Genomic DNA, 71,932 nt, shown 5'->3' on the forward strand with positions numbered 1-71,932 from the left:
TTATCTAAATTGCATGGCTTGCTGTGTTTGTTAATCATCTGCAAATGTGTTTGTCATGATAGCAACTAAGGCTGCAGGATTCATCTTCTCAGTGCATGGATAGTAGCTTAGTTTATAATCATGGATCAGCTGGCTGTGAGGCCATTAAAGAGATGCATACATACTTGAATTTCTTTACACTTTTCTGTTTCCTCTCAATGGTAATTGGTAGCTGAATTCTCCTGTGATGAAGAAGTATCAGGCAAGACATTTTGAGAATCCCAAAATATATAAAAGGATATTGCCCTTTCATTTATTTTTTATTTTTGGGGCAACGAGAAAAACCCGCAGTCAGGATTCGAGAGTGTCATTAGATAAATCCTGTCTTGTGATTCGAGAGTGTGCATTAGATAAATCCTGTCTTGTGACTGTAACCAGCAAAAAGGACCAAAATGAACATATATATTTAATGGAGTATCCACAGATAGTATGTGTGATTGATAAATATTTATTTTAGGCTGTGTTTGGAAACCCTGGAAATCATTTTCCGGGTTTTTGGTGTTTGAGAAGGAGAAGAAAAATGGGGTCAAAGGAAAATAACTTGTTGGTCAATGGAACACATTTGAAGGAAAATGACTTCCCCTTTTTTTGGGGAAGTCATTTTCCGGAACTGTTATACTCTTCCGCCCAAGTGCTTCTGCTCTTCATCTCCATCTTCTTATCATACTTCTTTCTTTTTCTTCTTCTTTTTCAGTTGTAATTTATTTTTCAAACAAAAAATATGCATTGGACTACCGTCGACGGACTGATTTCTGAAACCAGTTCAGCCGGACTGGTTTCCGAAACCAGTCGCGGAAACCAGTCCGGCGCGGAAACCAGTCGCCCACGACTGGTGAAACCAGTCTGGCCGACTGGTTTCACGAAGCCGGCGACTGGTTTCACGGAAATCAGTCGCGATTTCCGTGAAACCAGTGGAGGCTTTTTTTTTTTTTTTTTTTGTTGAAATTCCTATCTACCTCCGCCTGGGCTATTTCCTTCTCGATTTCGCCTCTCTGCTGCAGAAGACCTAGGCGTATGGCGCACTCCATAGCTCGGGCCACTCTTGGCCTCACTCATCCCAATCAAATCGAACGCCCCAAGATATCATTTGCTGCAAAAGAGGTTGATTTGGTTGAATGGAAAGGAGACATCCTTGCAGTGGGTGTAACAGAGAAGGACATGGTTAGAGACGAAAGTTCCAAGTTCCAAAATTTGATCTTGCAAAAGTTGGATTCAAAATTGGGTGGTTTGCTGTCCGAAGCCTCGTCCGAGGAAGATTTTTCTGGAAAATCTGGGCAATCCACTGTTCTTAGACTTCTGGTCTTGGTTCTAAAAGGATTGGGTTAGTTGGGCTTGGATCAGCAGTTTCTTCGACCACTGCTTATCGGACTCTTGATTATTTTACGTTTTTAGATTTATTAACGAGGTAAACCCCACTCCTCACTATGTGAGTATGTGGGTAAAGCCCTCGCCCTGTGACCCTAGCCGGCAAAGAGCCACAAGGAGGTAAATCAGCCTAGGTTACCCATAGCTGACCGGCACAAACTCAAGGGCTTGAGGTTCGAACCCACGACCTCTCGGCTGCAGGTGTAACTCTTTTACGTTTTTAGATTGCATAGATGGATAATGAACCATTTTCCTACCTATTTTCTGGAAAACGAACCAAACACACAAAGATAGATTTCTACTCTGCAGCCAAAACAAGAAAGGAAAATATTTTCTGGAAAATGACTCATTTTTCAGAAAATATTTTCCTGCTTTCCAAACACACCCTTAATATATTGAATAAACTAGAAAGATTATTTTTAATGTACGGAATATTTATTTTTAGGTAGCATACTTAATCTTTCAAAAAAAAAAAAGGTAGCATACTTAAAAATAACATTAAATATACTAAAAATGAACATTCATTATATTAAAATGTGAACTTTTACTATACTAATAATGAATATTATGTTAGTGGTTCATCTGGTAAGGTGGATTATGATTCATGGTATAATGAATTAATGATTGCCCAATTTGTACCAATAATCATTTACACATTTTAATTTTTAAACACTTTATATAAAATGAGTTAAAACTTTATCTATACATGTCCTTCATATGGTAAGTATTGAGTAGTATAATTTGATTTTAGAATATGAATAAACTCAAATCAATTTTTGTATAAAAATGCTAACAAGTTAATTCTTTATTTTCTTCAAATGTACTAACAAATGTCAAGAATTTTAACTCCTTTTTTTACTAACTTCACAAAATTCTAAGTCTTTGTCCTACCAAATCACAAACGATTTAATTTATTTGCATCCTTGCGCATAACAGACATTCTACACTGGAGTATGTATTTATTCTTGATGACGGTTTTGTTTGTTGTAGGTCATCAGTTCAGTCTATTGTAGCCTAGTCTTTGCAATCTACAACTGAGACAAAATACATGATTATGACTGAGGTAGCTAAAGTGGCTTGTGATTTTCAGGTTTGATTAAAGAATTAAATTTTGAGCAAAGTGAAGTTCAGTTACATTGTGATAACCAAGTGACATCTTTTTAGCTAATAAAAATCAAGTATATCATACCAGAACCAAGTATTTTGATGTAAGGTTTCATAAGGTTAGAGAGTTGGTTGCTTCTTATGAGATTTTATTGCAGAAAATTCATACCAATGAGAATACAACAAACATGTTGACAAAAATAGTAACCACTGACAAGTTCGAGCATAATTACCCCGACCCATTGGTATATGTGAGATATGTCTTTTCTTCTAAGGGACATATTCGCAAAGGTGAAAATTTGTTGAATATGTATCATATAATGAATACGAGTGGAGTGGATTGAGTCGGACTCATAGTACATTGGTATATTTGTACTTGTTCATGTTTACAGTTGCATATAAATATTATACTTGTAAGTTGTAACCTTCCTCACTTACGTGGATGTAGACACATTGCCGAACCATGTAAATCGTGCATGCATTCTTTACTTTCTGCCATGGTTATTGTTAATCTCAACAAGTTGTATGACAAACAAATGAGAAGAGGGGGAGTAATTTGCAGTGGAATATAGATGGTTAATGACTTGAAAACAACTAACCACACAAGCATGTACTTTATCTAGCTATTGCAGTTCAATGCAAGCTTATTGAAAGCTATCTAGAACTTGTATATAAATGCAGGTAAACTCCTAGGATGGTGTTAATGGAAGATGCAAGATTTGAAGACTAGAGTGTTGTGTTCCATGTATAAGTGGGCTACTTGGATGCGAAAATCGCTTCTAAATCTTTGTATAATCCTCTTGGTTTTGTCTTGGCATCTGCTGATGAATCCACAGATGAGCTCCCACTCCTCTTTGAGTTCCAGAAGTCACTCCATCTCGTCCCGGTCCTGCTCGTTGAGGGATCAGCCGGACTTCCTTCTCTGCTGAAGCTCGACTTTGCTAGCTCTCGTATTTGTCTTACCCACGACTTCTCACCCGAGTTTCTAGTATCTGTAGTACTCCTGCTTTTATCGAGAGAAGGCGTGGTGGTGGTTTCTGTGCTCTCGCCTTCCCCCCCGCCCCTCTTAAACAACGAGCACTTGGTGTCGAGCTTTTTGATCAGTCTGTGAGGAAAGAAGAACAGAAGGAATCCTATGGATGCTGCTTTAAGGCCTACACAGAATGAGTTGTCAGCAGGGTCTAACCGCTTTACCTGCCTGTATAAAGCGTACCATTCGTTTGCCATTTCTGCTAGCAATGCAATTATGCATAGCGCGAGCATGAAGATCCCAATCCTCGTCTCGTCTCTGGCTGAGAATTGCCAATCCAAGAGGACGGTGCACATAGTGAAAATGCCAACTTCACTGGTGACCGATAGAATCTCAACTAACTGCACTTTCTTCTTTATGAAGGGCTTCTTAAGCACCATGAAGAAGAGCTGGAAGGCCGCGATGGAAAGCATGAGGATCGTGGGCGTCCTAGACGACCAGTTCTTTAAATACGCCCCAGCCACGATCCCAAGAGCCACTCGCTTTGCAGCGTCGAGAAACGTGTAGTATATCCTCAGGATCCCGAAGACCTTCTGAATGAAAGGAGCCTCAGCGTCTTCTGTTTCGTCGTCTGATGCAATGATCCTGTCCCGACGCTTGCTGAGATTCCCTCCTGCAATCTGAGACAACATGTACTTTGGCGGACCCCTTAGATCCTCGAACAAAGGACCGAAAATGGTTAGATATGTCGAATCGCGCTCCTCTTTCCATGTCCACTGGCCTCTTTTGCCAGGACCTAAGGTTACTCTAACTAGTTCTTGATACCAGTGAAATTTCTGCCCTACTTGATGAACCTCCTTGTATTGAAGTAGCTTCCCGCAAGTTATGCCAACCGAGAGGAACAAGAACAACCCGAGCAGCAGAAATGATACTATGCCCAGTAGCAGAATACCAACTATTATACCCGAACACATTCCACCTAGAATAGTATAATATCGATGCCACAATTAGTCTCAAGTTGTCCCCAAAATGGAAGAATATAAAGTACATGGCTATTCTCTATATCTACTTGGAGCCCTTTTTGGCATTTGTTTTGTCTATCAATTGTCATGAACAAAAGAGTTTAGTTAATCAACAAACGAGACGAAAATTGGAATACCTTTGATTAGAGCTACCGAGGATTTGCAAACACCGGGTAGTGCAAGAATTAGGAGAAAAATCTCGAGCCTTGGAAATATCAAAGCTCCATAGCTCCACTTCTTTTTTGTGTCCTTTCGGAATTTTAGAATGCAAAGGAGCAAAGCGTGAAGCAAGAGCAAGCTGCCAAAAATTAAAGCTAACCAAAACATCGTTCTATCGAACTCCCTCCATCTGAAAGAATAGAGAGTTATAGCTATTTCAGATGACAAACATTAATAATCGAAGTGAAAATATATATATGTTTGGTTCCATGTGGCAAAGACTAAAAACTTACCCGTTTGAATTTTGTGGATCCCAGATGAAGTCAGCTTCGGGCAAAACATTGTGGCTCTGCTAGAGAGAATTGAAACGATTCCCGTCAAGAGGAAACAAAAGGGAAAGAAGCTTTTAGGTTTTTGTAAACATAATGTTTTCTAACCTCAAATACTGATCCATATTCCATAGGGGTTAACGGTAACCCATAAACTGTTGGATCAACGCCCACGTGTTCTAGGTCTGGTTTAACACCATGGAAAAGTCCAGAATCATGTATTTTCGAACTATATGAATTGCCCGATGGAGTACTCGATCCCACCATGAACTGCTGCATTTGCTCGGTTTCCCACGGGAGGTTAAAGTAGGGAACACTCCACTGCAGGCCTCTCGCAAATTCATAGTATTCAACTGGCAAGACAACCGGTAACCACCTTGACATTGCAAAAATCTGTATGTGGCTTGCCATTCTCTGTCTCGAAACACCAAATGATAACATATGAGTATTCTCGATAATAGACACCGGGGATCTAACAGAAAACGTATCGACATTGCATTCATTGAGATGGTGTTTATCTTAAAGACAATCAATCAGTCACGTTTTATCATCTACATATATATAAAATGCTACTACTAGCAGAACCTAGCTTTCAAACCATATCAGGACGAGACATAATTGCTTTATTTCTAATAGAAGTTACGAGAGATTGAGAGAATAGGTACTTACAAAAACACTTCTTGTGGGTTCAGACGTCAAAAGTGAAGTTGGTCTCGAGAATGCACCAATAGACTGAAGGCTAGCAGTCGAAATGGTGAGAAGCCCCGCAACAAAAGCTGTCACTGCAAAAGCGGTGGTTGCAAAGATTGAAAGAACCCGGGATATCATGGGTACAGAATCTGTAAAAAGATATATTCACCGAGTTAGAGAATCATATCGGGGAAAAATGCTGCAACCAAAAAAAAAAGAAGTAAAAGTAATTGCATGGTTCATATGATCAAGAACTTTCTCAATGAAACTACCAAGATTGCAATCATTATATTACACCCTTTGAATAGATGCCAATCATAAATGTAAGTCATTTTCATCGAAATTTTGGATAATGTTCATCAACGAACACACTTGAAATGAATGAACATTGTCGGGATGAACAGCATTCCCAATTTAGATGGATGCTACTCAGAACTATAATGAACATTTTTTCAGAGGCATATATAGCAACAAAAGCTGGGTGGCACAATATAAATTGTTAGATATAGACATTACAGTGCTTCAGTTGGAGAATATTTGATGGTAGGTTCCTATTTCCCGCAACATCCTCTGTAACATTCTCGGGCACGCTGATAGAAACTAAATCACCATCCGCTTGCAAAAAAAGACCATATGTGCTCCGACTTATTTCCTGAAAGCTGGGGAAAAACGAGCCACTATTTCACTAAACTATTAAATTTGTAACTAACCCAAAGTGGCAAATGAGCTGCTTCATGGGGACAATCCCTGGGGTAACCCGGGTTCAAAACATCCCGAGTGTGAAATACTCGAAATCGCTTACCTCTTGACTTGTCCACCGCTTATAGATATCAAAGATGAATTAAATCCAAAGACGGGCTTGATAAAGTTTATCACAATAGGAATCTGCTTTTCACTAGTCCTCATCGTAGATGTTATGCTCAACCTTACAGTAGGTCGTTGAGAATCTGAAGGTCCCAAAAAAAATTTTGATAAGACAACAGAAATTAAATTCTTTGGAAATAGTTATAGAGGATTTTCAGAATTTTTCACGCACCATATAGAAAAGTAACTGGGCCAACATAAGAAACCAGGGTTCCCTGTCTGCTTATTACTGAGTTTGAATCAAAGCTCACTGTGAGTATGGCCGTCTTGGATATATCTTTTAGCTAAAATGGTGGAAAAACGATAAGACAGCAATAGACCTTATAATATTCTAGTAAATACAAAAGGCTAAATAAAGAACATTACCTCAAAACCAAATCTACGGTTTCCAAGGCTTTTCCCGTTAATAGGTGTAAGTGATCCTTCACTCGTGTTAAGAGAACCCAAAATTTGAGTAGATGAGTTAACTACTGGTTCGGTGAAGTATAAATACACCTTAAGCTTGTTTGCATTATTAGTTGCCAGTACCGTCCTAGTTTTTGCATTAATTTTGAGTAGCCTTTCTGGTATGTGAGTTCTCAAGTTCACCAAAACATTTCTTCTATCTGTACCAAACATCATATGTAAAACGCTTGAATTGATAGACAATATAACGAAAAAAAAAAAAAACATTTGAAAAATTCTATGCAATTTAAAGAAAATTGACTAACCATAATGTACAACTAAAGACGAATTTTCTGTCCTCGTAAATTTGTTTCCAGCAGCGTCTGTACAGAAACTTTTATCTGTCACTATGGTCACCTTTCCAAATTGAGAACTTGTCGGCAAACTCACAACAACAGAATATGTGAGGTTTGGCTGAATGACACGAAGTGTACTTGGCAAAACTTGGCCTGAACCATAGACAAAAAGCTACAGAAAAGAAGACTATGAATAGTAATATCACTTGCTTTAGCGATATACAGAACTTTTAGATACTAAATTGTGTATAACAAGACTTACATTGCACGAATTTACAGAGGAGCATCCAAAACCGCAAGGTTCGGTGAAGGATATATTTACAGTAATATTTGTAGCATTTGTAAAAGAGGTTGAGGCCATAAGGTATGCTGTAGGAGGAACCGTGTCTGCAAACACCAGAAAAGTAAAAAACAAAGAAGACATTAATAAAGGCATAGAGCGATCACGATCCATAGAATATTAAAAGGTTGAATATAGATCGAAAAACAGCTGCTCAACTAACCAACTGTCCAGTTGTGGCTAGCACACCCAACGCCACGAGACCCGTTCGTGCAAGCTTCAAAGGTATGAAATCCATCCTGCAATGCTGCATAAGAAACCATTCCGCCATGACAATCCGAAGGTACGTGGTCATCCAGCTGCAGTACTCAACACATAAATGAATCAGTGATGTCCACTAGACAAGGATACAAGAGTCATCTACACACAAAAACACATACAAAAAAAATTAAATTTCACAGCATGCCTTACAAGGAAAACTTATTCAGACATAAAACATTTAATACAAAACCACTTTTGCTCTTGTGCTCATTACTGTTGTTGGGCAGAGGCCGGTAAAGGGCCAAGTCCAACAATTGGTGGCTAGTGGAGTATGGGGCAGAGGCCAGTGAAGGGCCAAGTTCAGTATCCTGCCTCTCGAAAATGTGACGGTATATAAGGAAATAAAATTGCGCATTCGTTGTGAGCTATAACTTTTGGAGTAGTACGGTAGTAGTAAGCGCTTGATCCTAACAACTATTCTTACAAAATCAACATTAATTTTACAATACAGTGCAATTCTTGTTGGGGAGAAGCCAGAATATATAGGAAAATGCTACTGATTTTCAGTTCTATGTGCACACAAAATTAGCAAAGGTGGAAGTTTATCTAAGCAATGCAAAGTAGGGAAGTCCAATTATCACTGGAAACCTCAAATTCAAAGGCAATAAAAGAAAAATTAGAACAAAAAACACAATTCAATGAAATTTCACAGAGACAGATACATATATATCCTGCATGAAGATTCAGAAAATGACCTTGCAAGTTGTGGGACAATCTTTACAAACATCACTACTGTTGTCTCCAACCAGGACTTGAAAAACAAATTTGGTTGAATTTTGATTTGAAAATGGTGAAGGGGTCTTCAAGAACCTAATAGAGACCTCGGAAGCAGCATTAGGTTGAGCTCTCAGACTCAAAACAAGAAAAACCCAGCAATGCAGAACCAACCATGAACTCTTACTAAAAAATCCCATTTCAGAAATGAAAAGAAAACAAAAAAAACTAACTAAAACCACTGCACCTAGCTAGCTAGGAGTTCACATTACATGTCTCAATTTTCAATCAGATTAGGTTGCATGGAAGGTGTGGGATATGATTTAGAGAAATGGGATTTTAGTGGCTGGTGAAGGCTGTGAGAGGATATAAGACATGAAACTGATAGTGCAACGCAGTGTGTGCTAATTAGTGAAGATAAGAGAGCAAAAAAAGTGAAGACAGGTTTGCAAAAAAATAATAATAATAATAATAATAATAATAAATGAAGAGAGATGATAGGGACATTCATTGATGACAGGCCTATGAATGAGAGATGATTTTCTGTGCGTTTGAAAAGTTGTATTTATTTTGATGTGGTCCATGTGGGAGTTGATAAATTGGAACATATTTGTCCAGGAGTAAGAAGGATGGCAGTGAGATGAGTACACTACACACTCTGACACATTTAACAATATTTTATTTCAAACCTAGTTAATTACCTATTACAAACTTTACTTATTGTTGGGCGGAGACAGGTGATGCGCCAAATTTAGTAATTGATAGCTAGGAGATTGTTAGACAGAGGTTGGTGAAGGGTCAAGTTTAGCACTCCACTAGCCTACTTGTTGAAAATGTTGCAGTATATAAAGAAATAAAGTTTTGTCTTCACTGTGAGCTATAGCTTTTGGCGTAGTAGTAAGTGTTTGATTCTAACAAGTGATATTAGAATCATTTCACGGGTCTCAACAAGTGCAGTTAAGATTGGTAGTTGCTAGGTGGAGAATTGTTGGGCGGAGGCCTATACCAAGTCCAGTTGTGCCTTCGTTGTGAGCTACTGAGCTATAGTTTTTTGCTTAGTGATAAGCACGTGATCATAACAATATTCTTTCTCATTACCATCGTTAACCGCCCGTTTGGTTGGAGCGAATTGCAATTTCCTTAATTTTTCGTAGAATTGCATTTAACCAAATTATTTAAACGCGAGTACATGTTCACTAAGGAAGTTTATTTTTCAGAGAAAGTTTAATTAATCGATTGAATTAAAATAATTTGGTTAATTGGTTCATTCACAAATTGGTTTGGTTTGGCAATTAATTTTAAAATTTTAAGTAACAAACCTAGTTAATCTGGTAATCAAAATTAATTTCAAACATTAACAAGTACGGAGTATCAAATTTAATAAATATATTAATCATATTTTATAGTATTTAATTAAAAATGGGAAATGATTATTTTCTTCCTAAAATTATAAGAAAATAACATTTTTTTATCGCTCAATTGTACTTATTGTTACTTTTTCATCCTACAATTATTTGTAAAGTGTTTTTTTTTGAGAAAAATGTCAAATATGCCTTTAAACTTTACCCCAAATGTTAAATATGCATATAAACTTTTAAAAGTGTCAATTAAACCCTTTAACATGTAAAATTGAGTCAATTAAGCCCAATAACCGGTAAATGACTTGTAATAATAGATCATTTCAGTTCTGACAACAGATTTCGACGGCCGATAGCATATTCCAGCGAACGGCGACGGCAGGTCGCCATCTCCGGTGGAAGGGCGACCAAAAAACTTTGTCTTCTCCGAAGAAGGCGACCAGAAAATGTCGCCTTCTCCCTTCTCCGGTGAGAAGGCGACCTTTTGGTCACCTTCCGCTGGAGATGGCGACTGTCGCCGGCTGCTGGAACTTAAATGACCTTTTTTTTATAGGTCATTTACCGGTTATTGGGCTTAATTGACTCAATTTTACATGTTAAAGAGGATTTGATTGACCCTTTTAAAAGTTTAAGTGCCTAATTGACTTTTGGGTTAAAGTTTAGGGGCCTATTTGACCATTTTTCTGATTTTTTTTGCCCTTGAATTTTGATAGGGTTTGATTTTAAAAAATCACTTTACAAACAATTGAAGACAAGAAATGATGATAGATAAAATTGAGGGTTGAAAAATATTATTTCCTTATAATTCAACAACGAAAGGGTCAATCTGGCCGCGGCTTACATCTGGTAATTCTGGTCTTCAAGAGCATGTAGACAAATTTTTAATCGGACGGTGTGCATGCAACAGAAGAACACATGGCACGATCTGAGCCTTCCACACAACCAAGCCAACCCTTCAACTTCCAACTCCATTAACCTCCTATAAATAATCCCTTTAATTTTTTTTTTCACTCTTCCTTAACCCAACGGAAATCTCTGGATTTTTTTCAAAACTTGCAAGGTAAAAAATCTTTCTTTCCTTTTTTTTTTTTTTCTTTTACTTTTCTTCTCCTTTTCCTTTTTGCCATGGTTGCAGTAGGCGCTAGGCGCTAGTCGGGCGGTAGACTAGCGCCTAAGCGGTCTAGGCGACGCCTAGGCGGTATCTGGGCGGCGACCAATAAAAATAAACAATTAATTCATGTGTGTGGGTGTTTGACAAGCAGCTGGCCAGCATCATCTATTGCCACCACAAGAGATGGATAGGAGTTCATTTTGACTCGTTCAATGTTGGTCTGCGATTCCCGCTCAACCCATTCCTGTCGAATTTGTGAACTACTACCGTATAGTCCAAGGCCAAATAGAGCCAAATGGTCATTGTATACTTGCTTACTTCTCCCCGATCTGTCAGCGCCATCAAGTTCCTTGCACAATTGATCTCTTCAATTTCCTCCATTTGGTGAAGGCCATGGGGAAAAGCTATGGCGGTAGTTTTGTCATATGGAGTGACTGGAAAAATTATGGACCTACCCGACAATAATCGCGGGTAGTGAGGAAAATATCTTCGAGTACGCTTGAGTGATGATCTGCCTTTTAAGAACGAGTAGTCTACTCGGATGCGCAAGTGCGTGCTACCACCCGAGACTTAATTCGGGGTTTCGGTTCCATTTACGCGGATCATCACTAAGCGAACCCGAAGATATTTTTCTCTCCACTTGCGATTATTGTCGATAGGTCGGTAATTTTTCCAGTCACTCCACGACACTAGATCATGACAAAACTGTCGCCATAGCTATTCCCCATGGCCTTCACTAAATGGAGGAAATTGAAGAGATCAATTGTACAAGGAACTTGATGGCGTTGATAGATCTGGGGGAAACACGCAAGTATATAATGACCATTTGGCGCTACCTAGCCCAGGACTATATAGTAGTAGTTCACAAATTCCACCAGGAACGGGTCGAGCGGGAATCATACCAGCCTTTAACAAGTCAAAATGAACTCATATTCATCTCTTGTGGTGGCAATCGATGATGCTGGCCAGCTGCTTGTCAACTTTATAGGTGACCCCCCTCTCCGAGAAGCTTTCAACTTGTTCCTCCTCCCTGACGGATAGCTCAGTCGGGGTGTCATGAGCTCCATCAGGGTCTTATTCGACATCGTTGCCACTCGACGTGTTTGGCTTGCTAGTGGATTTGACTTGCTAGTTGATTTTCCTTTGGGTCTAGATGAGATACCTTCCCCCTTATGCACTTTTTCATTCTTTTTCGGCGAGGCCTTTGACGAAATGGACCGAATAGGAGCAGCCGGACAGGCAGGGTGACCCGGTGAAAACCCTCCGGACACACTAATCTCGTCATCGTCGTAGTCCCGAGCGAGAAGGTTTTGACTGTATAGTAGCTTGAAGACATGCAACACAAACAAGAAATATGCAAGAAGTTGATAAGTGATGAATTATCACTGTGAACAAGAAAATGTGAAAAGTATATATATTTGAATTTCAAAGTGTGCGGTACAGATCTCTATCTAGAAAATCCTCTGATTCTTCACTTGCTTAACTTGACTTGAAACTTTGATTGAAGGGCCTCCGGAAAGCGGCTTTGTTCTTCAAAGAAGGGCTTTGTTGCTTGATCTTCGTTGAAGGGCTTCCGGACTCAAATGGCTTGATCTTCAGTTCGCTTTAACTTAGCTTGAACACTTGAATATTTGGTCTTCAATCAACTTTAGCTTAGCTTGATTTCTTGAATTCAGAGCTTCTTCAGGTTCTTCAATTCCTCAAGTGTGTGTTTTTTGGAATGAATGAGAGACTTTCGATGGGTTTCAAACTCTTCAATATTATCCTTATATTATTTAGGATAATATGAATATTTATCTAGAATGTATCTAGCCACCATTGCATCCAAATTCATAATTTTATCACATATTCAAATTAAATAATTAATTTAAATATATGAATATTTATCACATACTTAAATTAAATAATTAATTTAAATATATAAATATTTCCTGACGGGCCAAATATGGATCAGTCCATCTTTATAATTTGAGTCCATCGGCCATTAATTATATTCAATTTGGGCAATTGGGCCAATTTAATTGGACAATTTAATTAGTCCAAATAAATCAATAATCAGCCCAATTACATAAAAAATGAAGCCCATAACATACGAATCAGCCCATTTGTTGGCTTCAAATTTTCTGTGTCTACAATCACAACAAAGCCGTGTTGCACTTAACGGACCCGGTACCAAAAAAAAAAAAAAAAAGAGCATCAAAAATGATTAGAAGGGAATAAAAAACAACGGTGAAAGATCAATGCAAAGACACGACAGCAACAATCACAAGCATAGTAGTCAACACAAGGAAAAGGTTATCATTGCAATATTGCCCCATTCATTGGATTAACTTGACAAGTGTTTTTTTTTTTTTTGAAAACACTTGACAAGTGTTTTCTTTGCTAAAACCTTCAAATATTGACGTTAGTCATCACTTTTTATAGGAAATGGTATAGTTGCATTTGAATCATTCTTTACTTAAATAATAAAATACACTTAAATTTTGATTTATTTAAAGTTTTAGATTTAATTTTTCTAATTTTTATTTCATATATCACACCATTATCAAATTAGTATCAATATAAATTGAGTTTATCTTTAAAAAAAAAACTTTTACATATATAAGAGTACAATTATTTACCGCTTTTGTTTTAAATTTCTACACATTTGCAATTATACTTCACTTTTTTAATGCATCTAAAATCATTAATTTAATATGATATATATATATATATATATATATATATATATATATATATATATATATATATATGGGGTTCGGGTGAGAAGAAAAGCGCATGTGCGAAGCTAAGTGAGATAGAATCTCAGCCCTAGATAAACAAAAAAAAAAAAAAAACGCCACCTACGAACTTCAGCAATGTGCACTATAAGGCACAACAATGTGCACTGGAGGCACAAAGATGTGAAACAATCAAACAATTATTGAAAAAAATTAAATTTAATGTAGGATCTTCAACACAAATCATAAACGACCATAAATAATAAACAAACAAACAATATTCAATTCAAATTAGTAATTACTAATTAGTGATCAAGATTAAATGATCATTTTAAAAGAAATTCGTCATCTACAATTAGTGTACACATGAATATATATTCATGTGTATAGTACGTGTAATATTCATGTGTACAGTACACAATATTTTGAATTTTTTTTTTTAAAAAAAAAAAAGAAAAACCAAAAGCATGCCGGCTGACTCGCGGGCCTACCAACCCGGCCGCGTAGGACGGGTTAGGGTTGTATGAATCATAGCTTGCAGGCCTGATGGGCCACCCGCAACCGCAAAAGCCAGCCAAAAATTAAATCCGTAGTGGTGTGGACCGGCCCGCTTTGACAATACTAATTTCATCATATTTCTCACCTAAGACAATTGTTTCACATGATCCTTTATATATGATATAGTAAAATACGGATGTACGATTAGAATACTCAGTATTAATAAATGCGCCTTTTATAGGTAGCCTTGGGAGGGGTTCCGGCCTAGCGGCATGCGCTACGCGTGTCGAACATGCACCGGCCAGTGTAACTGCCCAATCGCTCGGTAGCCAGGTGTTAGCCTCGGATAAGCTTAGGTTCCAACCCAAAATAGGGTACTAACGTAGGTCGGGACGATAGTCCGACCGGTCTGTAGAGACCGGGATAACGACGGGCTCTAGAGAACCAAAAATACACCCCCTGGGGCGGAATGTAGACCGGGAGGTCGGTACAAATAGACCGGGATTTTATCCCTATCAATATATATATATATATATATATATATATATATGATTACATAAGTTCTTAATTTTTACACCAATTATTGATGTCTTTTTTTTTTTTTTTGAAAGTAAATTATTGAGGTCTACTTAGCACAAACATGATAAATTTCAGTATACCCTAACTAATGAAACGTGTCTGACCAAAAAGTTCTGCACCAACTAACATATATATGTTCTTACATTACCTTTTCTACCTTCATTCTGAGCTGAGCCAGTAACATGCAATACACTCATTAATCACGTGAAGGGACAGATATTCTATTCTTCAAAGGATATGCTACATAAATATATGATAACCAATTCTATATACAGATCGATCTGTTCAATATTAATTTATTTTCCACTTATATTCTTAGAGAGAGATGGACCTATGGTATAACAATACGAAAATTTTAAGCGAAAATATTATTTATATTTTTGAGAGCTATATATGTCTTACGACCCGTTTGTCACATTTAAATCTAATAATTGGTCAATGTATTAGGGAATAGAAAATGAGATTAAAGTCCCATCTTCAACTAATAGGTATAGAACAAGTCGACCTAAACGGATTTACCTTGATCTCTTTTCCGTTAAAACCACCAAGCATAGTTTACATAATGTACCATCTAATTTAATGGTTGTACGATTTTCCTCATAAAAATAAATCGACATAAAAGCAAACCATAAATTCACTTATGTGGACTGATTAGAAGAACACATGAAATAGTATCCCACTGTAGTCTGCGGCACGTACACACCCAGTTTTGGGTCCAGCATGTTTTGTATACATGCCCTACTACACAAATGTTCATTATAATTATAAATAATATTCATTAGGCCCACGTACAAGGTATTGCTTCAATCATAACAAATGTTCTTCACGAGTACCGTATGTTAGCATCATGTAGAATCAATATCACGATTCACGATTGTGGGCAAGAATCAATATCTCAATTTTTTACCTCAACTCAGTTATAGTACTATTTTCACTTTTCCTTGTTCATTAAAGCAAATACTAATTTTGGTTTCACGAGTATTAGTAAAATGACAATTTTAGTCAACATGCTTAATTTTTACATACCAATTTTTATTCACAACTATAATTTTAGTACCAATTTTCATCCATAACTATTGGTTTAGTGTTAAAATTCATCACAAAAATCACTCATCTGTTTAAGGCATGTTAAAATCTAAAATTTTTAAGAATATTTTCGTTCTTTCAACTTAAGATCTCAATTTGAGCATTAATAAAGATATATAAGTTTTAAGATCAATCCCAATTTATAATTCTCTTATTGTACCTTAATTTGAAGATGAAAACTATAAATTGGAATCAATCTTATGACTTAAATCCCTTTATTAATGCTCAAATTGTAATCTTAAACTTCAGCTTATTTACAAAAATATTAGTATTTCTTGATTTTAAACATAAAACTTTATCTGTTTAATTTTTTGTGATCAACATCTAGATTCATTCTCTTTCTTCTTTTTTTTTTTTTTTTTGTTCTTTTTTACGAGATGTGTTGTTTTTACCTAATCTTGTCCCTATCTAGACATCTTAGCACCAGACGTCCAGTTCTTATATCGTGGACGCGGTCCACAATGTGGGAGACCGAGCCCCGTAATTGGCACTACAGTTCATTCCAAAAGATACTGTCTTACATTTGTTTTGATATTATCGAATGAAACTGTAGTTATATCAAAATGTAACTGTAGTTGTGTTGAAATGTAACTGCAGTGTATATGAAAAGATACTGAATAACAGTTTCACATTTGTGTTTGATATTATCGAATGAAACTGTAGTTATATCCAAATGTAACTGTAGTTGTGTTGAAATGTAACTGCAGTGTATATGAATAGATATTGAATAACAGTTTCACTTTTGTGTTTTTATATTATCGAATGAAACTGTAGTTATATCAAAATGTAACTGCAGTTGTGTTGAAATGTAACTGAAGTTGTGTTGAAATGTAACTGCAGTATATATGAAAAGAAAGTGAGTGGCGCGAATTCATCCGTCTGTTTTCATTAATCAAAACGACGTCGTTTTGGGACCGCGGTCCACAATGCATTGTGGACCACGGTCTACGATATAATTTGCGCCAGACGTCCAGACCTGTTGGGTGCTTCCGTTAGTTTAATTTTGATGTATGTGGTCCTGTTTCCTTCCCTGGATATTGTTGAGTATGGCATGATTATTTGAAACAACTAGATTGGGTTGTAGGACTGAATAAGTGCATAAATTAATTTATATATAAAAATATAAATAGGATAAGGGATTCGAATTTTAGAAAATAACAAAAATCAAGTCGTGTAACACATAATTTCCTTTGGGTGCATCATCGTACCTTCATCAAAAAAAAAAAAAAAAAAACTTACTAGTAAACCTTCACCATCTTACCAAAAAATCTTCCGATACTCCCTTAGCTTCCTTATAGAAATATCTTTTGATAGGACATTATTCCAGGAAAATCTTTCGATTCTCAAATTTAAAATTTACCAACTTTTCCTAAACTTTCTCAAAAATATCGATCATTGAAACCCAATCAATTCCATAAAAATTAATCAAATAGAAGATTAAGTCTTCTCAACAAATAACTAGATAAGCAACTTACATTCTTGATCAATGTGTAATGAAAATTCCTACAAACTTATCCATTACTCTTTTCGGTGTATTGAATTTCTTTTGTTATAATTTTGATTATTCTATTGTCATTGAGTGTATACTAGATTCTACTTTGTAAAACGTGCAAAATTAGAATTCCATGAAGAGTTCTATAACATGGATTCTCATTTTTTATTCGCTGACGTAGCAAGATATGATAAAGTTCAACATTAAACTTTTGTGTGAGAGAGTAAAAGTAGGAAGTAGAACTTAAAAGTTCAAGTAGTATTTTCCTTCCATGAAGCCTGAAGAAAGCTCTATAAAGTTACATGGGTCTGGTTCCAGTTTGGAAATGCACAATTAAATGTGGCGTGAAGCGTTTTCAAACACTATGTGGTGCATTTATATATATCTAATGGTGCAATCCGCACGGGAAACGCTATCCTCATTTGAACCAGTATCAAAGTTACATATTCAAATTCAATGTAAATGCATATATCACAGAATATAATAGTTGGAGGTGGGAATTAGGGGGAGAACATGCTATTGGCAGGGGGTATGGAGCTAGCATAGGCTGAAGAAATAGATATGGAGTGATGGAATGAGATAATGTTTTTCTGGCTATGCTTTAAGGTTTGGTCCACCATATATGAAGCCAAACAATCAACTAGCAGGCTTTTTACCATCATTCGACAAAAGATGAGTCCAACTTCTCGCCCCATACTCACTGGTTTGAATTGAAGCTAGACAGCCAAATCGAGATGGAATGCGATATGAAAATGAGACCTCAACAAATATTCTACTCTCTTCTCTTCTCTTGATTGGGGTGGTGGTGGAGTGGGGCTGGATGGGTTTATGCCTGTGATTGGCTTCACACAGATTTGGTTTACAAAAATTTAATATCATTTTTGAAAATAAATCTATTTCCACTACTAGCTTTGGAATATAATTCCTTTTTTTTTTTTTTCATTCCACGAATTAAACAACAGTTTTTAGGGTTAAATTCCAAACTCTCAAGCAACATTTTTTTTTTTTGGTATACTCAGAGTTTCCACCATCGAACACGTGACCAATCCCTTCGTTGCTGAATTGTAAGCACCTTTTTAGGTAGGACAACTAGCCTGGAGATTTAAGGATGCCTAATACCCCAATACCCAATGCCAAGGATCGAACCCTTGACCTTTGGATGTCCCATACCCAATACAAAGGTCAAGGGTTCGATCCTTAGCATTGGGTATTGGACATCCTTAAATCTCCATGCTAGCTGTCCCACCCAAAGAGGTTTACCTACAATTCAACAACGAAGGATGGATGAGTCCCTTGCTACTTAACCACACTCCAGGTTATCTCTCAAGCAACATTAGGTATACACAAAGCTTAATTCAATTTATAGCACCATCCTGAAATAAGTCATTTGAAGTTGAGTACAAAAGTTCAAATCAACAGTTGTCACTTGCACACAATTCTTTTTATAACAAAACCAGATATCTAATCTTGAATTCTTGATGTGAGTATATGCTGAAATGCAGTGCCCATATCAAGGGCCGTTAAATAATGTTACCTTCTGGCTTCCATATGTGAAGGAGCCGGTCGTAGAACGAGCATGTAGCTATAGCTGTATTCTTCCTTTTTCCTTCCATACATAAAGATCCTCTTTGCCAGTCTGCTCCATATGCAAGTGATCCATGTTTCTTGTACGTTTCCATTACTTCGGGTTCATCCCTTTCTACATTAACAACTGCAAAACCGTTGTGCATACAAGCTGTCAAAACTATGCCAGGTACAACGGGATGATACTTGATTCTCCAAACTCCGCCATGTAAGGATATTGATCTCTCATTTACAGGTCTCGATATTGATCTCACATCCCATATCCTTAGATGTTCATCATAGCTACCGGTGAGTAAGGTGTTAGGATCGCTTGGGTTTTTCGTAATGCAACAGACGCCCATTGTGTGCACTTTCGTATTCTGGAATACCAACTTAGATGGATCATCTCGCGAATCCCAGCAACTGAATTTGCAGTCATCTGAGCCGGTGTACACAAGTTGTGGTTGATGAATGTCAAAGGAGGCGGCCCAAACTTCAAAGTCGTGTGCTTTCCATTCTTGGGTTCTTAGTTGAGACTCATGTAGTGAAAGTATTGAGACTGAACCATCTGATAGGCCCACTGCGATGGATGAAGCCGAAGGGTTCCAGTCTAAGCACAAGCACATAGAGGAACTGACATGATCATGAGAGATCTCTTGCAGATGATTCCCTGCAAGAATTGGATTTTGTTTACATATATTTTCATGGAAGCACTTTGTTATTTCCCAAGCAAATGGATATTTTCTAAACAATATAGTACATAAAAGTTGCAGGATTCATATAACTACAAAAAAAAAAAAACGAGAACTTTTCACAATACTTGAAATAATAAAAAGGAAAGGAGAACTATGGTTTTTACAATCACTTAGGACGGTGTAGCACTACTGCTCATCTTTATGTAGATGCAACTCTACTCATTTCATCAGCAAAAAGAGAATAGAAAACACAAATTAGAGAGTTCTTGCATAGTGAGCATACACTGGGAAGAATCAGGAACCATACCGTTGAAATTTAGTGTGCTTGCAACTCAATTCAAATCCCCACCCAAAAAGAGGATCAACAATACATGCATTATCATAATTAAACACAGGAAAAATGGAGGAAGCCATGAATCTATTCACAAAAATTCACCAATCACTTTTTCAAAAAATTCCTGATGCTTGCACATTCTTGATTTTCGTTACACGAAACTGACATTATTAGATTTTAGTATTGTAAGATGTAGTTTTGCCAATGTTAGGAACTTTCTTGTTTCATTTCAACTTCCTTTAGAATGGTTGCCCTTTAACATTATACTCTAGCAGTCATAAGAAGTCTCACAACGTCATCTCTAAGACACTCTTTAACTACATAGTCTAGAACTCTCTTAAGAAATCTCACAGCTATAATGGCTACTTCAAAAGCCAATCTCATCAGTGCATTTATTAACTTATTTAGCAGATAAATAACAGTTTCCATGAATCCAGAATATATCATTGTTTTAAATGCTTTTTCTCAACATGAATGCATGACAATTACTAGAAAATCAATGCTATTGCTATGTTTATTTTTTTGATACATTAGGTTTCCCGCTAAGTAATCCTAAGCCCCCAGAACCCCTGTCCAAGAGTCCAGGAGGAGATAAATCATGAGTCGCCCAAGCAGCCTCCCAATTCGCAATTCGTTCTTTGCGCACAAGGGATCCATCTCCACACTTCCGCCAACTCGGGGAATGCAAAACCATTGATCCATTGTTCTGTTAACTGAATTTAGTTCGACAATTATATTTAAGAACATTATAATATAAAAAAAATTACTCTCTTTTATCCTCTACCTCCAACCCTCTCTTGGCCAGGATACAAGTTAAAAATTGATTACTTCAATCAAATATATTTCATAAGTAATAATCATGAGAAGAAAATAAAATTTGCTATTTCATTCACATCCTTTCTAAAAAGTCAAAACGATTTTGCAAAAAGACGCGATTTCATACTAAAGTGTGGCCAGTCAAAAATGATGATCAACAGTGGCAAAGTAACAAAGACAGCTACAAGTCCACATTTCTTTGCGTTTTGCATCGTGTATTAGAATCACTTAAGATAATTATACCAAGAGAAACCGAACCATACCTTGGACCTCTGATTCGTCAGAAGAACTTTCAAGCCTGTGAACTCGCACATAACCTTCAGCATCAGCTTGAGCAAGCAAAGGGCCTACATTTCCGCCTACAGGGCTCCACTTTATATCGAAAATACCCGCTGTTTCGACTCTGTGCAATAACTCGAGACGACCCTCATCAGCGTTGACATCAAAGAGGGATATGCTACCGGAACGACTCGGATTATCTCCCTCCTGCAGCGTGTACGTGGAGGCCGCCAAGACATGGTGAAAAGACTCGTGTGGACAAAATTCTACTGCATCTGCATTGCCGTCGAGATAGCAGTGTGCGGCTTCCATGCCTGGAATCAAGAGACGTGAGAATATGAATAGGCAGGACTTTAAACTCAGTTGGACAATTCGTCGAATAGGTTCTGGACCTTAGCTCCTCAAGAGTTCCACACAAAAATAACCAATTTGAAGCTACTGGTTAAGTATAGGGCTAAGGAATTTGAATACAATAAAATAAAATAAAATTAACCACACAAAGATAATCACATAAAAGAACAAGTAATTTTTGTAAGAGTAAAAAGAATTTTTTCTTTAAATAATTAAACTTTTTGTCAAGTCCTAAAGATCTCTACAGCCTCTACTTAAGAAATAGTTATATGTGCATATATCAACATTCAAACACATCATTATTTATTTCTCCTTATGCACTCTTTTCAACTTAAATTTATTTATTTTTTTATTTTTTACAAATAAAAGTAATATATAAGAGTGATTTCCTTTCTTGGTCCTACTGTTATTGGGGCATTGCCAATTTTAGTCCATTTTAGTCCAGCTCATTAATTTTTACCACATAGGCCAATCTTATATAGTCATTGACACTTTTGGTCCATCTTAGAATTTCCGTTAGTTGGCCATCCAAAACAGAGTTTTTTTTTTTTGCCTTTTCACTCTTTGGTCTCCACTTTAACCCTTTGCGTTGGTTCTTCCTGCCATTTCCAAATAGAATAGTCTATTAGATTTTTTGGATCACGTCTCTCAGTCACTGAATTAAATTTAAAAAAAAAAAAAAAAAAAAACTACACTGCATTTTGTTTCTATTAACACACCAATTCTTGAATGGAAATGGAAATGGGGATTGAATCAAGAAAGAAGTAAAGTTCTGCAGCAATGTAGTGAGGTTTAAGTGCATTCAAATTCTTTATACATTGTCAAATTATTAAGGGTAAAAAAGGGGGACCAAACTGGTCTTTCAACCAATACTGCAAAGAGGGGAAGAAAATGAAAGAACCCCAACCCCCCAATCCAACCGATAGGAGAAGGGAAAAACCAAAATAAAAATTAACAAAAAAAAAAAGGATCTTGCTAATCAAGAACTGGGTAGGTTAGCATACCTGTAAATACAGCTTCTTCTCTTTTTTTTTGCTTAATTTAATCTAATAATCAGGCATGAGATGGCTCACAGCCACATACAGACGGCAGTGAAGCTTTGCACCAAGCTCAAGAACCCACTCCCCTACCCAATCCCCACAATAGCTAAAATGGACAGCCCATTACCTTTCTTGGGCGGTAATGGGTACCCGTAAAATGGTCCTTATTCCCCTTGTCCGAGCTAGCATTGAACTGCCGCAGGTTGCCGCTTCGGTTCCCCAGCGAGGCTGGAATCGGGGCGGACAACTGGTTGTTGGAGACGTCGAAGACGGATAACCGGACCAGAAGGCTGAGCTGCGGCGGGATGAGGCCGGAGAGCTGGTTGTCGTGGAGATCGATGACCTTGAGGTAGGTGCTGATGCCGAGTTGCTGCGGGATACGGCGAAATAGAGCCTCGGAGGGAGATTAAGCGAAAGGGTCTCCACTTTACCCTTTAGACCAAAAAGACAAAAACACCCCTGTTTTAGGCGGCTAACTAACAGAAATTCTAACAGTGGACCAAAAGTGGCAATGGCTAAATAAGATTGGTCTGTGATAAAAATTAACGAGGGTAGACTAAAATTGGCAATGCCCAAATAACAGTAGGACCAAAAAAGGAAATGACTCAATATATAAAAATATATTAGGATAAATTTGATCCCTCAATTATTCGCGAACTGTCAATGTTGTCCCTTAACTCCGTAATCATCAATTTGACCCCTGAAATAAAATAAGATTAGTCAATTAAATCCTTCCGAACGTATTCCGGTGAGAACTCCGATTAATAAGGGGTAAATTGGTCATTTTGTGTCTTCAGCCCTCCCATTCTTCTTTGCTGACAACATCTTCTCATTCTTCTTCCCAAATTTCCAAGTTTCACTGATCAATCAAGTCTCCTCCCACTTCAAATGCTTCACTTGGAGGACCCTTTTGTTGTCCACATAAAAATACAACCTCGGGTCGTCGCCGGCGAGGCGGCAATCGATGTATATGTTTCGGTCTCTGTCGTCGATGGTGGCTCTTGTGATGTATAGTTTGCCGTCGTAGACGTGTTCCCTCCTTAGCACCATGTCTTGGCTGCTGGTGGCAGGAAATTTCGCTCTGGTTTTGGAATACGCTTTTTTTTGGGAGTCCCCGACAAGGAGGACCATTTCACCGTCAATGACAACGGTGATGTAGAATCCGGATCTGGGCTTTTTGGAATACGCTTCTTTTGGATCCCTGCCTTTTCTAGAAGATGAAGGGCTTGATGTGGAGATGGAACGAGGGAGTAGCAGAGAGAGAAGCAAATGACGTCGTATTAAGCATGGGTATTTTGTAAGCTCTGCGGTTCTTTCTTTTGTAAATTCCTGCAAATCAAATAAATGTAGAAGAAATCAGATTTCATCTTTCTCTCTCCAGAACTTTCATTTTCTGCCTAAACAACTTCTGTAACCAGCAGAGCCTTAATGGAGTAAAACTCTAAGAATTTTTATTAAAAAAAAACAAAACAAAAAGGCAATGCAGAGTCTGCGAAAGCTAAAATATGAAAAAGATGTGATTATTATAAACCTATAGATTATTTTGTTTCTTCAAACTCAAAGTTTTGAAAGGAGTAGTGGATTCAAGGACCCATGCAAAATGTGAAGCTGCTCGAAATACACGAACCCATTCAAAGATTATTTTGTTTCTTCAAACTCAAAGTTTTGCAGGAAATCGCTCGAAATACACGAACTATGCAAAATGTTATTTGAAGGTTTGGAAAGGAGCAGTGGATTCAAAGACCCAATATGTATAGGTAGGGAGAGAGCGATAGAAAGCGTACCTCATCTCGGAGTCTTTACTGTTTTGCATTCCGGCGAAGGCACCGGCGACAGACAAGAGAAGCAGCAGAGAATTGAGACCGAGGGAGACGGTGGCGTTTGGTTGGCTACCTGCGACTAAATTGTTTTTTAATTTAGAAGCAAGTAAAAGACCAAAATGTCCCTTCTTAATCGGAGTTCTCACCAGAATACGGCCGGAAGGGTTTAATTGATTAATCTTATTTTATTTCGGGAGTTAAATTGATAATTACGGAGTTAAGGGACAACATTGACAGTTCGCAAATAATTGAAGGACCAAATAGGTGACTTACCCTATTTTTGTCATTCACTTCTAACTTCTTCCTATTTCAATCATTAACGCTTAGTTCACTTGTTCATGAAGATTCTCACTTGCAAGTGTGGTGATAGATGCAATGGTTCCAAATAAATTCTCGTTCGGAAAACTAACATATTTATGCTGTGAAGGAAACATTATACCACAATTATTAGAAGAATATTTTCCCCAACCACAATACAAGTTCTATTGTTTTGAATGTAATTTCTTGACAACACTTTCAAAATATCATTTACAAGTTCTATTGTTTTGAATATAATTTATTGACAACACTTTCAAAATATCATTTTTGCATTAGGGATACTTTATGAACTCCTAAATCCTACTCCCTATAACATGACATGCCTTAATTGCTTAATTTAATAAGGGGTCATGATACTTATCCATTCATTTCTTTTTCTTCTTCCAATCAAATTTAAACACAAGTAGAGGTATGATTTTGAAAGTACATGAAGTAATTTTTATAAAAATATTTCTCTAATAGGTCCGGCATAATTGTGTAAAAAAAAAAAGGGATTAAACGTATTCCATTTGGTCCTTATCTAAAAACTTAATAAGTCTCAATCAATGTTATATCCTTGATTTATGTCCCTTTTTCTATATGCTAAAAAATTTGTACATTTTACTTGAAATGTTGTACACTTCAATGTTATTAGACAAAATTGTCCCTACTACATTGTTGTTATACAAAACTACCCTTACACCGTTATAACACCGTTAGTTTTTAACTCTATCATTATTATCATACACATATATCTATCATATCATTTTCCTATTCCTTTTTTTGATAATTATCATTTTAGTAAAATCACTATATAATTAATTTAATGGTTGATTATATTTTAATTAAATTTCCATACATGGTAAATCATATATGTGTGTGTATAAAATACATATACTATATTTGTATATATAATTAGAATTAAAAAATTTAATTATTTATATTTATTAATGTTTTAATATTGGGCATAAACTTTCGCGCATCGCGCGTACAAATACTAGTTTATTTAAATAAAATTTAAAAAAAAAATACACAAACACATACTGAGAATCTGAGATGTATTTGGTGTATTGAATACGTCAAACACATTTTGCATATGCATATGAAGTATATGATGTTTTTGAATTATGGTAAATGCGTTTTTAATAGGACAAAAATTCAAATGCATTTGAAAATCTTTATTTATTTATTTATTTTTGTCCAACTTTCAAAAACGTCCCCATTTTCGTCCTACACTCAAATTCCCTACTTTAACATACCTCAAAAGTTGTATCTAGAGGATGGGAAAGTGAAAGGGGTGAACAGTGGTTGAGAGTAGAAACAATAGCTAATGAACAACGGTTCCAAGAAACAAAAGCACAATATTGTGTTATGTTTATATAAAACAAAGGAATACAAAAAGCATAGTGCAATGATCATATAATCTCATTAAATATGCTTTGCCAAACAATAATGTCGATGGAAATAGAGGCAAGAGCAGACAAACCATGTCGGAATGGAAGCTCAGAAAAGGGGGTGAAGGAGATAAAGATGGTGCAGGTTTCATCACCAGAAAGAGCTCCATTTTGGAATTCAAATATGCTAGCTAGCATCTGAGGGCTACTCACAGTTCAAACTCAGACTGGCAATCCACAGCAGATGAAAGAAATGTCTTGGCATCTTCCGAGTTTGCTAATACTTCTCTGCCAAGATATTCAATGACAAACACAAGTTTCAGAAAATGGTAGTGATTCAATACAAGGTCTAAGACACAATAGTCCATTTAGTAATAATATTGATTTTAGAGGAACCAATGTGTATGCTGGTTAGGTTAAGGTGGTATTTTGGTGAAGTGTAATTTAATACTGAGGGAGTATATAAATAAATAAAAAAGAACGTAGTAGCTATTTCAATTCAACAGGAATTGTATTTGTCAAGTATCAATTGTATTATCAAGACAAGATGCCATCTTACAACACTACGAAATAGAAAATAAAACAGGCATGTCTACCACAATTTGAAAGTTTGATCAAATATGTAAACTTGTATGCTTTACAAAGCACACCAGAAATCACAAATATTCAGTTCCGAGTGTATACTGAAAGTTGAATGATAAGTACCTCTTATGCAAACACGAATTTCGCACACGAGCATTATTTGATCATGCAGATAAAGATAGGCTTCTCTGAGGCTGACTCCCAGGGTTATGTGGCTTTATTTCCCATGATCCTACTTCTTGCACTTCTTCACTCAGGATGAAAGGTAAAGAGATTTCACGGATCATCAAGTCACCACAATATGGGCACTCACTGGCGATGGCATCATCTAGCTGTGACCGAATCTGCACATTATCAAACCCCCATGTAAACATCGATTTGTAACCCATAAAAATGTTGATACTTGTAATCCATAAACGGAAGCTCCAGAGAATGGCATGGAAGAATTATTTTTTAAAAGGATTTCCGTTGAAGTTCTAGACACACTATCTCATTCAAAGTTTCCCATGAATTAGAACCACCAGTACTTCAATATGGAACATGAATGCAATACAAAGATATCACCATTTACACGTCTTTAGCAACTAAAAAGTGAGAGATCTGTTGTGCACTTGTGCATTAAAAAAAACACAAACCTTCTCAGTGGGGGTCAAGCTAGCTATTGGTTGATCTTCAGACAAGGCACCATTTGACTCCTTCCTGGGTTCACTGCCCAGCAAAGTAAGTTGCTTCTGCAAATCCAGTATATATTCGGCCTACAATATTGTTTGAGAAAAACATTTACACAGTCAATTTTTAACTCTAAGTAATACTGTCTGATAATTCTTTAAAGCAAAGACTATCAAGTCCAAATAATTCAATTTCATAGTTTCTTCACGTTACTATGCATACGATTGTAGAGTATTAGGAATACAGAGTGATTTAGGAAGACCAAACCCTGATGGGTATACAAAGTGATTAGTCCTACTTATATGAATACTACCCATCCATGTACCTCCTAAAGTGAAAAGCAAGAAAACATGCTCTCCTCTTCCCATCTCCATCATTCTTCTTCACCTATTTCCTTTCTTTTCACCACACACACACGGACACATTTACATGGAGTGGAAGTTAATACAAAAGAATTCTAATTCCATTTACAGTTCAAACACTGTTTCAAACTTTGCATTGCCATCAAGTTTAAGATCTGACTTTATATTTGTCTACACTTTAAATTTAAATACATAATGCATTCTTAATCTGTATCAAAGTCAAGCATGCCTCACAATTTGAAAGTAATATTGAGGAATTACAATTTTTTATACTTGATAAGTCCTTTTTTTTTTTATGAGTTAATCTAATATTTCTAACATATGAAGACCTACTTGCTTTGATTAGTAATTTCTCAGGATTGGAAATGATAATTTACATGGAATTCTAATCCTACCAGTTATCCTGTTTTAATTGCAGCAATTTCAGACAATTTTTCCCCGGTATGAAAAGGTGGCCACACACTATTTGGATATTACTCACAAAAACACAAAGCTATGGCTAAAATTGCAATGTCAAAAACATGGGATAAAAGAAGATGACAGATGACGGATCCACTCCATTACTTACTTGTGTTGGAGTGGTGCACCTAGTTACATGGGCAATCAGGCACTGGGCATGAAAGGCGTGTCCACATGGAAAGACATAGAAAGGGGCCATTGGTCCAACTGCTGTATATCCTCTAGCCATTCGGAAGTCACCGCCCACATTTAATATTTTTCGCCCGCAACCCTTAAAACCAACAGTACAAAGTGAGATCAAAATACAGGGAATTGTTTCCAATAAAAAGGTTTGCATGTATACAAAAACAAAGTCACACTTCACTCCAGTCATTAAGCTTCATCAAACACCCAGACAGGTTAAATAACAACTAATCTACAGTGCTAGAACACAACACAGATACACAGATACTCGGACATAAAAGCACAAGTGCAAACACTAAGCAAGATCAACCTAGGACATAGAAGTTCGTATTAAAACCAATACTTCAAATATGCACATACAAACATAATTTTTTTTTAAAAAAAAAAACCTTTTTTTCAATGTATAGATCCATTTTTCTTGTCCCATGATTCTGTACTAGGGGTGGTACCTCATAAATGCCAAATTGGCACTGTCAATCAATAAAAATTTTTACTTTTCCAAAATATAAATGACAAACCACACATATATTCATATATTATGAAATCAGCAGACAAGAGGATAATTACCCCACAATCCTCATCACGATCAATGACGGCATATCGTTGAGCAAGAGCATTAATATCATTTCTAATATTGTCAGCACCTCGTGTTGCATCATTCATCTCCTGCTTCAATTTTTCAATTTGCTCATTATAGTCCTCTAATGATGAGCAAATTGCTTCCTGCAATAATTTTGGTAGTAAGTCCCAATTCTAAACTGTTGAGCAGACAACATGAAGTCAAACTGAAAGAAAATACATAGATTGATGTTTGCTGATATAGGAGTTCACAATAAGGAATGCAATACCATAAATATCTGATATTTGCAGAAGTAATGGTCACTTGCTATTAACGGGTTGGATGTGAGGAGGATGGAGAAGACTTTTTAATCTTTTACTTCTATTTCATCTACTTTAACATTTGATATTGTTCAGAGGGCTTGTGCCCTCTAGAATATAACTTCTCTTATACTTACAAAATTTTAAAATCTATGGTTCAAGTTAGTAATTCAGTTACAATTAAATGTAACAATTAGGAAATCTTTAGTGCTCAGTACCCATTATACTCACTCTGCCCCTCAACAAGAGGCCTACTTTCTATTTTACAAAGTCCTATAAAGATTCACCTTGTCATAAATTCAATACTTTTACTAAAGCTAATTTTCCACAATATTCCTTCTTCCATGGGTTGAAATTAATGACAAAGGAAAGAGAATTTTCAATATTGTATTTATGAAGGGCAAGAATGGAACTACACAGTAAAAGTCATTTAATGCAGAAGCCAGAAGAAAGATTACTAAGGCAGAGAAACTTACTTTGAAATCATCAATTAAAGCAAAGTCTGGAAAGAAAGGTAAGATATCTTCAATCTTCAATAATCCATCAGTTTCCTTGAGAAATGCTATTGCCTTTCGGATATTCTCCCTCTTAGTTCCTTTTTCCTGCTCAATAACATGCTTTGCAATCATAAGCCAAAGCTTTTTTCTCAAGTCTTCATCATCTTCAACTTTGTCTGCTTCAGCCATAGCAAGCTCTGGATCAACCTATTGCATTGCACAGGAAGAACAAGTTTGGTTGATGAGAAGGCAGAAATGAACTTTGGAATTCATAATTTTCGCTCAAGCCCTTCTCTTATCAACCATTAGGTCAGCTATTAGTTGTTTTAAGCACAAAATCTACTCACACATGCATTGTTCAAAACAGCCAAGCATCATCTTGATCTTAATTTCTTTTCCAAGATTAATATTTAAAAATATGCGTGATGAACTTGTTCTCAATAAAGCATTTGAGTCATTTCTTTAAGCCATTCAAGAATGGGAACTAGAATTTAGTCATACGGTTATCAATTAGAGGATAAACTGAATATGTTTATGTTCATTGTAGAGAGACATCAGTCTAAACTATCCTTCTAGAAAGGGGGAAAAAACATGGGTGTATAAACTTATTTGGTTATTTTCTAGATGTATGTATATCGACCTTGGCAAATAATGAGTATAAATGCATCCAAATAAAATTATCAGTCTATACCTGTAAAGCAAGAGCAACTGCTTCTTCATGCATAGACATCATGCTATAGATATGAACACAAGCACGCATCCGCTTTTCCTTGAGGCAAAGGCGCAAGGCATATTTGGGGTCATAAAAAAATTCAGGGCCACCTGGCCGACCCCTCCCAAACTTGCATTGCAGGAAGCGCAGGAGAGCACTCTCATCCTCCTTAAAAAAGAAAACAAAAGAAAATAGTTAATGTTAGTTGTGCAAGTGTCATTCTGTCTGAGTCTCCTAAAAAATGAACTAGCATAGACCAGATTAAGTTTCATAAAAGATAAACTTTGTGCAGAAGAGAAACAAGAAACCAATGGTTCAAAATCTGCCTTTATGGCTTTATATCACAACTATAGAGTTGAGAGGAAATATAAGAAAACCCTAGTGTAACCTATTATAGCCTATATGTACTTATATAAGTATTGGCATCAGAATATAGGCATCATAATACTACTACTAATATAGTCAATGTACTACTTTCTCTGGTTTTTCATGTACTAGTTTCTGCCTCTGTGCCTCACTTGTGAGTGGTGGCTATTTTCCATCCGTCAAGCCTTTAATCCCTCAAACTCGACATGATATTAGAGCTCTAAACTCTAATCTATTCTCAAGAATTCCCGATCTGAAACCCTACGCCTTTTTCTCGTTCTTCACCTGGCAAAACCTTCTTGTGACTACTTTCATTATTCCGACTCTCTTCTGTTGGCCATCTTGGGAAAAGCTAACATCATCATCGTGTTCAGAACCTCATCACAACCTCACACCAGAAGCACTGCCACCAGCTCCTCCCAGGCATGGTCATGCATCACTGAGCAGTCAGATCATCCATCTGATTTTGCACCAAGCTCTTCTCCTTTCAACAACCTAATCTGTGAAGTTTGACATTGATCCATTGCTGCTTCACACCACTCTTCTCCTTTCAACTACCTAATCTGTGATGTTCGATATTGATCCATTACTGCTTCACACCACTCACTGCCATTAACCAGTTGACCACTACCCTATTCTCTTCATTTTATTGCTATAGCCCAAATGAATCTCTCAGCTGCTCGAACCTTCACCTCTACCACTCGACAGGGAAATCCTTCTTTTTGACACCACCTCCTAGACGGCTTCCTTGTGTTGCCATGCTGTTTTGAGGTTGTTCGTGTTCAGTTCCGTCACTTGGTGCTTTTATCTTTATTCCCAAGGGTCCGTTTCTGAGGCTATTCACATCCAACAGTCTCATTCTCTAACCACATCTAATTCGTTTATCTTACTAAGTTTCAACTGAGGGAGAGTGCTTGCTAAGGGATAAATATATATAAAAGAAAACCCTAGTGTAACGGTGTAACCCTATCATAATCTTAGGCTTAGCCCATTATGCAACTCCTTAGGTATCTATATAAGCATGTGTATCAATATCAGAATAGAGGCAGCATCACAATACTACTAATATAACTAATATAATCCTGCTGATTTTTCATATATTAGCTTTGTTATGAACGTAAAGAGAGGATTTATGAATATGTTGTCTTATACTGTCATATATTGCTATATAGAAAAGAGAATACAAAGCCCTATAAATAGGTGCTAGAAGACTACGAATAGGAAACAAGTTTCCATATGCCTACTTACCTAAATTCCTAAGACTGCCTAATCTATAGAGATTCCATATACCAAATCAAGGTTATCAAGGCGGACTTTTTAGGCGAGATGCCGTTGATCGCCTAGGCGTTGCCTAGGCGATGAGTAATATATATATATATATATATATATATATTCAGATTTAAACCAATTAATATTAAATGTCAAATGCCATATTTATATTCCTTGAAACTTGTATTGCATTGGGCAACCCAAAAGTTATATTCCTTGAAACTTGTATTGCATTGGGCAACCCAAAAGTTCATTGAGACTTGTTTTGTATTGCATTGGGCAACCCAAAAGTTCATTGAGACTTGTTCCTTGAGACTTGCACTATACCAAAAGTTCATTGAGACTTGTTCCTTGAGACTTGCACTATATTGGGCAGCTCAAGAGTCCTGTTCCTTGAGACTTGCACTATATTGGGCAGCTCAAGAGTCCTTTCTTTTTCTTTTTTTCTTTTTGAGTCCTTCTTTCTATGTATGTATATATATACAGAGAGGCATAGAAAAATCAGACTACATATGTACAGGGAAAATATAGAATATACACCTTTCAACCTCTAAACTGGGATCGGAGGTAAAAGTCAGTGCTTGGGCTAGGTTTAGGGAGCAGCGGCGACACCACGACAAGAAGTCCGGTCGCCATCGGAGGGCTCACGCGCCGTCACGCGCCACCATCTCCGAACTGCTCCTCCGTCACGCGCCGGCGCGTGCGGTTGTTTCCGGCGACTTCGCCGGCCGTTTTGTTCTAGGCGAGGCGAGTAGATTAGGCGGTCGTTGTCAACCGCCCAGACGCCTTGATAACACTATACCAAATATATATTCCATAACACTTCCCCTCAAGTTGGAGCATAGATATTAATCATGCCCAACTTGTTACACAAATCACTAATAACCCAAAATAACTAAATAACGAACTTACTCAAACATAACTCATATCTCATTTAGGAGACTTCCCTTGAACAAAAGCTTTGCACGCCACCAATACCTAAGGACAGTTGGGTGAACTCGACATGGACCGACCAAGCTTGGGATTGGACACTCCCCCTGCAACAGATGCTTGGACGCCATCAATACCTACGAACAGTTGGGTGAACTCGACGTGGATCGAACAAGCTTGGTATTGGACACTCCCCTGAACCGATAGCTTGAATCGCCACCAATACCGCAAACTCCGGGTGAACACAACGTGGACCATACAAGCTTGAACACACAAGGTAAAGAAGACAAACTCCAAACCGGAGGACACAAATTCTTTACCAACGAAAGGGAAACATGCCCCAAACGACAATGAGCATCAAAAAGGGGTTGAGAACAACAAAACAAGCAACGAACTCCAACTCAGCAAACTCATTAGCAAAGATGCAGATGCATCAGACTCAGCCATATCCAAAAAAAAAAAAAGAAAAAAAATTACAAGTACACAAAATTCAAGCCTGAATGTGTACGAGACAAAGTGACCGTGAAGCAAAAAATAAAAAAGATCACACACAAACCAAGTCCAGATCCGAGACAAACGAACTTAGGCGACCCAGGAGCAGTTGACCAAAACGTTTTCCAGTCGTTGGAGGAGCCTCACGCGCCGGTGCGTAGGAGAGTGGCAGCGGGTGACAACAACAGAGCGAAAAAAAATTTATAGTAAAGAGAGGATTTCAGAATATGTTAGTCTTATACTTTCATATAGAAAAGAGAATACAAAGCCCTATAAATAGGTGCTAGAAGACTACGAATAGGAAACAAGTTTCCATATGCCTACCTACCTAAATCCCTAAGACTGCCTAATCTATAGAGATTCCATATACCAAATATATATTCCATAACAAGGTTCTGCCTCACTAGCAGGTGGTTTGCCACCACCAGACATTCAATCACTCAATTTCAATAATTTGGTTAGAGGAGTGCACACATAAATAAATAAATGAGAAATCAAAGGATACATGAAATTAAGTCACCTAGAGTATATCAAACAAATTATGTACCTTTTAATGAGCTGTTAATATACTAACATCATTTTGCAATCAAATGGATCTTTTCAATACCAAAAGGCAGATATTGAGAAAATTAAGGAAAATATTGAGCTGACCATATTTTTCTGCCTGGCACTATTTTGGAAATGACTAAAACACTCACTATATATTTAGAGTAAGAGTACATCTATCAATAGAATAACAAAAATAAAAGAAATATATAATGATAAATATTACTACTGCAAAACTTCTAATAAGAAATGTTCCTTAATCAAGATACAGATGAATACACACGGCACTCTTGAGCTGAAGTTAAAAAGCAGGATTTCTAGTCTCCTAAGGTTTAATGAATATTTTCTACATTTGTTGTAAGAAGTTGAATTGTAATGAAATAATGGAGAAAGTCAGCATGGCATTTATCAGTGAAGCTAGTCTTGCAAAAGCTCTCACTAACTAACCTTTTTTGCATATAATGAAAGTAGCAGGTTATGAACACCAGGATCTTCATTCTGCAGTCGGTGCACACAATACTCCAGATATTTTATAACTTCATGGGTTTCATTCCTACAAATAGAATGCAGAAGAAAGATAACAAGCCACAAATCAACAAAGATAGAATTGAATTTTGAGATGCATCATGTAATGATCCATTCCAGAGAAAACTTGGAGTAAAAGATGCAATAAGTATCAAGTATATTATAAATAACATAAAATAATGAAACAAGGCCCACTATCATAATAGATTAACTAAAACATACCAGTGTAAAGAAATTTAGCTTTGCTCAAAAGAGTATTTTTAACCCACCCACAAGATTTGTAACCATACTGGGCAGAACAGTGGTGGCTCAATCCAGTTCAAAAAAAAGACAACAACTTGTATAAACAACAAAGACAAGCATGCTTTTCTCCAACATTACTCACTATAATCTATTGTATAGTTGTATCTGTGATTACCATGTCAATCTTTCCTCACTATTTACTATTTCAGCTACTGCTATCAATTCAAGAAAATAATCTAAGAAAGAAATGTGCATTACATTGCATGTGGCTCACTTGAATAACGCATCATGGCAGGAATGAGTTTTCTCGGGTTCAAATTTTTAGTAGTCATCCATGACTCAACAGTTTCATAGGCATCAAGCATGATAAGGTCTGGTGCAAACTTGTACTGCAAAGAGAAGTCAGTCTCCAACAACATTATCATAAGTCCTAGTCGTTACAAAAACATATTAAAATGCACAAGCAAGTGAAAATTAAAGGAACAAATAAGTTGAAAGAGAAAGTAAATAACTATGTGCAGAAACAATAACGTACCTGAAGATCTATTGAGATATTAGGCTTCTGAAGAACTTGCAGGGCTTTCTTTGCTTCTCCTTGCTATACATGATAAAAAGATGCACAAATAAGGTTCAAGCCTGTAACTAATGATCAGACCACCAAACACTAGATGCTATCATGCACGGAAACTCCAAAAGGGTACCCTGTTTCGTCTCCAAAACTCACAGAAACTCATTCAAAAACGTTTTCCTAATAAACCAAAAGTTTCTGAAAAAATTTGGGCTGTTTTCTAAATAAGAAAATGTTAGGAAACACATTTCCTGATCTGGAAATCCGTTTTCGGACCATTTAAAAAGTTTGGGCCAAATCTTAAAATTTCTTCAAACCCTATTTTTGATAGACATAGCTGACTATGATCCCCCGACACTGCTTTTCTCTGCTTCTCTTCGTCTTCTATACGAAAGAATATTATGATGACAAATAAAAAATGGGGGATGTTAGAGACAAATTTTCGAGAATAGAAGATGTTGGCATCCTCGAGTTTGCCAACCTATCTTTGGATGAACCTACGCTGGAGTCTGTATTTTTTTTATGGAGATTTTAATTAAAACATGGTTGTTGAAGTTTAAAAATATTTTAAATTTTGGATATTGGATATTCTATTAGATGCTGTGATGTTTAACTATTTATTACTAATTTAGTACATTACTTTTAAAATTTTATTTATTAGTGTTGTACTTTTCTTCATGAAACTAGTAGTAGATAATTAATATTTATACATATTTAATATATAAAATATTGACAAATATATCCCTATATTTTTTTATATTTGTGCATTTCCCTCACGTTTTGTTTCCTACATTTTTTCACATTGGTGTTTCCATGTTACCCATTTCTAGTTTCTGTGCAACATAGACTAGATGAATTACAAAGTACAAACATCTATAGAGCAGTAGTTCCTTTCCCTACTAAATCACATTAAAATTAGTAAGAGAATGCATGTAAGACATCTAACATAAAGTCACATATTGCTCCTTTCCCCTCACTTTTCTTAAACCAAACATAAAGTTGAAGTCAACAAAAAAACCAACAATTCATTTGACCAATGGTTATAATCTATGAACTTTTTACCTTCAAAATTCAAATAATTATTGACATCAAACACTATAATTTCAAGAATAACAGGATCCCATCACCCATTGAAAGGATAAATAAATAAATAAACAAAAGAGGTGAGGAACCAAATTTGTGAATATTGAGAAGATAATAAATAAATTAAGCACATATGTATAACATATGAATGAAAGCACAAAATAGTTCAAGAATCTATGTAAGATTCCTACATTTAAAGTACTTCACGAAAATCATGGGATAAGAATCAAAAAGTGCCATAAGCCCATAATATTGAAAGAAACCATAAATGGTAAAGAAAAAAAGAACATGCCTATTTGCGAGCCTAACAAGATTTTAAAAAACCAGGAACCAAAAAGATACCTGAATATAATGATGAACAACAATCTCATATTGCTCCTTCAGGCCAGCAAAAAAGACCAATTCATCAACTCTACCATAGCTGCAAGGAGATATAATTTTTATGTTAAAAGTTTGAGTAGGTAATACATATTCCATTATATTTTACAAAACAAACTAGTAATTTATAAGATATCATTCATGCAATAGATATTTTAAAACATCACATATACAGAGAAGCAATTAATGACAAATTACAATATACTTAGACTTCAAACAACGTTACAGATATTAGTAATTTCTGCACTTATGACAAAATATTAAAAATTACTTGTTGAAAAAGGAAGGAAAACACTTTTTTTACCCATTGATGAACATGTAAATGAACACACTTTAGCTTTGATTTATTTGTCTTTTTTTTTGTGTGTGTGCTTGTAGAGAGATAGTTTTAATTGAATTTATCTATACTTTACTATTTAGTTGCGGTCTTATGTATGTCTTGAATGATTTCGTTCATGTACGTACCACATTTTGATAATTTTTGGAGATATAGAAATATCTTAAACACTCTTTGAGTTTTGGAATCCTTGGAACTTTCCTAATAGAGATTATCGTAGTTGTTGCCACTTCAGGTAATACCAATACTTGCCTAGTCTCTTCAACTTCCAAGTGGGTTATCAATTCGCGTGCCACGGATCATATGACAGGTAACTCTAGCTTCGTATCTACCTTTCAATCTTCTCCATCCACTTCCCATGTCACTTTAGCTTATGGGTCCACCTCAAGGGTGCTTGGGATGGCATTGCTACTCCAACTCCTGATCATCTGCTATCCTCTGTCTTGAGCCTTCCCAACTTGTCTTTTAATTTGATTTCTGTTAGTCAAATCACTCATGCTTTGAACTGTTCTGGAACTTTTTTCCCTACTCACTGCATGTTTCAGGATCTTATGACGAAGCAGATTATTGGTAAAGGACATGAGTCTGGTGGCCTCTATATTCTTGATTCCAATATTCCAAGAACCGTTGCCTACTTCGAGATGGTTACTCCCTTTGAAGCCCATTGTCACTTGGGACACCCTTCTTTACCTCTGTGAAAAGATGTGTCCGCAATTTCATAAGGTGTCTTCTTTAAATTGTGAGTCTTGTTAGCTTGCTAAACATCATCGAGTTAGTTTAAGTCCTAGAGTCAATAAACGAGCAAATGCTCCATTTGAGTTAGTTCATTATTGTTGAGAATTATTTTATGCTAGTGGTATTTAATTATTATACCTTTATGCTAGTATTAGGTAGTGTTATCAGTATTAGGCTTAGTGGAAGAAATTAAGGAAGTAGTGCAGCATTATACTGCAGGATTTAAGGGAGCTCTGTCTTCCTCATGTGTATATATATATATGTAATCAGCTAATAATAAATATATAGAATTTTCTTCACCATGATCTGATTTTACATGGTATCAGAGCCTAAGATTCTAGGCTATTTTCTTTCCATTTCTGAAAAACACCATCTTTTCCGGCAACCCGCGACTGATTTATCTCGTTCCGACTTACTTCCGGCTAGTGTGTGAGGAAACTAGCACCACAGCCTCACTCGGAACCTTGTCGCGAAGCCAGGCCAGGAATTCCGTCATCATCTGCCGACGCACGCGCCGCCACGCGCCACCGCCATCGCCGGAAATTGCAGACTGTTTTCTGGCCAGATCTCTCTCCTCCGGTCTCCGATCAAGCTGCCGTTTTCTCCCCTGGTTTCGTCTCAAGGAGACGCAGCTAACAGTGTTTTCCAGATTGTTCGCCGGCGCCGGTCAACGCCGGTCAACGGCACTGTTCCGGTCAGAGGTACTGTTCCGGTGAAACCTTCCAGTTCAGTCGACGATTCCTCTTTCACTCACTTGCTAATATTCTTTTTGTCAACCATGTCTTCAACTGGTACTGAAGAAACTTCTGGCAGTGTTGAGAATGTTATTTCTAGCTCAGTGTTTGTACCTAATTTATCTGGAAATCCAGTTATTACCTCTGAAAAATTATGTGGGTCACAAAACTACCATTCTTGGTCCGATGCAGTTGAAATGTGGTTTATGGGCCAAGGTGTTAGTGACCATTTGGAAAAGGGGGTAGAAAAGGTTCCAGAAAATGAGAGGGCAATTTGGAAAAGAGTGGATGCCCAACTTTGTAGTCTCCTGTGGCAATCCCTTTCACCTGAGTTAATTCAACTGTTCAGAGTTTTTAAAACATGTGTTGAGGTATGGAATCAAGCTAAGTCCTTATACACTAATGATGTTTCTCAATGTTACACAGTTGTTAATAATTTGGTTAACTTAAAGAAGGATGGTATGAGTATGGAAGCCTTTCTGGGGAAAACTCAAGGTTTATTAACTGAGTTTAATAAGCTGTTACCAACTGGAGGGACACCTGCAGAACAGATTGCCCAACGTGAAAATTTTTTTATTGTTTTTGTTTTATCTAAACTAGGCCCTGAGTTTGAGAATACTCGAAACCAGATTCTTGGAGATAATGTTGTACCAGGGATCCAAGAATTGTTCAAACGTCTTCTTCAAGTGACTTCTTTTCCTAGTGAGACTTCTGCACCAACCACAGGCCAATCTGCTCTTGTGATCCAAGGAGGTCGAGGTAACAATTTGGGCAACCGAAATAAAGACCGTAGTGGGCAGAAAAACACTAGATATTGTGATTACTGCAATAGATCTGGACACACGCGGGATCGATGCTGGAAGCTGCACGGGAGACCAGTGCCTGCCCCTACAAATGTGGCTCAGCTCAAACAAGAAGATTCAGGTTCTAAAACTATCTCTCTTGCAGAATATGAAGAGTTTGCCCGATTTAAAGCTAGTGCCCAAGCTGCTGTTGTCACTCCTATAGCTCACACCAAAGAGACTCACACAGCCCTTGTTTCTCAATCTGGACCTCTTGGGTCATGGGTCCTTGATTCAGGTGCTTCTGAACATATCTGTGGTAATTCTTCTTTATTAACCCTTTTCACAGATTCTAAGCCTCTTCCATCCATTGTGTTTGGTAATGGATCCATATGTACTGCTCATGGTGTTGGTAAAGCAAGGCCTCTTCCTAATTTACCTTTATCATCAGTTTTGTATATACCTACATGTCCTTTTAACTTGATTTCCATTCATCAACTTACTCACTCTTTGGATTGCCTAGTCACCTTTTCTTCTGATTCTGTTATTATACAGGACCGTCGTTCGGGGAAGACGATTGGCTCGGGGTATGAATCAAAAGGACTATACCGCCTATCCACTCCTGCTTCCGCTGTCTGTAATGCTACTGTTTCTCCTTCCCTTACTCATTGTCGTCTAGGTCATCCAAGTTTGAAGAAACTACAACAACTTGAACCAAGTCTCTCAAAGTTGTCTTCACTAGAGTGTGAATCTTGTCAGTATGGAAAACATTCTAGAACCTCATTTCCTGAACGGGTCAATAAAGTGTCTTCGTCTCCTTTTTCTTTAGTTCACAGTGATATTTGGGGTCCTAGTCGTGTCACATCTGTGTTAGGTTTTAAGTATTTTGTTACTTTTATTGATGACTTTTCTCGTTGTACTTGGGTTTTCCTAATGCAACGACGATCTGAATTGTTCAACATCTTTCAAAAGTTTCATAATGAAATTAAAAATCAATTTGGAGTGTCTATTAAAATTCTTCGGAGTGATAATGCCAGGGAATATTTCAATACTCCTTTGTCTACCCTTCTTGACTCCGAGGGTATTCTCCACGAATCTTCTTGTCCGGACACACCACAACAAAATGGTGTGTCTGAACGAAAAAATAGACATCTAGTGGAGACTGCTCGGACTATGCTTCTTCACTATAAGGTCCCTTCTTGTTTCTGGGGAGATGCTATCCTTCATTCATGTTATCTTATTAACCGTATGCCATCGTCTGTTTTACACGGCAAAATACCTTACCACTTGTTGTTTCCTCAAGAGCCATTACACAAGCTTCCACTCAAGGTTTTTGGTTGCACTTGCTTTGTTCAGGATATTACTCCTGGCCGTGATAAACTCGCACCCAAGTCTTTGAAATGTATTTTTGTGGGATACTCTAGGGTTCAAAAAGGGTTCAGATGTTATTGCCCTGACACACGACGATTCTATGTATCACCAAATGTTACCTTCTTTGAGAACACTCCATTCTTTTCATCTGACTCTACAGGGGTTGTGGATCCTTTTTCTGATGTCTTACCGGTTCCCTCGTTTGAAGGGGGGATAGAAATACCACTTCCTAGTGTCCTACCTCCCACTCCATCACAAACCCAAACTCCATCACAAACCCAAACTGTTTCTCCTTTCTAGTTCACTTATCATCGTCGGTCAACACTACCACCGACCACTACTGCTGCAGACATTGAACCTGCTGATTCATCTCCTGAGCTGTCTCTTCCCTTGGATCCGGTTCCTGCTCCAGTTTCCAGTCCTCCCATTGCTAGTCGGGTAGGTAACAGGTCTACCCGCAATCCCTATCCTATATATAATTTTGTCTCTTATCACCGTTTTTCCCCTGTTTATAATGCCTTCATCTCCAGTTTATCATCTGTTTCTGTTCCAAAATCGGTTAAGGAGGCTTTCTCTCATCCTGATTGGCAACAAGCTATGGTTGATGAAATGGCGGCCTTACATTCATCAGGAACTTGGGACTTGGTTCCATTACCTCCTGGCAAAACAGTTGTTGGTTGTCGATGGGTCTATAACGTCAAAGTTGGACCGGATGGACAGGTAGACAGATTCAAAGCTCGACTAGTAGCAAAGGGGTACACTCAAGTGTTTGGCGTTGATTACACCGATACATTCTCACCTGTGGCCAAGATCTCTTCCATCAGGATTTTTCTCTCTATTGCAGCTATACATCATTGGCCTCTTTACCAGTTAGACATCAAGAATGCATTCTTACATGGGGATCTCAAAGAGGAAGTATATATGGAACAACCTCCTGGTTTTGTTGCTCAAGGGGGGAAGAATAGCTTTGTTTGCAAATTAAAACGCTCTCTTTATGGATTGAAACAGTCTCCACGTGCCTGGTTTGGACGTTTTAGCACAGTTCTACAAGATTTTGGGTTAATTCAGAGCAAAGTGGATCATTCTGTGTTCTATCGGCATCAACAAAGTAAAAGTATTTATCTTGTTGTTTATGTCGATGATATTGTTATCACAGGAAATGATGCGGAAGGAATGGTTCAATTAAAGCAACATCTTTTCGAACACTTTGAGACAAAAGATCTTGGAAAATTGAAGTACTTCTTAGGGATAGAAGTTGCCCAATCAAAGCAAGGGATTTGTATATCTCAACGTAAATATGCTTTAGACATATTAGAGGAAACAGGTATGCTTGATTGCAGACCAATTGATACTCCCATGGATCCTAATATTAAGCTTGTACCAGAACAAGGGAAGCTTTTTTCAGATCCAGGAAGATATCGAAGGTTGGTTGGAAAACTGTTGTACTTAACAGTCACCCGTCCTGACATTTCTTTTGCAATAAGTATCGTGAGTCAATTTTTGGCCTCTCCATGTGACAGCCATTGGGATGCTGTCATAAGGATTCTACGATACATCAAGAAGTCTCCCGGAACCGGAGTGTTATATAAAGATCATGGAAACACAGAGATTATTGGTTATACTGATGCAGATTGGGCTGGATGCCCTTGGGATAGAAAATCAACATCAGGATACTGTGTTTTTCTTGGAGGCAACCTAATATCTTGGAAAAGTAAGAAGCAAAATGTGGTGGCTCGATCAAGTGCAGAGGCAGAATATCGGTCAATAGCTTTGGGGACGTGTGAACTAATCTGGTTAAAGCATCTCCTATCTGAATTGAAATTCTCCACAAAAGGACCAATTAAATTGTTGTGCGACAATCAAGCAGCTTTACATATTGCATCCAATCCTGTCTTTCATGAGAGAACAAAACACATCGAGATTGATTGTCATTTTGTTCGTGAAAAGATTGCATCCGGGGAAATTGTTACCTCATTTGTAGGTACAAACGATCAGTTGGCTGACATCTTCACTAAAGCTTTAAGAGGTCCCAGAGTTGAATATTTGTGTAACAAGCTTGGAGCTTTCGACATTCACGCTCCAGCTTGAGGGGGGATGTTGAGAATTATTTTATGCTAGTGGTATTTAATTATTATACCTTTATGCTAGTATTAGGTAGTGTTATCAGTATTAGGCTTAGTGGAAGAAATTAAGGAAGTAGTGCAGCATTATACTGCAGGATTTAAGGGAGCTCTGTCTTCCTCATGTGTATATATATAGATGTAATCAGCTAATAATAAATATATAGAATTTTCTTCACCATGATCTGATTTTACAATTATGATGTTTGGGGTCCATGTCGTGTTATGTCTAAATCTGGGTTTCAATACTTTGTTACTTTTGTTGACGATTATTCTCATATGATTTGGGTATATTTCATGAGGAGTCGGTCTGAATTGTTTTCTCATTTTCGTGCTTTTTGTGCTGAGATAAAAACGCAATTTCATATTCCTGAGCGTATCTTGCGAAGTGATAATGCGAAAGAGTACTTTTCTGAACCCTTTTCCTCTTATATGTGTGAACATGGTCTTTTACATCAATCATCTTGTGTTGACACTGCATCTCAAAATTGGGTTGTTGAAAGAAAAAACACACTCCATCTCCATCATCTTGTGTTGACACTCTATCTCCTATTCCAAATGCAAGTTCCCAACACTTTCGGGCTGATGCAATTTCTACTGCATGTTTTTTGATTAACCGTATGCAATCTTCGGTATTACGTGGAACAACACCCTATCAGTGTCTCTTCTCACAAAAGTCTAGGTTTCCTATTCCACCAAAAACGTTTGGTTTTACTTGTTATGTGAGAGATGTTAGGCATCATATCCCGAAGTTTGATCCAAAATCTCTAAAATGAATCTTTCTGGGATATTTTCTTGTCCAAAAGGGGTATAGGTGTTACTATTCATCCACGGGAAGATATCTAGTGTTGATTAATGTAACCTTTCATGAAGATGTTCCCTTTTCACTTCCTTCAACTTCTACAAGCCACGGGGACGATGATGATGTTCTCATCTATATGGTTACCACCACTTCCATTTCTATCCCTACTTCACGACCGCCAATCACTCAGGTCTATTGTCGTAAGCAACAGTCTGTCCCTCCAGAAATATTTACTCCCAACCCGAATACTTCTTTAGCTCCCGACACATTGCCCGTCTCATATCCTAAGCCGGCTTCTTAGTTGGATGATCTAGATGACTTGCCAATAGCCCTTTGCAAAGGTAAAAGATCTTGTACTTATCTTGTTTCACATTTTTCTCTTATATTCACTTACCTCCTATTTCCTGCTCCTTTATTGCGTCCCTTAAATCCATACAAACTCCTAAAACTATAAAACAAGCCTTGTCCCACTCTAGTTGGCATAACACTACGATTGAGGAAATGAATACCTTAGATTTCAATAGTACATGGGACTTGGAAGATTTAGCTGCAGGAAAGCAGGCCATTGGGTGCAAGTGGGTGTTTGTGGTAAAGGTTAACCCCGATGGGTCAATGGCTCGATTGAAGGCTCGTCTAGTTGCAAAAGGGTATGCTCAAACCTATGGTATTGATTACTCTGACACATTTTACCCTGTTGCGAAATTGACCTCTGTTAGGTTGCTCATTTCTAAGGCTGCTATGTATTGCTTAGCCCTTACATCAATTAGACATTAAGAATGTTTTTCTACATGGTGACTTTCACGAAATCTACATGGAGCAACCACCTGGGTTTGTTGCTCAGGGGGAGAATGGTAAAGTTTGTCACCTTCGCAAATCTCTATATGGCCTAAAGCAGAACCCTCATGCATGGTTTGCGAAATTCAGTCAAGCGATTGAAAGGTTTGGCATGTTGAAAGGGAAGTCTGATCACTCTATTTTTTTATAAGCATTCTAAAATAGGTACTACCTTATTAGTGGTTTATGTGGATGGCATTGTTATCACAGGTAGTGACACCACTGGCATTGTATCTTTTAAGACCTTTATAGTCAATTTCAGACTAAAGATCTTGGTACATTAGAGTATTTTTTGGGTGTCGAGATAATATGGAGTAAGAAAGGTATATTTCTCTCCCAAAAAAAAATATGTAATTGATTTATTGACAAAAACTGAGAAACTAAGAGCTAAGCCATGTAGTACTCCAATGATCAGAGGGGGAGCCATTTGATGATCCAAAATGATATAGACGATTGGTTGGTAAACTAAACTACCTGACCGTAACCCGTCCTGATATCGCATACTCGGTCAGTATTGTACGTCAATTTATGGCTTCTCCAACTGTTAACCATTGGCGAGCTACTGAACAAATCTTGAACTATTTGAAAGGGGCTCCAGGACGTGGAATTGTATATCAAAAACATGGACATATGAAGATTGAGTGCTTTGTAGACGCAGACTATGGAAGATCTAAGGAAAATCGAAGATCTACAACCGAATTTTGTGTCTTCTTTGGTGGGAATTTGATCCCATGAAAAAAGCAAGAAGCAAAATGTTGTCTCATGGTCAAGTGCAAAGGCAGAGTATAGAGCAATGGCACAAGCAACCTGTGAAATCTTGTGGATATATCACATTCTGAATGAAATAAGATTAAGGCTCCTATTCCTATGAAGCTATGGTGTGACAACTAGGCAGCTCTCCATATTGCAACCAATCCTGTCTTCCATGAACGAACCAAACACATCAAAGTTGATTACCATTTCATTCGTGAAAAGATACAACGAAGCTTAATTTATACCGGGTTTGTGAAGACAGGAGAACAATTACGAGATCTTTTTACAAAAGCCATGAATGGTTCTCGAATAGATTACTTACGTAACAAGTTAGGCATGATCAATATATATGCTCCAACTTGAGGGAGAGTGCTAGACATTAGGATTAATGCGCATATTCTTAGGGAATTGGGTTCCGATCCTTACTTTAGTTAGTATATAGTTTCTTGTATACATATGTACATCATTCCTTAGTCAGAGATACATGAATAACATACAGTGTTCTTCTGTTAACAAAAAGTAAAAAGGCTCGAGGTAAAACAAAACCAATTGCAATGTTATTACGTTAGTTACCTTTCAAGTAGCTTCATAGTTGTTGCTTCATCTAATACGTCCTTGCTGTCACTTAGAAAAGCACGAAACTCCATAATAATATCTTGATACTCTGAACTGTGAGTCTCTGAAGCACCGTCATCTTCTAAAAGTAGCCGATTTATCTGGGAGAGATGAGGGGAAAATCACAAATAGAATTTAAAACAAATATATAAGTATATAACAGCTTATAGAAACTCTACAACTAACAGAAATCACATCACAAGCAGTAGAAAACTTTTAGATCATAAGTAATATTTATTCATTTGTTAGTGGCAACTGTGACAAATGACAAAACAAAAGCACTTCTGGTTCCCATTGCATTATCACCAAAATAAAGACTTTAACCCACTGGATCAGGGTTTAATAGCTAATTGGCTGAAATGTTTGGTTTTGCTACTCTCAAAAGTTCCTTTTTTGAAGTATAGGGGCACCACATGAAGGGTCCACCCATAGAGTTTTAGTTGAAAGTCCTCTATCAAAAATTTTAAATCTTATATTTTATTAATTATTGAAAGTTCAAATTTTTCTCAGATCAACAGATGAGGTTCACTGCATAGATTCTTGAAAGAAAAATACCTCCACCAAAAACCTCACTAGAAGTTCTTCCTGAGAACCAAACCTATTTGTATCCCCTCCCATGTTCCATTGAAACCCATTCATCCCCATCAAATTCCAGCCCAAAGAGAAAATCCAACTTAGTATTCTCAACGCTTCCTAAAGACAATTGCACATATAGCATCTCTCTTGTTGTAGATGTTCTATATGCACTACCCTGGTCTCGGGGAATAAATATGCAATTGATTACTAAGGACAAGAACCAAATGGTCTAATAATTGAGATGGAAATTTCCCATGTAGATGTTCTACAATCACTAGCCTGGTATCTTGGGGAACAAATATATAATTGACTAATAAGGACAAACTCTAAACTATTCAAAAATTCACACAGAAATTTCTAATGTAGAAATAATCCTAGATTGCCCTATTCAGAACCTGGTATTGCTTTGAAGGGAGAATGTGACAGATTAACATCAGAGATAACTGATGGCACACATATACTCTGAAAGTGTTCATGTATATAGTATACAATATCTAAGTTTAACAGGAGAGAAATGAAAAACAGAATTTTTCCAGTGGCTATGCAGCACAGCAGGACAGACCTTGTCCAAATACAGTTCAGTTGCCCATGTACAAATCATAGTTATTTGACACTTGTCATCCTTAGCAAGACTGTCAAGTTTCCTTAAAAGGAAGGTTCTCAAAGCATCCTGCAAACTAGGAACTATATTAAAAGGAACAGAACTTGTGACTTTCAATAATACAATGACTTTTTTTTTTTTAAACAAATAATACAATGACTTGATGACTTGTTTTAAGAAAATACAAATGCATTATTATGATCATGTAACCCAAAGAAAATAGCAAAAATAACTATTACCTGTTCACCTATACTAATAAACTTCAATGTTATCTCTTCGAATGACAATGCATAAGTAATCTGCAATTTAAATTCCCTTGCATCAGGATGTAGTCAATTGCTAGCAAATAAAGAGCTAGATAGATGGATGAAAAAATTAACATTATTATTTATCTATATCACACCACTATAATTTTAAAAGGGGTGTGGTTGTGTGGAGAGAAAGAGATATCAAGAAGGCAATGGGCTCTAGCAACTAGTTCCAATGCAATTTACAGCTGGAATAAAAATAAACAAAAAAAGACATAGCAGATATATTAACTTAAAATAAGGAGAAATATTGCTTGAAATCATTGAGGAGTTAAAGTAGCGCAGAGAGATATACTTTTTTTATACATACAAATAAAAAATTACAAATATATTCCCAGAAACTTGGTTGAAAGTACTACTGGCTCAAGGAAAAAAGAAGAGTTAAAACCCAAATCTCACATAAAATCATATAAGCATTCTAGTTTCTACCTGAGGAGCATCATTTAATCTCAAGGAGTGGGAAAAAACATACAGTTTCACATATAACATACTAAACATGCTATTCAATAAATTAAATTTCGTGCATTTTCAAAGTTGGATAAATGAAAATTTTCTTGTCATTTTTCAGTTTGGGGAATATTTCAACTTGAACACAAACTCCAATTTTCCTTATCTATTTTCTATTTTTTCCAAAAAAAAAAAAAACAAATATGGAAAACTTCCATTAGCTAAAAGGCCAGTACATTCTCTACTACGAGGAAGGTGTTTTTCAAATAGAAGGATATTTTCATTGAAGAAAGAATAAATTTCAGATAGTTCCTCAAAAAAACAAAGTATAGAAGACAACTAATAAGAGCCTCGTTAAAAAGCATCCACCAGTTTCTATAATACTTATGCTTTATAAAAAATATGAAGCTACAGAAAAGGCAGACCCAAAATGCAAACATAGAAATATTCAATTGTTGAAAGAAATGAGCAAATTATGATGTCAAAAACATAATAATAATAATAATAATAATAATAATAATTATAATAATAATAATAATAGAAAGAAGAAAAAAGAAATGGAATTTACTTTTGCATAAAAATAAGCTGCTCGTTGGAAATCCTTTGAAGAAAAAGCAGATTCAGCCTGCATACACATGGATATAAAAATTAAAAATAAATAAAAAGCTATAAATTCAGCTTTAGATGTACCCCCACCCCAAAAAAAAAAAAAAAAAGTACCTGCTCAAAATAGACTTGATCCCTCTGCAGGTGATCATGACAACTAGCCAATGCTGCAGCATATTCCTTTAAGTCCAAGTATACCTTCCACATATCTCGGCCTTCATCATTAACAGACACCTAATTCACATCTTATTGTTAAAAACATTAAGCCAGAAATATGTTACCTAGTGCATCAATGAACAGTTAATAACAATGACTAGAGAAACCTGGAAGATAGAGTTTTGGTCATATGCATAGAACAGTCCAGCAGACGCATCACTGCATAACCCACTGATTCCCCTTGAAACTGCATCAGGTGTTTGATCAAAAACAAGTTCTTCTACAATCTGCTTACTAATCCTGTTTACAATCTACCAATAAAATAATCTTGTGGGCTTCTACATAATGCACCAAGAATTGTGAAAACAAAATATTAAATTAGATGTTCGGGGGAAATGATATGCTTCAAGTAAAAATATGTACAAATAAACAAGCAAGTTCCCATTATGCCGCTGAAATGTTATGACAAGCTGCCAACTAGTTACCAGAATCAACATTCAGAAACATGACTTTAAGTACTGCTGAGATGAGTGGCTCTATACTGCAAAAGTCATTATGTGTAACACAATAAAAAATCTCTAGAAAACTAAGAAAGTTGCTTATACCTTGACTGCCAGTTTGGCTCACAGAAATAAAACTAGATAATAAGAATAGGACTTCATAAGGAATGGAATAGAGAAAAGATATACAAGAAATACTATTTCATTATTAAAGAATAATATGGTTGGGTTAAGAAATGGAAGACGAATAAAAATTAGAAAGTCATTAACAGAGAGTTTGTGTGTTATACATGCGTATGTATATGTGCGTGTCAGCGTGTGTTAGTGTATAATGTACATCTACATACACACTCTATCATAACATAATACAAGGGTGGTTGAAAATAATAAAAGATAGGGTATTTTTATCTCAAAAACATGGTCAATTCCACAGTCAATGGACATAGTTCATTCCATGAGAGAATCTGAAATGGCTATTCTGCTTGCAAAGGGAATAGGTCATTCCGTGGAGTTCAATTCTGTGGAACTGAAAACAAACTAAACAACAGAATTGGTCTATTCCACCAAGTCCTACTCCGTTCCTTGCCAATTCTGCTAACCCAACATGTACATTAATACAAGGTGTTGGACAAATGCCCACTTAAAAGGTATAACAATTTATTTTTTACCATTATCTATAAAAAGTGTCGATAAGTTCTGTACCATTTTGCAAGGAATATATAATGGGCATTGGGAAAACCCAAATGGCTTATTGCATTACTAGCTGTAAAAAAAACTGCATGTAAGAATAATACGGCATCAAGTGGACTCACCTTAACTTTGTTCCCAATAAGAAGAAGGAAATGAAATTCAGATACTGCCATAGAACTAGGTTTAACAACTTCAGCTCCTTCTGATAATTTTGAATAGTCCAAAAGAGCTTTGTTTTCCACAAAGTTTTCACCCCCACTTGGTGAACTGCATGTGAAATCTCCAATTTATTAGCAAATATCAGAGAACCAACATATCCATAATTGGTGTAAAGTACATTTAACAAGAACTAATCATGTTGTGGAAATCATACAAAAAGGGAAAAAGTTACTAACTCTTAGAACAACATATGAAGTTCAAACCTGTTTACAAGAAAAACACACTAAGTCATGGGAACCATCCTGTACCTATGATGTCCGCCAAAGATTAGGTCACCATGGTAGATTCCAGCTCCAGAAAGCCAGGCAAAATGCTCAGCTCTCCTTTGCTTTATAAAGAAGTGAAGTTCACTGCAAGAAGGGCATTGCAAAATATATTATCATTTCACAAATCCAATTAAATAGATTATACACATAGAGAGAGAAAGACAATGTGAACAACAGTGCAATTCCTTAAGGTATGCATTTATAGGTGGGGAATTACATAGGTAGATCCTGAAATGGCTGAACAGCATCCTACCTTTACAACCTAGTACTAATTCAAACAATCTAACTAGCATTTTATAGTATAAAGATTCTGTGCATTTAAAAGTGGCAAATCACTTAAGTAGATCATGGATAGCACCCTATTTATACAACCTTGGGTTAATTCAAACAATCAATTTAGCATTTTATAGTCCAAAGATTAAATAAATTAAGCAACTGATCACTAGATGACTTAGCAAAATGATTGCTAAGTGCCACTTGAGCCTGTGACAAATAGATCCTCTGCAAAAAGAATAATGATTTCGAATACATGCAAAGTCAAGACTCAAGAGCTTAAAAAATCTATAATGATTTACACACAAAAGATAACTATCCCTGGTTTACAGTCTTGCAATTTCATAGCAACATGCTCCATTAGTCCAGAAATATATTCATGTTAATACTACAGGCATTTTTTCTGTCACACTAGAGTTCCAAATTACACAACTTCATTGAAGAATATTTTAGATATTGCACAGGCAGGCACCAATTGTATCCTTCCACATTTAAGGAGAAAGCAAAGATTTTGTCCAACATCCATTATATTTGACAATATAATATGTAACATTGTAAAGAACTTACCTGTTAGGTATGTCACCAGGAAGCTCCATGAAATGTACTGTGCGGTCCACATAACTAGCAAAAACAGACTACAAAAAAAAAAAAAAACACCAGAAGAGCAAAGCATGGAAAACACAAATGTCATGTTCATAGGCAAGAGTGCACAAGAAAAGAAGTTGAAATTAAGTTACAGACAAAAGATGTTAGCTAGATATTTTAATGTAGGACTTAAAATAGCAATTGACACTAGGGCGCATTTAGTTCATTTTTTTTGTTTTCTTTTTCAATAGTTTTCTCATTTTTCTTTTTCCATTAGGAAAATGATAGAAAAATCAAAATCGTATTATAAGTATCTATTTTCTATATTATTTTCCAAGTCATAAAATACAAAGTTATTTGAAATTCTTTTTTATTTTGTTCATTTTTGTTATGAAAGTAAAGAGAGAATTTATGAATATGTTGTCTTATATATTGTCATATAGAAAAGAGAATACAAAGCCCTATAAATAGGTGCTAGAAGACTTCGAATAGGAAACAAGTTTCCATATGCCTGCCTACCTAAATCCCTAAGACTGCCTAATCTATAGAGATTCCATATATTAAATATATATTCCATAACATTCTCCCTCAAGTTGGAGCATAGATATTAATCTTGCCCAACTTGTTACACAAATAACTAATAACCCAAAATAACTAAATAACGAAATAACAAACTAACTCAAACATAACAAACTCATATATCATTTAGGAGACTCTCCTTGAAAAAAAGCTTTGCACGCCACCAATACCTATGGACAGTTGGGTGAACTCAACGTGGACCGAACAAACTTGGGATTGGACACTCCCCCTGCAATAGAAGCTTGGACGCCACCAATACCTACGGACAAACACCAGGTGAACTCGACGTGGACCGAACAAGCTTGGGATTAGACCCTCCCCCTAAACTGGAAGCTTGAACGCCACCAATATTGCAACTCCGGGTGAACAAAGCGTGGACTATACAAGGTTGGACACACAAGGTAAAGAAAACAAACTCCAAACCGGAGGACAAATTCTTTACCAACGATAGGGAAGCATGCTCCAAACAACAATGAGCATCAAAACCGAGAAACAACACCAAAACAAGACAGCACCAAAACACAAAACAAGACTCCATCCGTCTAGAGGTCAAGAACTAGAGACCCCATACGCAAGCCCCTCACCAATCACCCTCTTCGTCACAAGATCCCGAGACAGTAGCAACACATTTATACTCATTCATACCCACCAACACAGATCACAAAACACACACAAAAAAAAATAAAGGGAGCTTGAAGGGGTACGAAACAATCTGACCATAGAATAAAAATCAATGGTCCAAACGAACTCAAGCGACCTAGGAGCAGTTGACCAAAATGTTTTCCAGTTGTTGGGTAATACCAAGTACCCAACCCTCCCGAACCCTAATAGAACAAGTTCAGAAAGTTGATAATTAGGTTTGGGATGAGTTTGGGCAAGCAAAACTGCAAAATAATACTCGTCACAGGTTCGGGAAGTAGAGAAACCCCCCACACCTGATACTCGATACTCTGTGTGTGTGCGCGCGCGTGTGCTGTATTTATATTTTTTGTTAAATTTATTAAACGGGTTTCGGGTACCTTACAAGTAGTGTGAAACAGAGGTTTGGACAAATACAAGTCATATTTATTCAGGTACGGGATGGGTTCAGAAATGGCTAAAGGGGTTGATACCCTAGCCATTGTCATCCTAAATAACATTTAACCCTAGGTGCAAGTAAGTAGATTATATTGAAATAAGTAGATGGAAATATAGAAAATAGATGATGGTGGGTGAAGTAAGAAAAACAGCATTAAATGTATTTATAGTGGTGGTAAATAAATACTAGGCGCAATGGTGATTATGGAAGAAAAGTAGATAGGGATGATGGCAGGGTAGGTAGGTGGAGGTAGGGGTATATAGATAGGTGGGTGGATAGATAGTAGGAGTAGATAGATAAGTGAAGTTTAAGTTTGTAGGTAATGATTATAAATGAAGTTATCTGTATTTTTGTATTTGGAAAACAAGAAAAAAAATGTGTTCCAAATCCTTTGTCAAGTTGGGAAAATGGAAAACAATGCTTAAAAAATGTCTTATTCATTTTTCCAAAAAGAAATGAAAAACTAGTCACTAAAATAATCCAAAAGAAAATGAAGAATTTATTTTTGTTTTCCTTCTATTGTAGATGTCCAGGAAGTTACATGTAAAATGAATCTGATAAACACAAAAATGAAATTACCTCTAGCGACCCAATCCCAGTAAAAGAATATAGGCGTGTGGGAGTAACAGCCATCACATAATATCTAGTTCCATTGTTTACACTAGCTGTTTCCATCTGAAAGGAAGAAAAAACAAAAACAAAAACAAAACAAAACAAAAAAAAAAAAAAACAAAAAAAAAGGCAAAACTAAAAGCTATCAACTAGAAGATCAATTTAAGAGTATGAATAAAGCAAGTAGATGAGAAAAATTAAAAATAAAAAGCAGAGCCAACCTAGAGATGCTCCACGGACCAATGAAACTAAATAGAAGGAATATTGAAAAATAAATTTAAAACAAAAACTAAAATAAATAAATAAAAAGAGTCATAGAGAGAGAAGGAAAAAAGATGAAGCTAGAAAGAATTAAACCTGCACACCCATGAAAGTCTCAGGTAGTTCCTTGAGTTCAAATAGCAACTTTATGTGCTTCTCCATCTTATCCTTTGCATCCACATATATCTCATACAGTTGGCCACTCTGCGTGCCAAGAATGACTTCCTTTGTTGAAGCTGCATAGTCAACAAATAGAATCAAGGCAGTGTACAAAGATTATTAACTTATGGTGCAATTATGTATAAGAAGAGAAGAAACTGATACTACTGCTTACCTTCTGTTATTTGCTGCCGGTTCCAAGCAACAGCGTTGACAAGAAGCCCTTTCAGTTTGCTTAAAAGACGAGGTTTAGCCCATTTTGCATGCATGTAATATGTATCAGCACTTCCATTGCCAACAACTGTGGCAATGCAGTGACTACCACCAGGATCAACAAAAACTTTATGAATAGATTGCTCCCCGGGTCTACCAGCAGAAAGATCAATATCTGTACAAATTTCAATAAGAAAACAGTGCTTAGAGTTTATAATCATACTAAGAATTCAGTTCCAACAAAAAATGCTGCAAGCCAAAATGGCCAACAGCCTGGAACAAAAATGATGACACATATACGAGTATGACTAGCTTAAAAAAATTAAAGGAAATACTCAATGCAATATTGTTTAAATTACTCTGAAAGTAATAACTATTATACTTAGATCATTGTTCAAAACATGGTGTTCTGAACATCATATCTGTCTTACAATAGCTTCTATTTAGAAACTAAATGACAGTACAGAATTATGAGTAAATAATTGCTCACTCCATTTAATTAATGAGAAACATCGAAAAGCCTGAAATTCTATTAACAAAGTAAGCAAATGATTGTCAAATTGAAGGCATTAAATTTTGGACTTACAAAGGACAGAGTTAGTCAGATAGATTCCATCTATGCAAGGCTTACAACTAGTTGCAAGTTGTGAATAAGAATGGGGCCATAACATGTAAAATCAATACATGTACTTCATTATTGTACAAAGTAAAATAAAGAGAAATGAGTATGTTTGAAGGGAAATATAATGATAAGCTAAAAAGGAATAGTTATGTTATATTGTTATGTTAAGTGAAGCATATTTAGCAACCAAAACAAACTATAGAGTTAAAATATAAACCATATGAGCATGAATTTGAGAACCAATGAAACAAGAGATAGCACAGCCTTTAACCTACATAGCTAATTCAAAAGACCAAACAATACAACTCCATACATCTTTTTGTTTAAGACTTGTAATATAAGTCCGCCTATAAGTCTTCATTTGAAAGATTCCAAGAACCCATCATAAATAAAGTAATCTATTAAGACACATTTATTTTACATGGCACACATGCATTTTTTGTATTAGAACCCAATCTAAGTGTCTTATTTTCCGTGAAAAATCATGCATGTATACAATTTATTAATAACTAGGAAAATTGATAGAATATATTCTGGTTAAATATCTCATCTAATCACCACATTATAAGATCAAGTTAACTTTGATTAAATAATAACAATTCCCTTTTCAGCCTTCCCAAGGTTCATTCTACTCCCATGTATTATTGTTCAGAGTGTGATGTGTGCCCCATGTTTTGGGGATATAGTAGCATATAGAAGATAGGAAAACAGGGCAAAATATGGGTTTTGTGGATGCAGAGCACCAATCCTGTTGTTTGTATTATGAACTACAACAGCATTTTGGTCACATGGATTGGTTAATTAACAAGTAAGAATTGGGGAAAACTGTCAACCATGCAAATGTTGTGCTAATAGATTTCAGTTTATCCAGCTCTGTTTCCCTTCAACTTTCATTTCCCCCTTTTTTTAACTGGGTGATCTTGAGCTGACACAAATGCACGCGGGAGTAGATTCCCATTAACATTGATGGTGAAAAGCTAGGAATTTGTGCAATTTAGATTTCAATTTCCTTCCATTTCAATCAATTCAATTTTCAAGAATTCCAGTTCTGCTTCATTAGCTCTTGTCATTACACAATTTTGCATAATTACAGATTTTGCCAATAATACAAACAATTGATACACAGAAAGTGCAAGTACAGAAAACCGATAATACCGTCAGAAACGCCGACTCCAAAATCGTGTCTGATCACCCATCCTTTGCTAGTACCCAAAACGATGACATCGTTTCCGGCAGCCATACAGGTAATCACTCCACGCCCCTTTGTGGCATATCGTTCGAGAAGATCCACAGAGAACACCTGCCGCTTTGACTCCATTGCCGAATTCAACAAACACCGATCGCTACAACGTAAGAGAGATGCGAGAGTACAGCATTAGTTAAGTTCTACTGATCGCAGATATAAATCGAGCATTTAGATTAGAATGGAGAAAAGGTAAAGTACTAACGACTGAAGTAAGTTATTGTTCAATTCATGGTCTGGCAACAGCGCTCCGTGGGGTACCGGGTGCCCAAGCCTTTTATGATTTGATTACAACAAATTTCGTACTTGTGTTATAATAATATTTTTTAAATTTAGGTCTTTAACTTTAAAAATTGTCAAATTTGATCCTCATTTATTACGATTCTCTCAAATTTTAGTCTTTAGTTATAATTTTCATTGATAATCAGTTAATTTGGTGAACAAAATTCTTAGTTGAAGATCTAGTTGTATATGTTTTTACTTTATGTATAATATTGTCTAAATTAAAATAAGTGTTAATTACTGATTTAGTTCATCGACTATAGTAAAATTACTTATTTGGTTCTTGAGTATCATCCTTACCAAATTAAGTTCTCAACTTTGAAAATTTTGTCCAATTACGTCCCATTAATTTGAGCCGTAGGATGATAGCGAAGGAAGATAAGTCGGTCGGCCGGATGACATTCGATGGACTGCTCTGTGAAACACGTTTAAGAAAGAGTTTGATAATGAAAAGAATATGCTTGGTGGTTCCTTAGGTGACAAGGCAGCTGAAGATCTTAGACTGAGAGTAATTGAACATAATTATTGAAACGATTAACTACCATGGAAGAAAGGTCGGGTTGGGGAAGCAAGAAAAAAGACGAGTCGGACCGGACCGACCTAGAAGAGGCCGAGGTAAGAAAGGCGGTGTGAGAAAGGCGGTGCAAGAAGGACGGGGCAAGACAGACAGTTATGGAAGTTTCCTAAAGCGTTTGGCGGTGGAAGGTGAGAGATACGGAAGGAAGGTCGAGATAGATTAGGAAAGTAACTCAAATGTAATAAGGAAAAAGTTCCTAAAATAGTTTAGAAGTTTCCTAAGGGAGAAGTCCCTCGTAGCTTGTATAAATAGGGGTTCTAGGTCTCAAGAGAGGTACAAGCAATCTAGCACACTTATAAGCAATCCATTGTACTCAAAGGCAATTCCCGCCAATTCGTAATCCAAAGAAGGCCGAAAGGTTACTCTGATTTTCCAATAGTGTTAGTCGATTTTCCGGTGGTGTTGGCCTGCCGTTCGACCATTCCGTGGGGGATAAAACCAACATTTCCCTTCAATGTTCTCTTCTTGTTTTTCCTCCTTCACCTTTCTCGTGTTATTTTCTTTGTATATTTCTCCCTTTATGTGTTTTCCTTGTTACTAGTACTACTGTTATTATTATAGGAACTATGGTAATTGTGGTGTTGTTGGTTGAAAAATAGCGGTTAACAACCCATGGACTTAGTTCTCGAGTGTCCATAATAAGTGATAGGGAAGCGGATCCATTGTGTGAGATGATGTCTCCTTGGTAGTCTTTATTGTCTTCTTCGGTGGGTTGTAATCAATTAAGTGATGCCAAGTTCTTGGTTCCCCTTGCTACTATGTTACATGTAAGACAAGAGAGAAACCAAATTAGACAATAGAGTTCAACAAATGCAAAATAAAACAAAACACAAAAAGAAATGGGTAGACTATCTTATAAAAGAGTTCCCTTATGTTGAGAATGCAACAAAACTTTAACACCGCTATCAATCTCCAGCAATGGCGTCATTTGATTAAAGGACTTTTTATGGCGAATTTGTGGTTCTCAAATGATTAGTGATAGATGTAAGCTTATGTGTTCTCAAGCACAAAGTACTATCAATTCCATAGAAATCTAGCCCCAACAAAGATCAATTATGGCAAGCACAAGTAAACAATTAGTAATTGAAATGAATAACATGTAATGTAACAGACATAGGAGACTAGGAAATTAGATTAGGTCAAGGTAATGTGACAAAATTGGGAACAAGAGTGATGGTCAATTGACTTGATGACGAATGCCATTAATCGAGAGGAAGTATTTCTCAAGGTTACTTCACACTTTTAGAATACACAATGACATTATCATGACTCATGAGTGTCTAAGAGACATTTAATCAAACATCTTGGTTTTGACATCCCATAGAATGCATCAAAATAGTACAACCCAATGTCTCAATATCCAATCAACATCCCAAATCAATACTCAAACAAACGAGGTCTTGGATCGCTGATCAGGAAGTGGTGGCAGTGATCGGAACATCTAAATGAATTCTTGCCAGAGGTTGTCAATTTAACCTTCAATCTGTTGTATCACCTCCAAATGTAGTTGGTACTGGAACGCATGCATATCGCCCCACTTCCAAGGTTGATTGATCCAACTAAATGAAACAAATAATAAAAGATATGAATAACAATAATGGAAAAGACGAGGAGAATAAGAACTTGGATTAGTATAATGAAACATAATCGAACCAAAACAAGATAAAGAGTTAATTGAATAGATGATGGATGTCATATAACTAGAATAATGCCGTTCTCAAGGTCATTATACACTCTTAGAGCACTTGAGGACATTCTCATACTCATAAGTGGCTAATAGGCATTTCATCAAACACTTAATGTCATATACATCTCATACTTCCCTTTTCTCAAAGGTGAAGCATGGTTGATCAACTCCTTGAGTCTAGGTTATGTTGTCACTTCCTAATCGGAATTCAAACATGTTGATCAACATCATCCAAATAGAGTCTCATCTCCACTACTCAACCAATTCAATGTCACATCTCCAAAACACTAATCTACGTCCATATCTCCCGCCTAAGAGATCTAATCGCACATATTGAAGATAGGAATGACAATAGATTCAAGATTAAAAAACACAACTAATAATAAACACAAAATTATAGATCAAAGTAAATTTGCAATAAAAGGAAATTGGAATTGACTTAGCTAATTTGAGATGAAATTGTAAATGAAAGTCTTCAACTCTTGCTTTTTTCCAAGGTAGAAGTTAAACTTGAATTTAGAGAGAACTTGCAATTGAAAATTGAAATGAATCTATCTGAGAACATGAAAGGAAATTGTTATTTTTAGACTAATCTAATGAATCTTAGATTTTAGAGAGAACTTGCACTTGGAAATTGAAATGAATCTATCTAAGATAATGAACTTGTCAAAGACTTTGTGGTCAAGCGGCATGAAGTGATTCTCCCAAATGGGAGGTCATGGGTTCGAGCTTTAGTGAATGCGATATTGACTTGTTGGGCTTCAGTAGGCTGAGAAACTCCGATTACGAGCATTAGCTTTAGATGTGGGGTCTAGTAAAGTAGTCATACTCACTTTTCGTCCTTAAGTTATCATTGGCGTTGCACTTTTCGCTCCTTTACTACTAAAACATTAGGGATGGAATTTACAATTTTAGTATAATTTAGGGATGAAAAGTGAGCACAAAAGGACGAAAAGTGCAACGTCAATTTTAACTTAAGGGCGAAAAGTGAGCATGACCAACACTTAGGGATGAAATTTACAATTTTAGTATAATTTATAGGGATGAAAAGTGAGCACAAAAGAACGAAAAGTGCAACGTCAATTTTAACTTAAGGGCGAAAAGTGAGCATGACCAACACTTAGGGATGTAATTTACAATTTTAGTATAATTTAGGAATGAAAAGTGAGAACAAAGGACGAAAAGTGCAACGCCAATTTTAACTTAAGGGCAAAAAGTGAGCATGACCAACACTCAAAACGAATTATACAATTACCTTATGACTTAGGGATGAAAAATGGTCATTAAAACAAAAAAAACTATAGATAGATGTAACAAGCGTGATATTCATCTATTCAGCTATTCTCACGGTCAAAGACTTCTATCTTTTTGTTTTCAAAAAAAAGACTTCTATCTTTTTTATAATTTGTTGAGGAGATTTTGTAGGTCTCCCCTAACAAAATAAATAAATAAAGTGTATTTAAAGGAGAGTCATCTCACTTTCACAGTGCGATTGCCAACGTATCTCTCCTTCTTACCTCCCATCTTTAATTTTTTTTTTTTTATAAATATTTTCCTACGGCTTTATTCAACAGCTCTGCATGCCTAATTTCTTTAGCTTCGATCGTCAGAGAAACAGAAGGTCGAAATCAGTGAAATTGTAAGATCAATATTAATTTTAAAAATCTTTTATGCTTGAGTAATAAATGTTTGATCTTCTTGGCATATTTTGTAAGTTTACCTCTTTGTAGGTGGTTTTTGTCGGCTAGGGTTTATCCACACCTGAGTAGTAATGATTGCGAGTTTTCCTAAGCTGGTTATCTCATTGTGCGTTTTCGCCGACTAGGATCACATGTCAAGGTTTACCTAATGTACATATTCGGATAGTAATGGCACACCATCGAGTAATAATGGTGGCGGATTTTCCTAAACTTTTCATCGTGCTCATTTGTCAACTAGGGTTTGCATTAGGTAAATCTTGTCGTCCAATTTTTTGGCCAAATTTCCTGCCAACTAAAGTCTAAATTTCAATGATTATTTTCAGTCAATTTTTGCCAGAAAAATTATAGAATATTTTCAGCCGACTTTTGCCATAAATTATTTTTCTCATTGAAATTTAAAATTGAACAATAAAATCAAATGTAATACAAATTATAAAGTTATGTACCTAATTTAAAATATTAATAGTTAAAGAATCAAATTTGATACATGTAAGTCAAAGGACCAAAATAAAATTTATTCCTTTTTTAAACAAATACTGAGTATATATGTATAAGGACAGAGCCATATGCGCATACACAAGCCAGCCACGAGTATGCATTCCATATTTTGGAGCGTTAATGCTTAAAGATCTTTGCCTTGAATCCATTTATCAATCTCTCTATTACTTTGGTAATGAAAATTTCATCCTCAAGTACTTCGCCAGTAGATTTCAATTATCACCAGCGAGAATGAGTACTCCTCAAAATACAATAGTTTGGGGTTTTCAATTTAGGGATCTACTGGTTTACTTGATTTTGATTATGGTTCGAATTTTGGTGTGAAGAAGGGTAAAGAACCAAGAGTTTATGAAGGGATAACTTGGAGTGTGGTTGAGTAGAAGAAATTCATCAATCCTTAACCAAATGTCAATGGATGTGATCATTGACTTTGTGTATGAAGCAACTTTAAATATTTAGATCAACTATCTCATCTAATAGAGACTGATTGAGACGATAAAATGAAAATTAAAAATGTAATGTGATAAAATAAAAATAATAAGGTCTATTGTGATAATACAATAATAGTTAAGGACTAAAAGTGTAATTTTTTACTCTTTAGGGTTTTCAAAAGGTGCATATAAGTTCATAAGTTTGTTGTAGCCACCTTGTTTGCAATTTTGCATGTTTGCTTACCTCTCTTTGAGTAGCTCTTCCTTTTCTTCAATTTACCCATTTGATTTGATGAATGTTTTCCTTTTAACTTTCTCTTCTTGATCAACACTTGCTTGTTTTATTTTAGATCTGATTAGTTTAAGAATAATTTTAGGGCTTAAAATCATTTTCATAATCTTAGTTGGGGTAAAGAGCCCAAAATGAAGAAGGAAGATTGCTGATTTACTAAGGTCAGCGCTTAGTAAAGGAAGAAACTACTGGAAATATCACAGTAGCAGCACTAAATCATGTTTGTATTATAACAGTAAGAAACCCTTTTAAGCAGCTTTAGCGCTATTTCTCAGATTCAAGATATAGAGATGATGATGTGGTTTGTGAAAAATCTTAGTTAAAGATCTAGTCTCTCACAGATTGTGTTTGTAAATAAATTGAAGGCACATAATTTGTTAATTGCAAACACATAATCATACTATATTAATGGTATATTATGCTCAACCTACCTCGTACTAGAGCATAATTTTGGCCTTCAATTGCACATCTTTGTGCTTTCGAATATACAATTTTGGTATTTGAGTGTACATTTTGACATTCGAATGTACATTTTTGTGTCTTTTATCTCTATTTTCCATTTGCCAACATTTTTCATTTCTCCCCTTTTTTTAAGGAAAAAAGAGGTTAAGAAATGCTTTTGCAAGGGGTTGGAAGTGTGGATCTACTTTCTCCATTTCTTCAAAGCTAGAGAAATACTTAATTCCAAATGATTTTAGTAAACAAGTTTGTTTTCCAATTTTCTATTTTTTCTAGAAAAATGACTCATTTAATTAGTTACTAAACGGATGCCCTGCACTCGTTGGGAGTCAAAATTGTGACTCTAAATTAAAGAGTTCAATTCTCAACCTCTCACCAACAAAAGCAATTGTCCCATAATCAATGGATGATGACTAGGGCTTCAATTACTAGATAAATATTTTGACAGGTTTATGCCCATTGATTTAGGACAATGGGTCAAGGTAATGAAATAAGTTTGGCAGAATTTTTCTGTGAATATGCATAGATTGTCATTTTAAAAATATTTATTTATAATTTTTTGAAGATTAAATCTTGTATGATACTATCCCATATGAAACCTATAATATTTTTTTTTATAGATCCATAAAAAGTGTTACGGTGTCTTACATAAGACTTATTTTTAATGGAGTATCCGAATCCGAACACTATGTTCAAATAACCATATGTGCCCATGAGATAGAAACAAGGTAACCTTGTGCCTAGTGAGCACTATACTGAGTAATTACACTCTGGAGGTGACATGGTGGGCGTGGCACCCGGAATTTGAACTCTTGACGTGATACTGAACTCTTTTGTTGTGGAAAATGTTTTATGCAATACTGAATAGATTTATGAAGCTTTTAGTTGTAGCCCAATAGTTTATAACTTGACTGTCCCAAAAGTTCTCTACAATGTGTGGACTTCAATTTTTAAAATCATGTTTGTTGATACAAACATACTGTGGATTATTTTGTTCAAGATATAAGATGATGTTCACATCCATAAGTTGGGAGGTTCCTTGTTGAAAGGATTAGTATATATATATATATAGATGTGTTAACTATGTTATGCATGTGTGAAAAATACTTGGATGATTCTTTCATTTCCCTATGTGACTCTTGGTCTTTCTGCACCTCCCTTAATGAGTATTAGTGCATGTACTTGAGACTGAGACTCGTAGTCTCCAAAACATTTTTATCAACACTCCTCTGTTTCTTTACAACCTACAATGTTGTTATCTAAGTGAGGTTTTGGATTTAGAAAATTTTTTGAGTAATTTCTGCTTAGGAATTGCAGCTTTCTAGTAAGATCACTCCTATATATATGTAACATTTGTTGCTGTTAAGTATTGCAAAGAGGTCATGTTAAGAAGGCTTGCTTGCTTTTCTTTTCTTTTAGACTACCATATTTGGTGAACTTTCCAACTTATTTGCCTATATTTAAATCTTTTGCAGTCTTTAAACTGAGTTCAATGGACATTCTTGACTTATGTTATGATCAAGATCTCAGAAAGGTTGACGTGAGAGTGTAAAGTTGTGCCAGATTTGATTGGAAAGTCAATATTACATCAGGAATGCCGTAAAACAGTAACATTGCACCAGAAATCTGAAATGAACTCTGAAGGGAATGGAAGCTCAAATGCTTTAACCACTACCCAAAATAGTACACGTATCTTAAATCAAGAGCGGTGCTCCATTGGTGGTTCAAGCCTTACCTCATCGCAAATATGTCCACCACCTCTTTGTCGGCAATTCTGGAAAGCTGGAAATTATGACGATGGCTTTTCTTCTAAGCCAACTCATAAAAGTATTGCTGCCAAACGCTAAATGTTATATTTGTAGGGAAAGTATACAATGCTTTACTGTCTTTGATGATCAACTGGATACAACTTAGCAATTGAACTTCACAAGCTAACATACTTAAATTAAGTCCTAGCTTTTTAAACTTAATAACTGTTGGAACAGTTAGTTTCCTAGCTTTGGCCCATCAGTTAATTATTCCATATCTATCCAAGGTGGAATTATGCTGTGTCTCTAATGGAAGGCATATACTATAGCATTTACTTGCTTCTCCAATAACCAGTTATCTAACTGGTAATATTTATATTGGCAGATGATACCAGTTACTTGGGCATTCACCCCAAGTTCCTACACTCAAATGCCACATCACACAAATGGGCATTTGGTGGTATGCTCATTATCAACTTATTTTCCTCATTAAAAGAAACACAAATACATTGTATATTGCTACAGTGGAATATGTGACACCAATTCATTTTTGTTTCCATGTTTGTAGCCATAGCTGAGCTGGTTGACAATGCTGTCGATGAGGTTAGTTCTTTTGAAACCCCTTACACACATGCCTACACAAACAAGAGAAATGTGCGTGCACACGCACACACACACATAAAAGAAAGATAACCAAAAGTGGTAAAAGTCTGTACGTATATGTGTGTATGCACACGTGTATATAAGTATATTTGTTTCCCCTTTCTTGATTATTGGTTTCTTATGCCCTTATATTGCATATACTTTAAGCCTCAATTCTTGCTTTATTTAGAGTATTTTATGTGAATTTATAGCTTGCAACCTCTATTTATAGAAAGTTTTGAAAAGCTAGAAGAATTAGAAGATTTGTTTCATCTAGAGTATTTTATGTGAGATTGCACATTTATTATTTTATATATTTATCTTTAACATGCTCTTTCACGTATGTGTGTCGAATACCTTTTATGAGCCAACCAACATGATGTGGAAGTGTGAAAACCTTTTACCAAATTGAATGATGTGTTTTATTTCAACTAAAAAATTAATCTTATAGTGAGATTACATGTTTATTATTTTATATATTTTATAACTAGAAGTATTGTGCAAAAGATCAATTTCCATGTAAAACAATCTCTTTGTTATGCTTTTCAAGAATATTTGTGCTTTGGTATATAGGCACATAAAATGGTTGAACCATTTTTTGCTCTAATTTTCCTTTTCCGCTTTGTAGGTAACCTTTTCATTGTGAACTATGTTTCACCATTAGTAACTTTGTTTTAGTCTTTGTTGTTTTCAAGAAAGTTTTAGCCGCTTGAAGTTTGCTTTTCCTATACTATTGAGATCTCCTTAATTGGAATATTGTGTGCTAGGGGGTTTTGTATTCTCTTTTCTATATGACAATATGCTTTGTATTCTCTTTTCTATATGACAGTATAAGACAACATATTCAGAAATCCTCTCTTACTTTCGTAACATGGTATCAGAGCCTATACGATAAAAGATTTTTTTCTTTCGCTTCTGTTGTTGTCACCACCCACATAGGGAGAAGTGCCGCCATCCGTCGACCGTGCTGGCAAGTTTTGAGTCCCATCTGACTAGCGTGTGAGCTCCATGCGCCGGCGCGTGTGGCGTTTCCGGCGACCGGAAAATTTTTTGATCAACAGTTCTCGACTTAGTTTGGATCATTGATTTTTTTTTTCTACGGTTAGATTGTTTTGTACCTCTTCAGACTCCCTTTTTTGTGTTTTGTGATCTAATTGTGATCTATGTTGGTGGGTATGACCATGGTTGTAGTAGGCGCTAGACTAGCGCCTAGCGCCTAAGCGGTCTAGGCGGCGCCTATGTGGTACTAGGTAGTGACCTATAAAAACAAAAAAATAATGTGGGTGTATGTCATATATTATATTATATATATTATATATATCTCTTACTTCTCTTATTTATATGACATAATTTCTGAAATTTCTGTCAGTTTCTGTTTCTTGTGTCTTGTTGATTATTTGAGCCATGGAGAAGTTGTTTGCTTCAGATTATATGCATATGTGTTGGTTACAGAGGTTGGAATGTTATGTTAATGGGAGGCATATGAATATTTTGACAAAATGCATACATTTGTATATGAAATTCAAGTGAATGTTATTAGTGGTCTATGTTTTAGTTGGCTACAAAGCTTGTGATTGAATTTTGAAAATCTACCATCTTGGAGTGGTATATGAGAAATGTTGTTATTATTATCTTTATAAAGATGGAGGATAAAAGGTTTGGTTAGATTGTGATGCCCTTAATGAATTATAAGATGTGTAGTATCCTGTTATGAAATTCTGGATACTTGGGTTAAGACCCAGTTGGTTGTGTAACGAGCAGTAGAAACGTATTCTGTCTCCATATGACTTTTGGTTCTGTTATTCTGAGGAGTGGTTAGTTGAGTCTACCGCTAGGGTATTTACCCTGTTGTCTGTTGAGTAGTAGTCATTAGAAACGTATCATGACTACTAGGACTAGTTACTACCCATTGGGGGTGTGCACACTTAAGGTATTAGTTCTGTTCCACTTAAATGGGATCTTTGTGTAGTGTTCAGTAGAGTGATTATTGTTCTCTAGGGCTTATTAATTAAGACCCTGCCCATTATTTGAGATTGAATTGGATTTTGTGTAGTGTTCAATAGAGAGATTATTGTTCACTAGGGCTTGATGTAACAAGACCCTGCCCATTGCATTGAGACTGGTGTTCCTCCATGTATATGTACATGTATATATTAGCAAATGATTTTGGAAAATATATTACTTTTGAAATATTTTTATTGAGGAAAATACTTATTTGGGAAAATATGAATTATGAGTATTTTTGAGAAATTATGGGTTTTGGAAGTCTTGAAGGGATTTAGATAGGTAGGCATATGGAAACTTGTTTCCTATTCGTAGTCTTCTAGCACCTATTTATAGGGCTTGTTTCCTATTCGTAGTCATCTAGCACCTATTTATAGGGCTTGTTTCCTATTCGTAGTCATTTAGCACCTATTTATAGGGCTTGTTTCCTTTTCGTAGTCTTCTAGCACTTATTTATAAGGCTTGTTTCCTGTTCGTAGTCTTCTAGCACCTATTTATAGGGCTTTGTATTCTCTTTTCTATTCAGAAATCCTCTTTTTACTTTCGTAACCGTACCTGTAAGGACAAATCACAACTGGGTTAGTCAATTATTAGAACCAGAGGAGAGGACAATCCGGTGATAACACTAGTGGGACGGTGGCAGTGTCGAGACCTCCTGGAATAATAGGTCAAACTCCGAAAAAAGGATGTTCAATTGGGGGTACCCATAAGGACAGATCACAACTAGGTTAGTCGATCAAAACCAAAAGTGAGAACAATTCGGTGATCACAATAGTGGGATGGTGGCAATGTCGAAACCTCCTGGAATAATCGGTCAAACTCCGATAGAAGGAGGATGTTCAAAACGTCTTGGTTGGAAGCTGGGTGCAAGGAAGCAACTGCAGCCAATGCACTAGGAGTGTCGCTGGACCACGAAACCAATTTCCCATTCAAAATAAACTACATTGTTGAGGAGTTAAAATCCCACCAAATTGATCCAAGGGTGCCAAGCCATTTAATTCCTAAGACCAAGTCAAAACGCACAAGTGGAATCTGGAATAAATTCACCAAACACAAGTCTGAGCCCTTAGAAACCAAAATTTGTTTGCCCCCTTAATTCTAGGACGAGGAGCAGTAGGAATAGCCAACTCATGTGCAGTTGAAGTGTTGATTAAATTATGAGTGTGTCCTGTATCCACCAATGCAAGTAGAGGCGTGCCCTCAATCGTTACCCGAAGTTTCATCTTCTCTTTGGTTGACACTCTCATTGTTGTGTGTAAGGAGATTTCAACCACCTCAAGGTCCTTAATAGCAGGCTCTCTAATTTCCTCTTCATCGTTAATGCCTAGGACACAAAATAGGTGCATCGATGGCCGCGAATCCATGTCTCATCACAATTAAAAGAAAGGCCCTTGGATTTTTGTTTTTCTTGCTCTTCAGGTGACAACCGACTAATGGGAGGAAGTTTGGGACCAGTTTTTTGCATAGCTTGCGGGTTAGAGTTCTTGATAGTTACCAATTTCCTTCTTGTAGGGGCTTGAAGAGGAGGTGGCGATTGCAAAATGTCCCTTTTTGCATCAAAAGAATTTGACGATAGAAATCTCGAGAAGTATTATTGGCTTCCGCCAAGGAGCTCAACTTACTCTGTTCCACATCAATCCCGAGCGACTCATCTAATCCTGCGGTAAATAAATTGACTTGTTGGTCAATTTGCACTGAATCTACCCTAGCCAACAGAAGTTGGAAATTTGAAACATATTCATCATTATGGCATGGACGCTACTTGATGTTCACCAACTCCCCCAAGGGGTTAGTACTAAGAGGAGGGCCAAAGTGTAGCTTGCAATAATACTTGAAAATACTGAAGTTATTTGGGGTTCGCTTCACAAGATTTAGTAAACCACAATTGAGCTTAACTAGTCATATTAAAGGCTGCCAACTCGAATTGTGCCTGACCCGGGGTATGAGCAGTACGAAAATAGAGTTCGCAATGATGGAGCCAGATGAGAGGGTCCTTGGTCAGGGAATGTAGGAAATTCCATGTGTGTGTATTGGGAACAAGAGATGGTATCATCACTAGTGAGGGGTGTAGCTTCAACAAGGGCAGGTTGGATTGCGGAAGAAGCTGGTTGAGGCCTGAGGCTGCTTGGGAACAACATTATAGTTATTGATGAGATCGGCGAGGGGCTTTTTCAATTCCTTAATAGATTAGGACAGGTCATTGTACTCAGCTCTAGAAATTGCATTGTTGGGAGGTTGATTGACCATGACGTTCGCAATGGAACCAATGTTATGGACTATCGTCACAGGCAAAACAAAAATGAAGGAAACAATGATTGAAGAACCAGACTGGGTTTTCTTGAGGCCCCAAAACTCCCTAGTCCCTTTGCTAGGAGGAAAAACTGCTTGCCTTCCATTGAATCTGGTTCCCCCTTTTTATAGGGTAAAATACAACTCATAGAATGACTAAAATCCAACGAAGAAATTATATAAGCTTAGTAATGTGCTAAAATCTTCTAACTTACTAAACAATGAATTAATATATAAAGCAAGGCACTAATTTTCATAAAAAATGAATCTCTTCCAACTGAGAAGCTTCCCAAATAACCGAAGCTTTCCAAATGTACCACAGCAGCTTCCTTTTTATATCAACTTTCCCATTTCTGCCTCATCTTGCTTCTTGGTTCTGCAAAAATAACAGTCCCCAAGATGCATCAGTGTGATGCCCCTCAAAATGCGGCATTCTTGACGTATCTAATGTGCTTATGTAAATGATCTCCTATCATGCATTAATATGTTTAGAAATGAGAAAAGTCATATGGTTTGATCTTGTGAATTCTACCCCATAAAAAGATATATAGAGAAGTGGAGAACCATTTTTGCAAATGCTGTGTTCTGTTGTTATTGTAACAATTTACATGCATTCATGCTAATGTGGATAACATTTCTGTGCTCTACATCACATGTTGAATTCATTATGTAGGCACCAAATGGAGCTTCTTTTGTCATTGTAGATAAATACATAAATCCAAGAGACGGAAGTGCTGCTTTGTTAATTCAAGGTGATCCATCTTCAAGTTATAAATTGCAAGATGCATATGATACTTTGCTATTAATCTGGCTTTATGAAAATGCTAAATTATATGAGTATAATATATGCATGCTAACTGTGCCCAGATGATGGTGGTGGAATGGACCCTGAAGCAATGCGCCATTGTTTGAGTTTTGGATTTTCAGATAAGTTGAAGTCAGCTATTGGAAAGTGTATGTAGATGATTACTTGACATTTGTTTGACCTTTTCTGTTCTAGCTAATTTCTAACTTTTAGCCTTTCAGATGGAAATGGTTTTAAGACCAGCACTATGAGACTTGGGGCAGATGTTATAGTCTTCAGCCGCTCAATGAGGAACAGGTTTAAATACTAGAAGTTTTTTATTTTTGTCTGCTTCTGTTTTCTGCTTTTCTGTAAGAGATATCTTCATCATTTGGTTCTTGATATAGAGGACTTGATCCCACTTCATGCTACTCACCTTATGATTTGCATCATCAATCTTCTTTCCTTATGAAGAATAGAACTAATCTTTAGAAGTATATGCACTTGGGCACATCCACTCTATAAGCTTAGCAGCAGCACCTATTCTCTTAGGGTTTTTTGTGCTATTGTTAATGCATGTACTCTGTTTTAGTTCTGCTGAAATTGCACCCTTGTAAACTAGAGTAGTTCTTAATTCTTATACCTTTTGATTCACATTTTCTAAAGTGTCATGGGATTGTGCCCTCAACAAAACAATTAATAATATACAACTTGAATTGTTTAATTTAGTTATAAATTTATTTTGACAATGGAAATCTCTTCTGTACTCCACCATTGTAGAGAACATTTTTACTTGGAAATTTTGGAAGCATTTGTATTTCTTTTTAGTTTAAATTACTCATTCTACATTGACACACTGATATATTAAAATGCGTGTCTGTCCAGGAAATTGACCCAAACAATTGGTCTTCTATCTTACTCTTTTTTGACACAAGCATGCCTTGATAGAATTGTGGTCCCCATGGTGCGTTTCTAGTTTAATTTTCTAGATCTTTATCTTATTCATTTTAACTACTGCACATAGCCTGAAGGATATTAATTTTTGCTGCTTTGAACTGAATAATTTTGCCCTTCTTTCCCATTCTGCCAAATAATATTCAGCGGCTCTGTCTTTATTTCATATGAAAATGAATATTGATATGGCTAGGAATTTTTACTTTTTTATGTGATCTTTTTGTAATGGAGTCCAATACTCCTATTAGTAAGACTTGGTTCAAACCTTGAATAGTGAGTGATATTCTATTCTCAGTGCATTGTCTATGTATATCCATCATCTGTTATTGTCATACATTTCATGCCCTGTACCATGCTGCTGTTATCATCCACTCGTAGTATGAGACCTCAAAGTCACATTTGCATTATAAACTTTGCCATCTATTGCATAACTTTCCATCTTGTGCCATTATAGTCATTACCCTATCCTGTCAATAGATTTTGGTTTCTGACAATTGAGCATGCTTTCGGAGGAAGATTACATATTCTATTATTAGCACAATGCAAATGATGTTTTATTTAATCCTCTTAAAGGTTTCTGGCCCTGTTTTTTTACCTTTAGAGGTTCATGTCTTAGGGTCTCAGCTTTTTGCTTAATGATGCAGATTGACTATGAGTTTAAAACATCAACTGGTGCATGGGATTCATTATCCACAAAGGAAAAGTTTATGAGTAATCTTTCTTTGCTGTTGCAGTGGTCTCCATATTCAACAGAGTCAGACCTTCTTAAACAAGTATGTCTAACCTCCATATTTGGTACTCTCATTACTTATTGATTTCCTCTGTTATGCGAAACACTGGATGGCCTTGTCTTATTGCCATTGAATTTTTAGCCAATTTTGGATGTGGTTCCATTTTTATCCATGATGTAACCTATAGCCCTGTCTCTTGCTGTTCTTCCATTCCCGGCACCAAGAGAAGACTTGTTATCTTAAGTGCTCCATTGGCAAGAAATGAAGATGGTGGGGATCTTTTTTTTTAGCCAGGTAGCAAGAGTTGTCTGATCAAAAGGGCTAAGTGAGTAACCATAGTGTTAGAACATCATAAGGGAATGGCTTGGGTGTAAAGGAAGAGGCTTATTTGTTTGTCTATCAATTTTGAGGTTTTTGGCATATATTTTTTTGTTTTTAGCCTGTTAATCTAAGTGATCAAGCTTCTGGTCACACTTATCCATGTGCACCTCTTCCTTACTGTTGAGACATAATGGAGCATTATCTGGAGCATTATTAGCAGTGGAGCATTATAATATTAGCTAGATAATGTAGTATTAGCTGTGTAGTGGAGTAGTGGAGTATTATTAGGAATAATGGGCAGATTTTCAGGCCCCTTGTCTGATTTCTCCTTAGTATATATATGTGTACCAATGTATGTATGAAGACACACTGAAATGAAGGAAACAAGAGAGTTTCAGCTACTGTATTTAGTTTGTTAACATGGTATCAGAGCACTCATAGAGTGGAAAGTGAGGGAGAGGGCAAGCTGGTCGGGTGGTAGCGCAACTGGAAGGAGGGAGACGACTGGGTCGTGGTGTCGCGAAGCCAGAACACGACACGCTCCAGAGGGAGGTTGTCGCCGTCGGAGGGCGACCCCAGTCGAGAAGCCGCGCCGTCGCCGGAGCTGTCACGCGCCTCCACGCGCCACCGCCGGAAGCTGCTCGCCGACTCACGCGCCGGCGCGTGAGTCACTTTCCGGCCAC

General features: G+C 36.4%; 4 protein-coding genes across 9 annotated transcripts in view; 1 reads left to right on the plus strand and 3 right to left on the minus strand.

Annotated features, from left to right (window-relative positions):
* Positions 1–3,048: 3,048 nt before the first annotated feature.
* Positions 3,049–8,989, minus strand: LOC116010330. Of its 2 annotated transcripts, none has more exons than XM_031249683.1 (13): positions 8,579–8,989; positions 7,786–7,921; positions 7,545–7,669; positions 7,253–7,454; positions 6,909–7,147; positions 6,715–6,826; positions 6,481–6,625; positions 6,195–6,337; positions 5,658–5,827; positions 5,097–5,402; positions 4,953–5,008; positions 4,638–4,849; positions 3,049–4,457 (listed from the first exon to the last, which is right to left on the minus strand). In XM_031249683.1, the coding sequence occupies exons 1-13, from the start codon at positions 8,795–8,797 to the stop codon at positions 3,265–3,267; spliced, it is 3,258 nt and encodes a 1,085-aa protein (XP_031105543.1). In that variant the 5' UTR covers positions 8,798–8,989; the 3' UTR covers positions 3,049–3,264. The 2 variants fall into 2 exon arrangements, with proteins under 2 accessions (XP_031105543.1, XP_031105544.1); XM_031249684.1 differs by having other exon boundaries at positions 7,786–7,982; positions 8,579–8,645.
* Positions 8,990–18,779: 9,790 nt separating this feature from the next.
* Positions 18,780–22,929, minus strand: LOC116011085 (diphthine methyltransferase). 4 transcript variants are annotated; one of them, XM_031250601.1, is made up of 4 exons: positions 22,484–22,639; positions 22,033–22,078; positions 21,113–21,442; positions 18,780–19,674 (listed from the first exon to the last, which is right to left on the minus strand). In XM_031250601.1, the coding sequence occupies exons 3-4, from the start codon at positions 21,438–21,440 to the stop codon at positions 18,962–18,964; spliced, it is 1,041 nt and encodes a 346-aa protein (XP_031106461.1). In that variant the 5' UTR covers positions 21,441–21,442; positions 22,033–22,078; positions 22,484–22,639; the 3' UTR covers positions 18,780–18,961. The 4 variants fall into 4 exon arrangements, with proteins under 4 accessions (XP_031106461.1, XP_031106460.1, XP_031106457.1 ...); XM_031250600.1 differs by having other exon boundaries at positions 21,940–22,078; XM_031250597.1 differs by lacking the exons at positions 22,033–22,078; positions 22,484–22,639 and adding an exon at positions 22,647–22,929.
* Positions 22,930–25,799: 2,870 nt separating this feature from the next.
* LOC116009891 (vacuolar sorting protein 18) lies at positions 25,800–56,112 on the minus strand. Its single transcript, XM_031249074.1, has 25 exons — positions 56,056–56,112; positions 55,763–55,950; positions 53,948–54,160; positions 53,710–53,849; positions 53,320–53,415; positions 51,066–51,133; positions 50,208–50,309; positions 49,863–50,007; positions 48,718–48,861; positions 48,509–48,628; positions 48,357–48,413; positions 47,273–47,332; positions 46,995–47,102; positions 45,815–45,957; positions 36,738–36,816; positions 35,280–35,342; positions 35,003–35,133; positions 34,424–34,529; positions 30,353–30,541; positions 29,641–29,868; positions 28,853–29,008; positions 28,212–28,373; positions 27,248–27,367; positions 26,736–26,956; positions 25,800–26,318 (listed from the first exon to the last, which is right to left on the minus strand). The coding sequence occupies exons 2-24, from the start codon at positions 55,923–55,925 to the stop codon at positions 26,777–26,779; spliced, it is 2,973 nt and encodes a 990-aa protein (XP_031104934.1). The 5' UTR covers positions 55,926–55,950; positions 56,056–56,112; the 3' UTR covers positions 25,800–26,318; positions 26,736–26,776.
* Positions 56,113–60,684: 4,572 nt separating this feature from the next.
* The window catches only part of LOC116006594 (protein MICRORCHIDIA 6-like), a 27,142-nt gene continuing 15,894 nt past the window's right edge, over positions 60,685–71,932 (plus strand). Inside the window, exons 1-9 of one of the 2 annotated variants that reach the window (XM_031247032.1) lie at positions 60,685–60,766; positions 63,252–63,603; positions 63,910–63,984; positions 64,093–64,127; positions 69,133–69,211; positions 69,327–69,413; positions 69,486–69,561; positions 70,129–70,207; positions 70,842–70,970. In XM_031247032.1, coding sequence (XP_031102892.1) covers positions 63,408–63,603; positions 63,910–63,984; positions 64,093–64,127; positions 69,133–69,211; positions 69,327–69,413; positions 69,486–69,561; positions 70,129–70,207; positions 70,842–70,970 — 756 coding nt within the window. In that variant the 5' untranslated portion in view covers positions 60,685–60,766; positions 63,252–63,407. The remainder of the gene's footprint in view (positions 60,767–63,251; positions 63,604–63,909; positions 63,985–64,092; positions 64,128–69,132; positions 69,212–69,326; positions 69,414–69,485; positions 69,562–70,128; positions 70,208–70,841; positions 70,971–71,932) is intronic. The other variant, XM_031247040.1, reaches the window with a different exon arrangement.

Source organism: Ipomoea triloba, chromosome 2 (genome assembly GCF_003576645.1).
Source record: "Ipomoea triloba cultivar NCNSP0323 chromosome 2, ASM357664v1".
NCBI classification, from domain to species: domain Eukaryota; kingdom Viridiplantae; phylum Streptophyta; class Magnoliopsida; order Solanales; family Convolvulaceae; genus Ipomoea; species Ipomoea triloba.

What these genes read in the sequence shown, in the direction of transcription:
- LOC116010330 (XM_031249683.1), bottom strand. Translation starts at nt 8,797, where the DNA reads ATGGGATTTTTTAGTAAGAGTTCATGGTTGGTTCTGCATTGCTGGGTT. An exon ending in CCCAGTTACTTTTCTATATG is followed by an intron (nt 6,626 to 6,714) that starts GTGCGTGAAAAA and finishes TGGGACCTTCAG; the next exon opens with ATTCTCAACGACCTACTGTA. An exon ending in TATTCTCCAACTGAAGCACT is followed by an intron (nt 5,828 to 6,194) that starts GTAATGTCTATA and finishes ATCTTTTTACAG; the next exon opens with ATTCTGTACCCATGATATCC.
- LOC116009891 (XM_031249074.1), bottom strand. Translation starts at nt 55,925, where the DNA reads ATGGAGTCAAAGCGGCAGGTGTTCTCTGTGGATCTTCTCGAACGATAT. An exon ending in ACCAAAACTCTATCTTCCAG is followed by an intron (nt 48,629 to 48,717) that starts GTTTCTCTAGTC and finishes GATGTGAATTAG; the next exon opens with GTGTCTGTTAATGATGAAGG. An exon ending in CAGCTTATTTTTATGCAAAA is followed by an intron (nt 47,333 to 48,356) that starts GTAAATTCCATT and finishes TTTAAATTGCAG; the next exon opens with ATTACTTATGCATTGTCATT.
- LOC116011085 (XM_031250597.1), bottom strand. Translation starts at nt 21,440, where the DNA reads ATGGAAGCCGCACACTGCTATCTCGACGGCAATGCAGATGCAGTAGAA. An exon ending in TGACGAATCAGAGGTCCAAG is followed by an intron (nt 19,675 to 21,112) that starts GTATGGTTCGGT and finishes CAATTCTTGCAG; the next exon opens with GGAATCATCTGCAAGAGATC.